This window comes from Melanostigma gelatinosum (genome assembly GCF_949748355.1).
Source record: "Melanostigma gelatinosum genome assembly, chromosome: 10".
Taxonomy (NCBI): Eukaryota; Metazoa; Chordata; class Actinopteri; order Perciformes; family Zoarcidae; genus Melanostigma; species Melanostigma gelatinosum.
In genome coordinates, this window is record NC_136643.1 from 17,357,422 (window position 1) to 17,429,510 (window position 72,089).

Sequence of the window (72,089 nt, forward strand, 5' to 3'; positions counted from 1 at the left end):
TTATTTTTATTATATATAATATTGTATTGAAATGTATCGGCTGGTTGATCTTAGAGAAAACAGTGGTTGCATATTACTAAAGAAAATCCTTAATTCACCAAATATATTGCTGTATATTGCCCCACTAGTTATGTGGCTTCAGTTTATGTCGAACAACAAACAGCAATACCACCCTTGTATTTGTTTCATGGTGCAGATATTGTCTAACCATGCACCATCATGATCACCTGGAGCTGGAAAATAAGCTTTCCAACCCAACCTTCACTTCAGTAAATCACACCCAGAGCTCACGAGTCTGGAGCTGTTGCAATAAAATTGAATTGGAAATCACTGCAGAGGCCTTGAACAGTTGATTTGCTCACCAGTCAGATGGACTAAAGACTAATTTAAAGTATGTGGCAGTGACAAATTCAGTCAGTCCAACAAGGTTACATTTGTACCCAAACAGCAGGGCTTGTACTGACAGATGACTGAATGTTATAGATCTTTTGGATTTCCAATATGTATGATAAAAACATAAAGGATGACTGTTGCTGTTGATAATGATAATGGAAGCAGATTTACCTCTCAAACTCTCAGTCATTTTTCAAACAAAGGGACCTTCATTTCAAACAGAGGTAGACAAAAGAAGCCTTTCTAGCCAGCAATTCGATTTAGTTAGCAGGAAATGTTGCCAGCTGAAGAGGGAAGCTAAATAAGATAACATCAATCTAACATAAAGCTTTTTAATGTTGCCTATCCTAAATATGCTCTTAATGCTCTGCCTGCAACTCTACGCCTCGCAGATACTGTGAATACTTTTAAGAACCAGCTCAAAACCCACCTTTTTAGGCTGGCGTTTGAGTCAAAATTAAACCCATGTCCTAGACCTGCTCTTAAAATATGTTTTACATTTTTATTTTATTTTTTATTATTTTTTATTTGTCTCTGTGTATGTAATTTATTGACCCTAGGGTCACATTGTGTTTTTTTATGCTTTTAAATGTCTGCTCTAAGCACTTTGTGATGTTATGTCTGTGAAAAGTGCTATATAAATAAAATTCATTCATTCATTCATTAATGGCTAATAACATATATTATGCAAGTCTGAGGTTAAAGGGGCAATATAAACAGAATGGCTTGTCAGCTGGTCGAAGAGTGCCTGAACCTAGAGGAATAAGGGAGGCTGCGACCCACAATTTCTATAACATGTCAATCCGACACACACACACACACACACACACACTTACAGTGCTGGGCGGAGGTGAGAAAGTTCGATTTTGTTCGTGTTTCTAGTATTTAATAAACATGGGCTGAAACATATTCAATGTTTCCTTTTTTAAAATGACATGATGACAGACATGTTGCATCTGAAATGGTCAACCAGGCTGCAAGGGAAATAAAGCAAACCACTGTAGCTGTGGGAAGCAATTTGTCTTGTTTTGCAGTTTGTCGTGCAGTGCAAAGTCACCAACAGTTCAGTCTTATGTTGCACCATTCTTCATATGTGATGCGTCATCACCATCTTGACGCTGACACATAGTGATGTGGTGAGAGAAGTGTTCAAACAGCCAGTCAACAAGCCATATGTCATTTTGAATGTTCAATGAAGTTTCTCTCTTATTGTCCTTTATAACAACAAAGTAGAGTTTCATTTGCAAATGTCTACCGTGGAAAACTGTTTCCAAAGTAAATTGATTTGATTGTGGGAATCAATTGGATTCAGTAGAAGTTGAGAAGGGAAATAGCCAAAAAAACAAAAAATAATTAAAAGTTAGACTTGAAAATAAAAGTATCCCCATGGTCGAAATTATGAGACAGCATGTTGTCTGTGTACCGACATTAAAACTATCACAACAGGTGGACAGGAGAGGCAACAGCCCGAAAAGCAGTTTTCCAACGATTGAAAAAGATCGACAAATAATCCCAAAATGTCCACGAAGAGAAAAATGTATGCAGAGGGAAGAAAATGGAATGAAAGATGGGAAAGCGAATACGTTTGTGCTTCAAGGAGAAAAACGGGTCTGTCTTCTGTGTTATGGGGCAGTGTCGGTGATGAAGGATACAATTCATGTCGGCATTTTGACACCAAACACGGAGATAAATTTAGCGCATCAAATTATTTTGATGCTGATGTGGCCCAGAGTGAAAATGAGTTTGACACCCCTGCTTTAAGGGATCTCCTGAACCACAGTGCTTATTATTTACACGACATATTTGACAGCAACAAAGGGTGCTGTGAAATATGACCAGCGGCAGTGATTACACAGGATCAAAACAATTAGAGCACAATAATAAAAGACTTCTCGCAGCGACACTGGCTCTGTTTCGATGTGGAATCCTTTGTCTGGCACAGTTTTCCTCCAGATTTAGAAATAGGTCACATCAATTTGCAGTCCTCCATGTGTTGTCAATAAGGCATTAAGATAAACGTACAAAAATAGCAAGAGCAATCCACCGTTAATGTTACGTCTTTTGTGTTTTTGAAAAAAGGTCTGCAGACTTTACCACTGATTCTAAAAAGATGTTTGATCGGGTTTTGGTCAAGTTATCTACTAGAACACATGTTCAGTATCAGTCGGCATAGAAAGTTATCATCCAAGTATATCATTCTTACTGGGGCTTTTTGTCTCATCCTACTAAATGCATATAATACATGCACATGTCCTCGGAGACATTTACAAAGAAATCATTCCCTAAAGGAGATTGATACCACTCTCACATCTGTACAATAAAATTGAAGCTACAGCCAGCAGCCGGTTAGCTTAGCTTAGCATAACCACCAAACACAGGGGGAAACAGCTAGTTTGACTCCGTCCAAAGGTTACAAAATCTGCCTCTCAGCATCTCTAAAGCTCACTGATTAACATGTTGTATTAAAAAAAAGGGGTTATGTGTTGTTTGAAAACTTTAGTTTTTGTACAGATTGAAATAAATGAATTGAACATTGCATCTTAAACAAACATGATGTAACATGTCAAAAAGTGGGCTTTAGAGTGAATGGTAGATGAATTAGTTTCCCCCTTGGACAGAGCCAAGCTATCTGATGTAAAGTCTGTGTTCTAGGTTCAGCTTCAAGTCAAAATTGTTTTGTGCACAGTGATTTGAATATGCGTAGGTTTTGGCCAGTATCAGATTTATATATCAAGTCGATTCACTCGCGCTGCCAATGCCGGATCTTTACAGTGAGGTAAGCATGTTGTTGGTCTTCCATCATTATGACCACCCCCTGTAATAAGTAATACATTTTATTTGTTTGAACGGGTAAAGCATGCATTAGAAGTAGCACGATGCTAAACAGTTAGGTTCGATCTTTATTCCTGAAGAGATTGGGGATCATACAATGTATATGATGCATTTAGAGAAAACCAGATTATATGGCATGGATTCAGTAAACAGAATGAATATGGGGCTGACCCTGTGGCTATATCAAGATTATAGTCATTATAATATTATTGCTTTCATCACAAAGGAGGCAGATTATGGGCCCTTAATACAAAGGTTATGATTTCCTCACAGGGCCCACCTCTTCATCGAACAAGTAACACCTAAGTTGAAATTCTAATTGAGTGTCTTTTATGAATGACCACACAGCCCTACTATATATTTAGGTTGATTTTGTTACATGATGAAACAAAGAAATTGCACACAGAACTACTGTCCTAAGCAGTTGATTTATGAGAAATGCCCATAAATGCTGTCTAATATCACAGGGTGTTATATAATGATTGCTTTGTGCTCATCAAGTAAATGTATTGACTCTTTCAACTTAAGTGTTACTTTAATAAGCAAGTGGAAATTGTGTGGGATTGTGCCCACTTCAGACAGGTCATATGATGCCAATAATACATTTTCAAATGCAAAATGCATCATCCAGCAACATATTCTGTATTTGATCAACTCATAAAGTCATAAAATCGCACATGGTAAAATAGTCTATATATGAAATACCAAAAATCCAGCTGTGAACAAACGTGAAAATGGAAACAAGGTAATATAATGAAGGCTAAACATCTGTGTCTATTACCTTTGTATAGCTAAGTCAATAAGAGGAGCATGCAATCAACGTAACATTGCCACAATTTTACATTAAACAACAAAAGCAATCAACTCAAAACCAATGCATGTGCCTTTCGTCACCACAAATTAGAACCATGTAATGTAGGTTTTCCACGTTGTAAATCATATGGCTTTGTGGAATGTTTCACTGTCTGTAAAATCACAGATGGAATTGTTGTTGTAAAATAATATATCAATAAATGTCATGCCAAAAAGTATTGAGATTCTGCTCTACATGCGCTGTTTCTTACATGCCAGATTGTGCTAATTGTACATCATCCTAAAAAAAAATATCAGAGGTCTTTCATAGCATGTGCACTTACATCCAGGGACAAATGTGCTCAATTCCATCACCCTACTTCATATAAGGTTTATGTGCACATTCTCTACATTTCTTTTCAAATAAGAATATTGTCCATTTATAAATTAGGGATAGTACAAGGTAGGGAAACAAAGGTGGATGGCATAAGTTACAATATGTCGCCTGCTCTATGTAAAGCGATCTGAATTCATCTTTCTGAGTTTGGGCGGCAGGTGTCCGTCCATCCTGCCCCCTCCTCCCCCAGACAGTCGCTGCAGTTTGGGAGGTAAGTCCGCCACAGACTTACTCATGCTCTCCGTGTTGATCTTGGAGGTCTTACCCATCAGCTTATCATCAGAGACGCCTGGAACAGAGCTGATTCGCTGTAGCTTCATGGGCAGGTCTCCAAAGCTGTAAGTCATCTCCGAGGTGGTGGAACTCATCCTCAGTAGCTTCTTGGGCAGGCCTTCCCGCCCTGTGATCTTCTGGAGCTTGGTGGGCAGCTTGGTGGTGCTGTCATTGTCCTCCAGGGTCTCCAGACAGTCCAGAGAGCTGTTCTTCTCCCCGCTGTTGCACAGGGAAGGAGCCATGAGGGGCGAGGAGAGGAGCAGAGCCTCTTCCTGCTCCTTCACGCTGTATGGAGGGGTGGGCACCTCGAATGTAGCGTGGAACTGAGAGTAGTCCACCTTGAAGAAGCCTTCCTCCAAGGAGATAACCGGGAAGAAGCGGTGTCCCCACAGAACCTCGTCCTCTGTGTAAGACGTCCTCGCTTGGCAGGTCATCCCTGTTAAAAGCAAGAAAAAAACCACATAAAAAAAGACCATTGAGTGGATGAATTGTCAGATTTATAAGTTCATTTTGAGGCCTCAAAAACGACAGCAAATGATGTGTCACTCTTGGCACAGATCAACCCAATAAAGGCTGAAGACGAAATGTTTCATGACTCTAGTCAACAACAGAGGCCTGATTTAATTATATGATTGGCATCGTTCCATAAGATTCAACAAAACGCTATATCAGTAAAATTGTATCGATGTATTTATCCGTTGCGTTTTCTTTTACAAAGTTAGGAAAGCATTGTTAAAGTCATGCCTGATGTTGCCTTACATATGATCTCACAGAATGATCTCAGTCTCTTCTGCACAGTTAGGCAAACAGCTTGTAAATTAAACACGAGTGTCGGATGGGTGCATAGTGTCAGCTGATACACAAAGCCCAGGTGTGTGTTTGTGTTCAGGGTTGTCTTTTTATGCACTAATGTGGAAGCTCAGAGTAAACAAAACAGAAAAAATATGTTAATATCAAATTTTTAACTGACCGACACACCGACAGAGTGATGCTTCAGTTCAAAACTGCTTCTAGTGAAAAACACTTCTCCACATCACCTCTTATGCGACTTAACAGTTCAGTCCACACCTTTAGCTTGGCTGGTAACCACAGAAGATAGAGGATTAAGATAATCAAACTGCAAGAGAGCGCCAGCAAAGGCTTCAGGAGGTCGAGCTCACACTAAATTTTCTTTTGAGCTTTCTGACACAAGAAAGGGAACCCAATTAAATCCGAAACATAAAAATGAAGTATCTGTTACATGTTCAGCTGGAGAAAAGCCAAAGTGAGTCTGACAATTTAGTAAAAGCGTTAATTTTCTCTCATTTGCCGACTACAAATTAAAACGAGATATCCTATTAAGCATTTTCTGGGTTTGTGTGTGTACCCGGCGTTAAGTATGCTTTGCAAATTCGGCACAAGATAGAAGAGATTGATACACTTCAAGCAAATGTTCCCTCACACGAGACGCTGAATTAAATCCCACGTCTTTGGAAGCAAATTAATGCAATTAGCAAAATCATGAATGATCAACAAAAAAAGTTATTGGATGCTTATTAGTGATTACTAATCACCACTATTAGCTGCGAGCTGCCTGTGCATTATATCATGCTGCATTGCTCACAGCAAAGCCCCATTCATCTTGGCCTCTACTGTTCTAATGAAAACACAGCTTTCTTACTGAAAGTGAGCAAAGAAAATCTATAATTAGGTTAAACAAAACACTAAATTGGTTATATCACTCCCAAAAGCCCTTATTCTAGCAAAGAGGAATGGCTGGGGGGCACTCGTGTTGAGACTTGTTGAAATCCATTAGGAAATCAATGACAGCAGTAGCTTATTATCAAATGTTTTAATTACCAGCGTCATATTGTTCTGGCAGCGACAGTTGGGTCAAAGCTGGGATGAAGCGCTCGCTCACAGTCAGACACCGCTGCTGATTGTCAGGATGTCATCATCGAAACTGGAGGCATCTGTGATTCCACCCTATTCCAAAGGTCATCAAATAATTCACTGATAACAGCTCGGCACACAATCGCAGATGTGCAAGAGGCTGAACATCAAGTGCGTTCTGGGTATTCACAGTATTACTTCTGCACTATTGCTTTGCAGTCCCGGAGCCTTTAGGCATACGGGAAGTGTGTTGCAGTGACTAAAGCGGGCAAAGCTAATGAGAACTTTTAGGGCCAAAGCGCTTTGAGAGTTAAGTGTTGTGGAAATCTTATTGCATTGTGAGCCTTCTAAACTGCCTACTGCCAAAACATAGTCACCTTTGATCATCAACAGGTTACATTTAGTGATTCTGATGTAAATTGCTCTCTGTTTTGGTTTTAAAACAGCTACTTTAACCACCACCAGCAGTCAGCCGTACCTGCTTTATTGAATAGCACAGCCGATGCTGCGATGTTAACTGGACATCCATACAGTAAACATAGGGCTATAGAACATCAATAGCTATACTTTTGGTGGTGCATGATAAGGAAAAATGGTGCATGATCAGGAAAAAGGTTGGAATAAGTGAAATGAAATTGTGCCTGAGGCAAAAGTTTGCTACAGATTCATCTTACATCTATTAATAATGCTCTATTGTTCTTGCAGATTGTGTAGGAGTTACTGTAAGACCTCAGTCTCTGGAAAGACATGAGCCCTGCTGGCCTGGGGCTCAATCCCCCTTCTCCAGAGCCACTCAACCCCACAAAAAAAAGGACGAAATCTCACTGATGTGGATGGTCTAATCAACGGTACCCTTCTTCAAAAACTAACAATGGCACTAGACCTAATCATGGTCATTTAATATGCATGTACTTCCCATACATTATTCAAGAGCTGATGCCTGAGCCGTTGCATAATCGTAGGCATGGTTGCATCACATATGTACAATTGTGTTGATAAAGATAAGCTGCTCTGCTCACACCCACATGGCACGCAGTATAACAGACACAGCAACAACAGTGAACTGCGTGCCTCCACTTTCACTCAGGCCATGACACAGTTTGAAACTCGATGGAAATGTCCTCATTATGTGGAGTAACGTGATCGGCAGAGACCTTGAGATCAAACTGAGTACAATTTACCAGCTAAAAATATCACAAAACATTAAAACCAGATGAATATATTCTCTCCAGTTACTGAATGTAATTCCTAAAATAGGAATCCAGTCAAATGAGAATACCCATATCGGTGTGTATTTCGTATTACTGGCAAAGGCTTATGTAACTCAAAAACACACGCCTGCCCAGGACTCAGTGTTTCTATGGAAACAAAACTGTGGGAACGTGTGCATGCGACAGCCATGAACCTCTTCACTGCAGAGTTTGGTCAAAAGTAACAGCGGCAACACAAAACAAAAGTCTCTCTCTCTCTCAGATCACGACATCCAAACTCAACTCAAAATGGATTTCCCATTCAGGGAAGGGTGGAATCATCCTTATGGCTCCAGAGTCAGATCAAAATGTTTTGACTGTCTCTGAAAGGTGACCTTTTACGACACAAGAGGTAAATCACACACTGACTTCTCATCAGTGAAGCACAAAACGATTTTCTCCCTTATCATCTATCATGTAGTTTTACATCTGTGTCATGGCACCACATTGGATATCATGTAAGCATTGTGTCATGAACACACATGGCAGGAGAGGGACAACAGTCCGATCCGTTCTCTGCTGCTGTTTGCTGCTGGCAACATGGAGCTGAAGGACATCAGTGAGGTAGAAGCACCTTAGATGTGTGGTGTGCAGTGTTTTCACAGTTAGAGGTGTTGGTAACATCAGTTAACATACAGTATGTCAAAAATGTAACAAGCAAACACAGCTTCAGTCATTTTTTATACACACTTTTTATACTCTGTATGGACACCTATATAATATAATATATTTATTTTTAGATCTTTTATAACGTGTTTGCCTTTCCCAAATCGTACAAGAAACGCTGGTAACAATGTCTTTAACCACTCGACCATCAGGACACTCCACACTTGGCTACATTCAGTATAATAGCAAATTATATTATTAATATACTGGCCTGAAATGACATCATCACTTACATCAAGTAATAATGAAATGTGAAAAACAAGATGCTTTATTTTGTCTTGCCTTTTAAAACAATTATCTGAGTTTAATCCAATGGCTGTGTTGACTTAGTTGATCTGAAAGCTTAAAAATCACAATGATAAAATGAATCAGCAATAATTTTGACAATCAGATGATCTATGATTTTGTAACCAAAATGCAAAACAATTGCCAGTTTCAGCCGGATATACTGCTTTTAGTTTCTTATATTATAGTAAGTTATATTTTTGGGGATTGCTTGTTAGAGAAAAAAGAATTTGAAGGTGTTAACTTGGATGTTTGTTGTGGGATATAAAAAAATACATTCTGATGATATTTTACAAAAAAGAAAATCTGGAAATAATTGTAAATAATTGTTAAGATAACCAATCAAACACACATGCAGATTCATTCATTTTTCTACTCATTAACATTACAGTTTTTCAGTATCTTTACTGTTTTGATTCACTCTCATCAGTCATTTCCAGCAGCAGCAGGAGTGAAACAGCTCTGAGGAACTCACTGTACTGTACACTATATACCTGCACCAAACAGCTGACAGACACGGTTAGCGACTAGGGAACATCGTGGAGCATTTAGCAGCTGAAGAGCCATATATATTTCTCTGTCTCCTCAAGAGTTGCTGGAGACCTTTAGACCTTAACCGAGTTAAAGGAAAGTAAATAGTGGACTTCCTTTTTCCCAGGTGGCCAGAATCACAACTATAGAATGCTAATGTTTCTCTAAGCCTGCTGTAGATACAATTAGCCACCTGTTTGCTCAAATACTTCATCTAACAACTTTGTAAGGAGGAGATATGTCAATGTCGTGATTACAGCTTGCAAGCAAAGCTCAAACTATTTATAAATGGATCGCTTAAACATCTGTAATGGTCAACCTGTCACATACTGCAGTTCTTATTTTTACATTTTACTGTTGAGATTAAACTCGTATTGTTGCTGCTAAGTAAAAATCCTGTCTCTCCAATTTGGGGCTTTTCCAACTTTCAGATGGATTAGTGTTTCTCATCTCACCAGATCATTTATTGTTTTTTTTCACATCTACTGCAAAATAATAAAACCTAAAAGGGAAGTAAGAATTACAATTTTTTTATAAAGCACAAAAGGAAAAAAAGAAAATCATACAAAACAGCTCGTAGATCAACGATTATCAAACACCAATTGTTAAAGTAGAAAGGATATGTAACGGCAACACAATTAGACAATAAATACTGAAAATGTAAATTGCAAAACGAGTTCATAATGTGACATATCAAGAGCTGCTCCATGAATTCTCTGTCCATTTTTGTTCATAAAACTCAATCTTCAGTATAAAGGACAGGATGATCTGACTGACTGGCCAATGTAAATCTTAATCCAACACAAGTGTGAAATCCCATCAGAAGTCCCTCATCGCTGAAGTTCACCAGGCAGTTTACTGCTTTCATACTGTGCAATAACCATGTGACAGCATGAGCGGCATTCGAATAATCCTCTGCTGAATCCCCGAATTCAAGACAGATGTAAAAAAAAAAAAATGCATCTCATTGAAGCTTCAGAGAGGAAATAACAAAATAATATAAAATATAAAAAATCACAGAAGAAAAATGTTCTGCATCAATGTGTGAGCTTTTTCTGCCATCTCAGCAACAATCATGTTTTTAAATTAAATCTCCAGGCATAGCTCAAACTCAAATGTTGTTTTTTTAAGCGAATGAAGTGGACTTTGGGAATACACACAGCACTGAGATGGGATGTCTGTCTGGAGATTACAGGTGCTCTATCTGCACTGTACGCTGTTATACAATATTTCACAGACTCCTATCTGATTCCGTTATGGACTGAAAAAAAAGTGTCAAGAATAAACTTTGAGATTTGAAGATGCCCAAAAAGCCATCTCAGCTTGAGACTCTAAATAAATGCACTTTCCTTTGATAACACAGAGCTGTTTGCGTCTCAGGTCCAACAAAGTGAGGCAGCCGTGCAGTCAGCAGAGTGACAGCGGAGATAAAATGGGTTCTTTGGGGGTTGGAAAAGCACTGTAAACTCTGAGGCAGCCTGCCAGTGTTTCTTGATAGTAGCTATAAAAAAAAACCCCGAGCCTAAGTGGTATTCACTGACTCTCGTCTAAAAGAAGCTCATCCAGGTTGTAGAAGGATCGTATCCGTTTGGTGCCTGGCTCAATCAAATTCCCAGCTGCAGATCTGTACTTGACACAGTGAGAACAGAGAGAAGTCAGAGGCCACACCTGAGAGCAGAGATCTATTTATTTCTGCTCTGTCACACCATCTAGGCAGGGTCGCAAGCTAGATGTTCTTTTCCTTTATTTTTCTTAAATTGGTGCTGTTATACAATTCAACTACTGAAGGCACCAAACAAGTGATACTCGAAATTGACGGTGAAAATTAAGGTTTAGTCAAATGACTTCGAGATGAACTCCTAAAAAGAGAATCACCTTTGCAACCTCTTATTTTGTGACATAATCCCGAATAACCTCCGTCTGTCTGTCTGCCTCTTATTCTTTCACCAATCACCCAAATGTTCACACACACACACACACACACATCATTGCAGTGCTGTCAGCAAAGTCCGCTGACTGTCTATCTGTGGAATCAGCTCAAGTGTTGTGTATGAGAAAAAATGCGAGCAAAAACAAGCATGTGAATCTGGATGCTGCACATGCAGAGCACCGCCACACACCACCATTCAAGGTTCATCCTGCTCTCACTGTCGGGGACTCGCTGCAGCCAAAGGGTGTCCGCAAAATGCCTTTGCTGCATCGCTGGATTGTGAGGAGCAGCAATTAATTCCAGACAATTATTCACATTGCAAAAACAGGAAGCAGAATTCCCCTTTGTCTTGTTTCAGGATCTGTGTAACAACGTATTAAGCTGCTGCGCTGAATGCGGTACTGTAAAGCTGAAGGAAAGGAGAATACAAGGATGCTGGGTGGTGCGTTTAAGCTTACTGGAGAGAGGAACGTTCAACTCACAGGTCTGAATGACGTGGTTCTCAGTAGTTTGGCTTTTTACAACTGACTCGTTACTCTGTTCAATGTAATGTTACAAAGGATAATACAATACCTACGTATAATAGGGTAAAAAAAACAATCAAATTTTTATACAGAGAATTGTTATTGTGGCCACAAGTCCTGTCTGATCATCTGTTTCTATGGTGACCATCATCAAGTGTAGAGAAATCCACAAGCCTTCAGCGACCTGTTTTTCACAGTTTGACTTTTTCAAAGGTGGAAATAAGTCCCCTCCCTCTGTTAAATACTGTATTCCAATGTGATCCATTTGTGAAGGTGCAGCTCTGGCGTTTAGTCCACATACAGCACTGGCTGAGCAATGAGAGCAAGGAGGAAGCTGATGGAGGGAAAAGGCAGGGGAAGTGCACTGCTGTGGGGGAGGGGAGAGCCTGGATGCTGGATGCTGGATGCTTGAGTGTGGAGGCTGTTGGAAAGGGAAGGGAATCGGAGCAGGGGTTGCCAACCATCTCCATACGAGGTGGGATGTCAGGCGGGCTAGAGGAACATATGGCAGTAGGCCATTAACTCAGCCAAGAGAGCACATATTACCAAGTGAAGGCAATCTCAATACTGCTGTAAAGGGAACCAGTTGAGCATAAAATCACTTGACACTATTGGTCATACAGGAAAAAATCCCATGGCATCCAAACCAAATGGAGCTATGACTGACTTTCTCCTCATATTGTATTGAGTGCAGAAATGATCAGAAAACCATTTTCTCTCCATAAAACAGACTGAGTGAGTGAGAGCTCTAATCTCATATTGATTTTGAGGATTAAATCTACTTAAGTCATGAAGAGGAGTTACAGCTGAAAGCGGGGCCACAAAAGAGGGCATTTTTAAGCCTTAATAGATCTCAGACGTAGGTGGTGTTAAAGAGGAGTAACCCGCTGGTAAGAAAGCATCCCTCTTGTTTTGTCAAGTCTATCACTTGAGTGTGAGAGCAGATTATTCGAGTAAATTCAAGCATGTCTGAGTGACAAAAACAGAAAGAGAGGAGCCCCTGGAGGGACTTGCTAAAAGACAGGTCTTAAGAATAACCTGTTCATGTGGCTCTGTGTTTAGGCCGCAGGACTGATTCACCCACACTTAAAAGACGGTCGCAGCCCAACCAATCAATGCTTGCCGGTGACCAACACTGCAAGTGCATCACAATCTTCCTTATGACCTCTTAGGCAAGTGGAGCCACAATTGTATCTTCTAAGATAAAGACAACCAGGACCTAGTCAATTATTTCTAACTTTTCTCAGCGTGACATGAAGACTGAGGCGTTATTGGCGAATGCATTTCTGGCAATTTGGTCACAACAGCTCATCCCAGGTCTGCCACCACACCTCCTCTGCCGGTGATTTATTGCCATCCAACACGGACTTGACAAATCCCTCAAGACACAATTACCTTGCTCCCCCTTGGGAAGCCAGCACAGTTCATCTAAAAGGGATAATGAATCCAGGATGTCATCGCCGGTTGGCTGCAATGCTCATTATCTGGAGTTCATCCCCAGTGCAATTATTGTACGTACAGCAGACATAAGAGGTAAATCTCACAGATGCGTTCCTAGAATACCCCTGTTTGTTTATCTAAAATTAGTAAAGCTAATTTCAGCCTTACTCAAAGCAGCATGCGAGCTCCGGCAAACAGGGCTGCCCTTGTGTAATGATGAGTTGTTCAGCAGATGCCAGTAATACAGTGGGTGGACAAAATATCATGACCACTTTTATGACGTAATCATATCCAACAGTTTCGCAACAGATCTTTTGTGAAGCTAAAGTTCAGTTCATTTGTAGCCTTTGTGACGTGTTGACTCGTCTCTGTGGTGATTTTGAGGGTGTATTTTTTCTTGCTGTTGCAATGAACTGAATTAAATTGTAAATATAACTCCAACAGTATATGTAGTATACAGTCTACTACAATCCAACACAGCAACAATATAATAGACTCATACAAATGGAACATAATTTCATTTTATGACTATTATCTATATTTTATTTGATTCTATAGATCTTCATAATTGTATATACATTCCATAATAATATAATGTACGATAGTATTTCAAATGTAATTTCAAATTCATGCTTTTCTGTGTGTAAAAACCCAGTGGTGGGAGATTATTTACTCTCGTAAAAGTACCACAATGTAAAAATACTCCACTGCAATTAAAAGTCTTGCAATTTACACATAATGTGCTTTCGGTAGATTACCAGGGAAGTGTATTAGTATGTCATTGTATTCAGGTCCACACTTGTGTATATTCACACCTCTTTGCGACACTGCTGACATTGTCCGTATTTGTCATGCTGAGATATTCAAGGAAGATAGCTGAAAAATGTGTTGTTGATTAAGTCAAATGAACCAAACTTATGAAACACATTTTAACAAGTGAGCTGTAAGGTTTCCAACGTGGGGCTTAGCGCTACACAGGCGGAGCTCAGCAGGGACAGACACGTCTCTCCTGAGTTCTCACCCTGAGCACATTCGATTTAATTGGAACCTCCTGCTCTCACCTGCTCTGCAGCCTTAGCTTCCCCACTGAACCCTCTTTAACTCTTTGACCTGCATGGCCCGCAACAGGGACAGCCGCACCGGGAAGGGAGGACACACTCACGGTGTAATGACTCAGAATGAATTACGGTCAGTTTCTCCAGAGGACGGCACAGTCTTGGCTCGTATCCGGGGTTCACTTGCGCCGCTGTTCACTGAAGCTCTGGAGCTCCTGACGTCAGGTGACCCCAGACCTCCGGGGCTAGGACCTCTTACTGATATGATTGAAACTATTAGGCCTCTGGCACAATAGATAGTTCTCCATTTTCATTTCAATTACTGCTACTGATGATAAAACACAGGTCGGGCCATGACATAGACTGCTCTGCTAATCAGTGGCAATAGGCGTTTCAAATTAAATATGCTGACTGGACGGCAGAGCAACTATTATTCTTAATTTCATTTCTAAACATACACTTTATGTGTATTTGTTGCACAACAGTTACTTATATGATTATCATATAACCACTTTATTATTAGGTCAGATAATTACTTATTTATTTACCTAAACTGAGTGACAAGAGTCTCTTCAACGCCTTTTTTAAATAAAGAATTAATACATTTGATCGTACATTATTCTAGATCTTAGATATTTTCAGCTTTTTTCCCTAAGACTTTAATATTACACAGGTCTAAACACAGACTTCATTTGAAAGATAGAGTGGCACAATTTCAAATACTAAGCATACAGGTAGGCGATTCATGACATGCTTTCTCCAGTCACATACAGCATTCATGCACACATGAATATACATTACCAGTTGATCCAGTCTATATGCAACTAAGCCCCTGCCACCCACACTCATTTTGAAGTGAGCAGATAGGATATTCTATTTTTTATTCCATAACACTGCCTTGTAGCGGTAGAGTGGGCTGACAGAAACCTCACAAAATAATCAAAATCAACACGAGACGTTATCGAACAGAAGAGACTTTTTGATCTTTTTTCCATCATTTGCCTCATGACCAAATCAAGAGATGAAGTGGGACGCTGTGTTTCGTGTACATCGCACATTCAGGCGGAACATCATTTAGAAACAGGGGGATTATTAGTACGTTCGGTGAGCAGCGAGTGTTTGCCTGCGGTACAAATGTGCTGTTTTCACCAAAAGAGTGAAATAAAGTCCATCTGAAAATTCTCTAAGCAAACTAATTCAAACATTGAAATAAACGACGAAGACAGCAGACTTTATTATGGAGCTCACTTCCTATAAAAACTTGAAAAAAACATGTCTAAATATGACTTATTCGCACCATATTTTATGCATTTCACGGCAAGTGTAATGATCACACTGCATACGTTTGCGTGACAGTCACATCTCTCTGAAAAGAAAAGAGGTTTGTGTTGATGATAGAGTTTATCCTCGTGAATTATTGCTTTTCGTAGCTGATGAGTAAATTTAAAAACACTTTGCAGAGCTGGTGAAGAGCTGCGACTATGTGAGACCCCAAACAATATACAAAATCTCCGGGATAGACTGATGTGCCGACAAACCTCGTTCTGTTGAATGAGTGAGCAAGTTCCTCGCAAAATGAATCATCAGCTTGTTTATGCTTGTTGGTTATTCTTTCTTTAAGCTGAAAACTGCCTGGTCTTAAATCACATAATACACATTCGATTAGATCTGCAGCATACGGGATCTGCAGCATTCAGATAGGAGTGTTGTGGTGTAACTGCATCATGTACAAATCCGACACTGAAAATCATTACACTGATTCGTTTCATGGATGGAGGAACCTAAACGTCTGTTGCTGGCAGCTACAGTTTATTTTGGGTTCCCAATAATCAGCTCCAGTAATGAACAGATTGCCTCTGGCTTGGTTTTTAAGCCTTTGTAGTGTTGAACAGCATTGCTGGTGTTAATGGGACACTTATCTCAACTTCTGATGTATTTTAAGTTGGTAGTAGCTCAGAATCAGCTGGTGGGTCAAAGTCAGGTCAAGCTCTGTAGTGGTGCATTGAAAAAGACCCTGCAAATCTATCGATATGTTACGATATCAAAATGTGTTCATGATACACTTGATATATTTAGAAGAGGCCCTTTGGTAGAAACAATTAAATAAATGATAACTGGATTCCTTTTAGCTGCTCCTGGTATTGTGCATGCTGTCTCACTGTGACATTAACTGCACTTCATTCCACCTGTTTTTATGCACATTTTTAAAAACAAAAAGTGGAACCCTCCATCAACAAAAAATTCAAAATATTACAAAAATATTTTTACTCTTGGCTGACGGGGACAAGTTGGAGTGTCGATAAAAAAAGAATAGCTACAAAGTATAATGGAAACAGACTTAGTGTGAATAAATGACGACGTACAGTACATGAAGCATGTAACTTAAATGTTCACTGAAGCTTCGGATTAACTGAGGGGACATATGAGTATGTGGAACAAACATAAATACCATATTTCCATCATGTTTTCTACATTGTTAACCACCGTTTGAGGTTTGACTGGCGTTTTATTTATTACGTCGCCCTCTTCTTCTGCAATGGTCTGTTAGCAACAGGCTGGAGAATTAACGCCACTAGCTGATTATCTTAATGCACTGACTCCTAATATTTGCACGACAGTGATGGAAACACAAATTAATTTTTCTTTATAGATTTCCTTGACATTTTCTGAAAAATGAATTTGCTGTGAGTTCCAATACCCATACTGCCATACTATTTAGTATGCCAGAAACATATTTAGTATCTCCGAACACAAAATACGTAAAATTCAGTGTGACAAAAATCGCTTTTTGCATTATTCAAGCCCGCATACTTTTCTGGGTATTCCAACCCACAATCCTCAGTGCAAAGAGGGTCAAAGTTCAAGTGCAACGTTATGAGGAAGTAGTATATCCCATCTGAATGCATAATGCCTGCATCAGGGCAGTTGCAGTACGTACTACAAATAAAAGGAAAAAGTATGCTACCGGTAGTTGTAACGCAGAGTCAGATGGGAACTACTGTCACAGCTTCCTGAGACGCTAGAACTAAGTCATGGTTAATGTCATGAGTCATTTCAGTGCCCGATTTTTCCCAGCTGCCCAATCCATTCTGCACATGCACGGGAGAGCGTACCCAGTATCCGGTGTGGGAAGAGCCTCCCCTACTCTGCCTTTGATTGGCTACAGGCTACTAAACATCAATGTTAACTATGATGCTAACCAACACTTCAAAGAACTACACAGGCCACGGGAGATCACGTTTTGTTCCAATAGTTCGTTCGGCTATTTCTTTATTATTTACAATTTCCATTTATTATTTAATGAATAATTTCACTTCTGATCATTGTTGAGGCGAGAAATAAACTTTATAGACTTTGAATGTTGTCGGTTTTAAGAAAATTGATATTAATGATAATATTAATATTTATTTTGATTATGGTAGTCTCTGATAAGCCCCTCTGTGCTCTGCTCCTTCGCAATAGAACCACACAGCAGGGTCTGTGGGCCTGACTAGCCCGCTGGCTATTAACCCCTGCAGGTGTTAGCTTCGCCTCAAACCAATTTGTTGAGCTTTCTTAACTCCGATAACATCAGGACAATTTTACAATTCGCCATCAATTTTAGTCGATTTGCAAGTATTCAAAATCGACACAGTTTATTTCTCACCTCAAAAATTATCAGAGGGGAATTTAAAAAAAGCATACAATAATTAAAAAAAAAGAATAAAATAAAACACTTCAGACAAAGTGAACCTTCGAACTACGGGACAAAGTTAGCGTTAGCGTTTAGCAGAGAGGAGGCAATCAGAGGCAGAGTGGGGGCAGGTCTTCCAGCAAGGCATACAGAGTAGAACGGAATTGGATTGGAATCGGATTGGATACTGACACTGACATGTGACACCTGTGCTTTTGCTTCTCTTTTCTTTCCTTTTTATGACAAGAAAAAGCGGTCTGTGAAAAGAAAAAGCCTGTGACCACTTGTTACAGAGTTACACAGTGTTTTGAATTACCTGTATTACTCATTACCCTGACTTTTGCTCAACATTTATTATTTTAACGTGTTTTTCTATGGTATGAGTGCTGCATTTATGTACCACTCCACCATACTACAAGTGAGCAGAAGTTACTGCACTGTGGCCTCTGTGAGAACGTAGAAACGTGTTGTCCAACCATAAAATCTAGTCGGTATTTATTTTGTCACAAAATATGAATTCATTTTATTAATTGTATTGATCATAATTCTTTACCGGGCTGCAGTCATTACTTGTTCTTCACTCTGGCTTTTGTTATACAAACAAAACTCAATGCCTGCAATGCACAAATGATGCAGGAGTACCTCAGCTTGGTGTTGTTGTGCTGAGATTAACAAAGCAACAAGGGGATGACGCGCTCACACACAGAGCCTTACATGCAGATTTGCTCTGTAGCCAATGACACTGTAACTCTATACTTGTTGGGGAGTGATGTGGTTTGTGTTGCTTTTATTGATTGTTATTGTGTCAGACACTATCTCTGTTATTGCTGTTAACTCAATCAAAACGTGTTACAACAGACTTCTTGTTTGTTTTCTTTCTTACAGCTATCGTCTTTTGTAGGGCAAGCGTTCAGATGGCATGTACAGTACAGAGCAGTACAGTACATTAATTGCAACGTGATGTAAAGCCAAGTCATCCACAGCAGCACAACATCTTCCGTAAGAAAACCAGACGCGATACCACAAAGCCACAACTGTCAGGAGTCCAGAAGAAAATCTGCTGCTACCAGACATACATGTCTCATTTGGATGGTGTGTCTTGCTTAGGTGGTGAACAAAAACACATCGGGCTCCTCTTCAAAGGGAATGAGAAATATCTCATGTCTTTTTATATAATGTAGAGGCCACAGCAAAATGGAACCATTCTATACGTGCGCTGATCCAAGATGCACACATTCTTCTCTTTTCTTGTGCATAGAGAAAACTTCAGTCAATCCAAAATATTAGATACAATAAATGCAGAACAAAGGGTGACTGTGTCGAAAAGGGTACACTGTTGTTTGTTATTACCTCGTAGGAAGGACACAGAGACAATGATTGCGTAGCTTTAATCTGTAGTGGAAAGTACTTTAACTTGTGTTCCAGACAACAGTTTTCCACACATAACAAAAACAACAACAACAACCTAGATCTGGGGAGTTGGGCAGGTTCTTCACTAGTAAACACCAAGCCTCATAAATATTTCATCTTATTCTGTCTCTGCTGTAACACCTGTTCTGGCAAGCACTTCTTGGCACAGTAACGCCTCCGTGTGCTTTTCATATTTCAGGAGAGATCCTCCGTAATACCACGCCGTGTTGTCAACAAAGCAATTTAATTTAATGTTCAGCATTGCATGTTTGCCTGTTTTATTGCTGAAATTGTGCTATGATTCCTATAGCATAGGAATACAAAATAAAAAAAACTAAGTTTAGGTGCAGTGCTGCGATCCTGAATACTCAAGGAGAGGTTGCCATGGAAACAGAGTTACATTGGCCAGGAATGAAAGCGTCTGAGGATTTAGACTTTCACTGTACATCAATTTTTAACCATAGATTGTTTTTACATCAGCCTTTTCCACCGACTTCACATAACCACAAACTGCTCCTCCGTGCAGACATTTCTGTGACGTAAAAACGTGAGCATAACATTCCCAAACCACCCAGTTCAATCGAAACTGAGATTGTGACTGTAATAATTGATACGAGGACACGTGCTTCTGTGACAGTCAGTGTCATACTAAAAATACCCGCTAATTATATCAGTGATAATTCAGTCACATCGCCACAATGAATAATTACATACCCTAGAAACCAAAGCAACCTGCACACAACAGCAATTTTACAATTACTACATGTTTAATCGATAATCCACTGAGAGAAAGAAGAAACAAAGAAAGAAACATCAGCTGTTTAAACAGCGAGCAGACCAATTTAAGTTGGACATAATACACTGAACCCAAACTGTGCTCATGCTCCACATTGTAATACACTAACATCTATATGCACCATGCTTGAGAATATGTCAAATCTCATCAAATTGACATAAATGCTTCAGTCATAGACTGAAGAATCTTTACTTAAGTTGCATCTGAACTGCAGGATTACTTACATGAAACTGCATTCAATGATTGAAACTATCTATTCGGAACTGAAGATCTTTGCTAATTGCTATCTGCTGCGTCAGCCTCCCTGTCACATCTCCACATGCTGTGTTCTCTGAACCCACATATTACATCTGCTCCTCTGTTCCCTCCGTAATCATAAAGGAGCTCTCCCCACACTATATCAGCCGTGTCAAATCAACGGTTGAATTCAAAATGACCACAGTGGAGAATTTTACTCGGGGCATTACTCATCTTGTGGAAATGGAATTCCCGAATTCCAAAGGGACCTTAGAAACTAATTATTATCCCCTCAGAGAAAAGCAGCCGCAAGGTAAGTGCTGCACGGCCACAAAGGCGGAGGAATAGAATTTGTTTCAGATGAGAGAAAAAGAAAATGTATATAGCCTGACATTGCTGGAGTTTGAAATAGTTCCACAGCTCAACTTCCCCCAAAACCCTGAAGGTGTTTGAATGCATGGATTAAAAACTGGTTCACTCAATGCCTGCAACATTAAATGGATCATCTACGATGTATAATATTCACCACTGCTATTACTGTGTGCCACATAAGCAAAAATCAATAAAATGCAATAAAACAGTCAATCGTGTGTCCATTTGGATGTATTAACACCTATGATAGAGGTCAAAATGATCCATGAGATTTGTTGGAGAAATTGATATTGCAGCACTTAAAAACATTGTAAAGATAACGCAACATCTTCAGCTACTGTACATTTAGCCTGCAGCCACAACATGCAGCAAAACAAGCTCTGAATGTTTAACAGCAGGCCTACATAATGCATGTTTGCTTTTACTCACCTGTAGTCTCTACTATTCCTTCCAGAATCACCACAATTTCAAACTGCTCTGTTTGCATGGACCTCTGGGAGAGGTCATAGAAGGGGCTTTTGGTGTCAATCACATGGCAGATCGTGAGCGGTGAGACGAGGAAGAGCTGGTCTGCCCCGGTACTGAAACCCACGTCCAGCTCCAACTGATCCAGCGGAAGGAACTCGCCCTCGGGCGTCTGCCGAGACTAAGGAAGCGTACAGGATGAGACAGAGACAGAGATGTTGAGTGGGGGAAGGAAGGGGTAAGACAGACTTATCTACAGCACATCAGAGCCTTTGCTGGAGCTTTTCACATGTATATGCGAACAGAGCATCAGAAAAAAAAGGCTATAATTTTCCTAATTGACATTGTCAAGAATATCCAACTTAGAATGTGGTTTGATGTACCACTGGGACTTAAAATGTGTCATATTTGACACAACTGAATCAAATCCACTGCTTTAAATTGATTGTCACCTGCTGTGTCAGCACATGGAATTAGAATTTATAGAACTGTTTTCATAATTTAGATGGATAAGGTTACAGTGGGCATTGAGTTTATACTTACCTCAAACTTTTTGGGAGCCTGCATTTAATTCCCTATATCTATTCCTATATTACATAAATATTGTCCAGGATTTCAAAGTTTGTATACGTTTACTAAGGACTTTTGTGAAGCCAGGAGGTGGACAGCAGGGCAATCCATAGATGATGATCTCCTAATAAGGGACAGCAGCACATTTATAAAAGTTGTAATCATGACCATTTTAAAACAGTTGGCATATGAACGTGTTCTTTTCGAGTTCTGATGTAGGGACAGAAAGGCCTCTTGACAAACTTGACAGATTTCCCCCATCAGTTTTGGAAAATATGTCTTGGTGACTTATGGTCTATTTTTATTTATTTTTCAACATTGTAGTCATGGCTTAATGTTAAGTGTGGGCTTGAATGTCAGTGTGTAGGCCTTTCAGCATCAGTTACCTAAGAAAAGGCACTTGGACTGAGCAATGATACACAAAGGGAATATAACTAAAACAGTCAATGCATCCCGACTGAAAGTAGCATCACTTACTTTCAGCAATTTGCAGCGGATCTGTGCAGAGACCATATGGCTGTTACGCAGGTTGCCGATCCTGAACATGAGAGTTAGTTTTCCATCTCGCATAGAAATCACCGCGTGTTCACTGAACATTAACGTCTCGGCCCTTTTCTTGGGCTGAGACATCTTGATGAACATGCAGCCGATCAAGAAGGCATCGACAATTGATCCGAGGATCGACTGGAAAAGAAAGAGAATGATCCCCTCGGGGCATTTGTCTGTGATGTATCTGTAACCATATCCTATAGTGGCCTCGGTCTCTATGAAGAAGAGAAAGGCTGAGGGAAAGTTGTAGACATTGGCCACACATGGAGTGTACTTGTCATTGTGGGCTCTGTTGAGGTCTCCTCTGATGTATGCGATGCACCACCACATAGAGGCCATGAAGAGCCAAGCGACTGTGTAGGTGAGGATGAAAATAAATAGATTCCAGCGCCATTTCAAATCTACTAGTGTTGTGAATAAGTCTGAGAGGTATCTGCTGGTTTCACCACCCAGGTTCCCATGCTGGACGTTACATCGCCCGTTCTTGTCCACGAACCGCTGCCTCTTCCTCTTTTTCTCTGGGGGAGGCTGGTGGAATCCAGACCCGCTAGATGAGGTGGTCACTACCTGATAATCGTCCCCAAATTTCTTTCGAAGTGCAGACATACTACGATGACAGCAGCGAAAGAAATAACAAAGGATTCAGTGAAATAAAAAAAAAAGCCTGGGTTGTAGTTGCTGCAGTCGTTAATGCCCGTGCGCAATGTCTCCTCTTTGGAAATAAGGCAAAAAAAGTGTAATGTCTTCGCCCCAGTTAGTCTTGCACCGTCTTCTTTCGTCACACGCTACTGTTGCTACACTCTACAGCCATGAAATGTCAATAATGGAAGAGGAGATTACAAACCCCGAAGATGGAAGCCATATGAAAGAAATAAGCGACCCACGGGATAAGGTATCCAAACGCACCAGTCACAGTCCAGGTTTTTACAGTTTCTCAGTTGCTGCGTCGTGGATTACTCATCGCCCCTGAAGGTTGGGGCTATATCGACCTGTTCAGAACTGTACTCACAGAGTAAGTTTTCATACGAAAGTTCTAAATCCTTCCACGGCCGAAAAAACTCCAATATCTCCGCGTAATTAGTCGTTGGAAGCGGTTTCCAGGATGAAACGTCTCTGTGCGCACTTGCGTCTGTGTTGGAGATGATTCGGTTTCCAGCCCTTCCTTTGTAATCTGTATACATATGAGATGAGTTGCATCCAAGCATCTGAGTGTAAAAAAATGACGAGCTGGAGGAAGAAAATCACTGTCCCACTGTCGTCATTTTTGGCTGCGCGCATCGACGCTGATTAACAGGCTCTTTTCGGGCACCTATTCCCTTCTCTTAGAGAAATGTCGACTGGATTCTCATGGTTCAGCGGTAGAGATCCACCAGACACTCTTTTGGCCGCTTAGATCCCTTTTTCCCGTCGATTTCCCTGCGCGGCTCCTGCGCACTTGAACAGCTCCAGCGACAGCAGGGCCGAGATCCTTCTTGTGGCACGCGTCAGTCTGTGGCACGCAGCGTCACACAGCGTCCCTCTCTGTCTCTCAGCGTCCCTCTCTGTCACTCAGCGTCCCTCTCTGTCACTCAGCGTCCCTCTCTGTCAGTTCAGCGGAAAGATTCAGCTGTGGCACGCGAGCATAGTTCGGCAATTGTCAAGAAGCTGCGGAGCTGAGGGGGCGGAGCAACATTTCCTGAGAACACCCGTTGTTGTTACGACAGATCAGCTTCCATAAATCAGTTTTATGATTTTAGTTGAGTCACAGGAGCCCCCTGTTCTCTGTATGCATCCTTAGAGTAAGTACGTTGTACTTTTTTGTTTCTCATTCATTTTATTTCAGTATGATTTTGCTGCTTATGCAACAAAATGGAACATAATACACTTTCCAAATTACTACTTTTATAGTCACTTACAACAATCGGCTAAAATAATGAAAATAAATCATCCGTTTTAGAATCATTTAAAAGTATATATTAAAATTAAGACATAAAATGTCCAATCCAAAAATACATGTTTGAAAATATCTTCACTCTTCCTCTGCTTATATGTATATGTATGTCAGTAAGACATATGTTAACTGTTAACAGTTTACAGCATACTTAAATAAATATAAATAAATACAAAACACACGCACACTTTGTACACACACTGCAGCAATTCTTTTGCAGGAATATGAGCATATTTTCCCCCTCTGGCAAAATACAACACGTCTCATGCCTTATTTTATTTTACCAGTTGGTGGCGGTAATGCGCCAATTCGTTTGCCAACCGCCAGTACACCAAAAGGGAGGAGAAGAAGAAGCTTTCCCGTGCCTGTGTTGTTGTGCTCATGAGCGACAGCGCTACGTACCCCGTTGTAATAATACTATGAGTGAGGAGCGGAGGACCCAGTCCTGCTGCCAGGACGGAGTCATCAGGGTAGTGTAAAAAAAGTATTTCAATCTGCACAGGAAGACAGAGGGTTACGCAGAGTAACAGAGCGTGAAGCAGTGTGACGGAGCTTGAAGCAAGGTGACGGAGCGGGACGCTGGGTGACCGAGCGGGACGCAGGGTGACCGAGCGGGACGCAGGGTGACCGAGCGGGACGCAGGGTGACCGAGCGGGACGCAGGGTGACCGAGCGGGACGCAGGGTGACCGAGCGGGACGCAGGGTGACCGAGCGTGACTCAGGGTGACAGATATTTGATGTTGATGGTTAATTTGCAACCAAGTTGTATACATCATGTATTTACTTGTTATTTGTATGTAATAGAAAAGTGAGCATGTGTACTTCATGAAGCAATAAATAATGACAATTGAAAAATATAGAGAGATGTTTGGTTCATTCTTTTCAAACACTAAGCCTAATTTACCTGAGTCATTGATTTAATTGTCACACTTAAATCCTGAATTGACTGGTGAAACAGAAGAAGTTAAAGGCCAAGATGAGAAGATATAATGTTGGTCAAATACTGTGGTCCAAATTCAATTTATTCAGTTGTATTGGCATTGAGATATAGAAAGTTTGACTCTAGAATATTCAAACAATTCCGAATCTCACAAGACAAGAGCAAAAACAAGATGAATGTGTTCTCCTTTCTTCGTTGCTGTCATGTTAACTGTCTTGTGACCGCTAAGATTGATCTCTGGAGCTGTAGGTGGATGCAGACTGTCAGAAGTGTTACTATTTTGAAAATGTATCACTGATTGTGTTACTATGGTAACTGAAGCAAGGTCTACTGGAGGCTGTTTAATAATAGAGTGCAGTGATGAGATTAACGTGTTATACATTCATAATATCAGCAATTTCCTGCCACGTTTTTAATATTTTGTGATCCTATATTGAACGTAATTTTCTTTTCTTTCTCGGAACTGAATCACGCCGCTCGTAGATGAAAAGCAATACGTGTTTGGGATCGTGTTATAAAACCTGTTAAAGGGAACGATCTACGTGGATAACCTGTGGATACGTATAGTAGGTCGAAGTAATCAGCATACTTTTAGGAGAAAGGAAGTTGATTGACTGACTTGTACGAAGGAAATGGATCAATAAAACACGTATTGCTTCTTCTTCTCCTCCCTTTTGGTGTACTGGCGGTTGGCAAACGAATTGGCGCATTACCGCCACCAACTGGTAAAATAAAATAAGGCATGAGACGTGTTGTATTTTGCCAGAGGGGGAAAATATGCTCATATTCCTGCAAAATAATTGCTGCAGTGTGTGTACAAAGTGTGCGTGTGTTTTGTATTTATTTATATTTATTTAAGTATGCTGTAAACTGTTAACAGTTAACATATGTCTTACTGACATACATATACATATAAGCAGAGGAAGAGTGAAGATATTTTCAAACATGTATTTTTGGATTGGACATTTTATGTCTTAATTTTAATATATACTTTTAAATGATTCTAAAACGGATGATTTATTTTCATTATTTTAGCCGATTGTTGTAAGTGACTATAAAAGTAGTAATTTGGAAAGTGTATTATGTTCCATTTTGTTGCATAAGCAGCAAAATCATACTGAAATAAAATGAATGAGAAACAAAAAAGTACAACGTACTTACTCTAAGGATGCATACAGAGAACAGGGGGCTCCTGTGACTCAACTAAAATCATAAAAATGATTTATGGAAGCTGATCTGTCGTAACAACAACGGGTGTTCTCAGGAAATGTCTCAGGAAATGTTGCTCCGCCCCCTCAGCTCCGCAGCTTCTTGACAATTGCCGAACTATGCTCGCGTGCCACAGCTGAATCTTTCCGCTGAACTGACAGAGAGGGACGCTGAGTGACAGAGACGGACGCTGAGTGACAGAGACGGACGCTGAGAGACAGAGAGGGACGCTGTGTGACGCTGCGTGCCACAGACTGACGCTGAGTGACGCAGAGGTGCCAGTGCCACAAGAAGGATCTCGCTGTCTCTCTCCAGCGATGCACTCACTGTTGCCTAGTGGTACTACAAAGACAGACAATTTGGAGGAGGAGGGAAGAGGGTTCGCCTGGTTTGACAGTTGTTTTTTTTCGAGTGACCAAATATGTGAAACTGCAGCCAAGATGTCATAATGACTTTCAAATAATCCCACTAAGCGCCACGTTTAGCCTTTACCAAGACAATAAACAGGATGCTGGCTCTTTATAGCATTACCAAATTGGTTTATATGATTATAAAAATGGGGGAAATAAAATTGCAGTATTTCACAGCTTTATCTCTATGTTAGACACTGCCACGAAGCATCCTGGTGTACAAATATTTCCATTGTTCATCTAACTTCCTCTCCAATATACTGTATATGCAGTTCATGGTAATGTCAAGAAAAACATGTCCTGCATCTGTAGTGGACATTTACAAATGCGCCTTGTTTACCGGTTGTTCTTCTGGGTCATGACCTCTCCTCCATCCCATGACTGCACCCACTTTATCCAGTGAATGCTGTACACAAGAGATCACAGCAGAGTGACACGTCCTGCAGGAAAGCTGTTGACACTCACAGCAAACTGTATGAGATCTCAGGGGGGACAAAGTGCTGCAACCAACCTGGATGCACTGCTCAGAATTCACTCATCTCATTACCAAGATCGTGGCCACAGAGGAATACACCCACACCATAGTTACCCAGGCTTACACGCTGTCTCTCAAACACACATGAGGCAGGACGAACAACATACCACCACCTCTCTCACACACATTTTAGCACCCTCAGCCCCTCTTTCTCTCTCCTTTTCCCCTTGATATCGTGCTGTTGTGTGTTGCACTAAATCAGCATGTTTTGGCAAAATGTCTCCCTGCTAAAAGCACAATTACCTTTTAGTTACAGAGTCACTGATGACTGCAGCTTTGAAATGTACGTGTCAATTTTATTTATTTATTTATTTTATGTGCAGACAGGCAAGGGAGACAGACAGGAAAAGATTTCCCCATCAGTCAGCAGGCCGTCATAATTGCCAGGTGAACGTTAGCGACAGCTTTTGCAGGACTTTTACAATGAGTGCAGGGGGACGCAGGTCATCCATGCATTCTGGCTCTCATTAGGAGGAAAAGGCTACCGGTACTCACATATGTGCGGAGCAAAAACAAGGCTATTAGTTTGGACTGGCCGACATCAGCCCGTCGTCACCAGCTCGAATTTTTTTAATTGCTGTTTTTCACAGATTCATTGAAACAAAAGTTTCCTCCACAACTCTTTGCAAAGTATCTCTCCTGCATGCACAATGAGATAAAGCAATTCATTTCAGGATACAGCAGGTGTTAAGACACAACATGTCTGCACTACAGTCTAGTGTTCTTGAGTTTTAAAGCCCCTGAAAACTTCACATCAAAATATTTCTCTATAAATATGCATGACTGAATATGCAACAAAGTTTAAAACAAACATCTGTAGGTCTTATTTATTAAGCCTTAAACTTAAACTTAAACTTATCACAGGTAATTTGCTAATTGATGCTTTGTGTGTGTATGTGATGACAGTGACCAAACAATCCACCAATTCAGATTCAAATGTTGCTAAATCCAGATTGATGCAGATTACTGTCAATTGAGTGCTCACGTATAATCCCTCATGGAAAGAAGTTGATTCAGAGAACATTTTTTTCAGGTTCCTTTGAGCGATACTACAGTAAAATGTTTGTAACAGACATGGTTACCGGAATGGATTATCGTCACGCACAATTCTTTTTTCTTTTCAAACCGAGGTATTTTTATGTGTTTCAACATCAAAAGATTCCATTTCTACGTGGATTAAGTTCAGGTTCAGTGATAGCCGCAGAGACTATTACACAATATAACATGTTTGTATGATCAGGCAGAAGGGAGTGTATAGAAACCCTGATTTTAACAATTCAAACACTCCCAACCCCACAGAAACACTTTTCTAATTGTGCTCGGCTTTGTCAATGACAGCTAAATACAAGACAGAGGTTACGGTCAGGGCTTGTTCTTGTCAGCTGATGTGTAACACTGTGCACTGAATTGGAATATGCAGAATAGTTGTTATCTAACAGCGGTTGGATTTGGAAGAGCTGTACATTTTGCTTCTACAAAGAAAAAAAGTTTTTTATTGTCATTCTCAGAAAACGACTGCTTTTTTCACAACGAAACACCATCTTCCATCACAACTATTGACCAGTGTGGTGTCTGTTGTTGGCCCCTCTTGCACCAGCACATGACAAACGTCTGTTCGTTAACGATAAGAAATACTTTGATGATCCTCTGTAACCCATTTCATAAAAATAGCCCGGGCAGAACCTGATGGGCGGGTGGGGATGGGATTGATTTATTAATCGAATCAGACCAATGTAGGACACCATGATGCATTTGTCCTCCTCTCCGAATCAGCTCAGATAGCACTTGAGGTCATCCTTCGAGAAGGTCAGCCAATCACTTCAGACAATCTTCTGCAATTTTCCATCTTCCTTTATAATCTCCACAATCAGAGGCAGAGCAGGGAAACCGCCTCAGCTTTGATGTTGCTTTGATGGATCTGTCCCCCCCCACACACACACACAAATGCACGACTTCCTCCCTAAAATGTCTCTTGCCGCTACAAGATTGATTTTTCAATTTTAAACAAACAATCTCCTTCCCATGAAAGACATGCACTACAATGTTCTGGCCGCAAAGATTAGGTTTGAACAGGAAGATGCTGAGGCACTAACAGACTCTCCTCCACGTGAAGCCATGCGGTGGATAAGAAGAGCAGCATCTCTAAACCAGTGATTCCACGGGGTGCAGCAATTGGGTCAAAATATGGAGCCTCCAAGGGACGTATGAGATGGTCAGCATCGTGTGGTAATCAAAGGACATTACAGCTGTTTAACCACAAACTGAACTCTCACTGGAGACAAAGTAGCATCTGATAGTGACAATGATACAGCCACACATATGTCAGATGAGGAATTATTCTAGACACAATCCTTAACAGGTACACTTAAAAAATATTGTTCTGGTGTGGGCTGTTGGGTTTTTCTTTCCACAGCTGAAGCAAAGACCTTATTAGTTGTCGCTGTGGTCAAAAATAGCATCCAAACAGGAGCGTTTTGTGGAGCAGCTCCTGGAGATCGATGATTGATTGCTATACAATTACTGCTGAAAGCAGCAGGGCCCCTCCTCCTAATCACTGCTTTCATCGCTGGAGATAAAAGGAGATTATCACATAGAAGAAGATTAAAGGCACTTTCTCCCCTGCGAATCAATAAAAATGACACAAGAAATTGCAAGCATACATCAGAAATTTCTCGGTTGAATCCCTAGGCTGGCGCTGCACATTTAAAAACAGGTGCACGACGTGATTCTGTGTGAGTGAGTGTGTGGGTGGCAGTAGATCTGACCCACTGAGATACTGGCCTCAAACTATGTCTAATTAAAGCTGCTATTCAATGCGGGCGCTCTGGAACTTCATGTCGCCTGAACAATTAAGTGCAGGATTTCTCCTCTGGTCTCAAGTGAGAAGAAAAAAGCAACTCCAGAGGGTTGATCATCCCCTTCTCTCTTCCCCCCCCAGTCTGCCTATTACTGGATTCAGTTGATGGAACCCCATATGTCGAGCATCGGAGGACATGAAGACCAGAGACACTTGGAGAAATAGGATGGAAAATGTACAGCATTGGATTTGAAGTCGAGGCACGAAAGTCATCTTGTCACGATGGTCGAATGGAAACAGGTTAGAGAGGCGATCACATAACCAAAAAGGCTTTTGAAAGTTGCACTGGATAAGAGCATTATAGCATAATAGGTATAAGTGTGAGCTTTTGTTTGAGGCGTATAACAGCAGGGTGTTTTCACATTGCCTAGATTCAACCTAAAACACATGTTTTCCAGACAATCACATTATACTTACAGATACCCAGAGGCTTCTGTTTCTACTATATTACTGGCATTTACCAAACACAAATTAGTCAGCACAAATCACAGTCATTGTCTTGTGGTCATGACAACATGGCTGCGTGCCTGCAGTGGTCCACTTTGCTAATGTCCTCTGAGGTAGCTTTGCTGTACTCATACCCCAATTCTGCTTTTGAATATGATCTGACTGATCGAAGATATTATTCTCATCATCGGCTATACTTTCAGATTATCTGCATTTTCTAGTGAGTATTTCCTCCATCCAAAACCTGCATGAGGTGAAAAGAAACGACTGTATGACTCTCTTTTATACCTCAGGTATCCCAATACCCTGTGAATGTTTCAGAGAAAAACAACAGAAACACGATACAATTGATAAAACAAATAGTTTGAGGAATAACTTAAAGGCTTTACTGAAAAATGTATGGAGGAATTAAACAGCATGTAATATGGTTCTTAATCTCTGGAGACCTGAGGTATTTGTTTAAAGATGTATAAAGACATAACCAGAATTATACTTTTCCTGAGCCCATGCTTTATATGTTTCTGTAGAACTACACCACCTCCGGGGTAGAAGCTCTGATCGTGTACCGTCGAGAGCCACAGTGAGCCACAGATACCCACAGATAAGGCCTCCATTAGGGCTGTTATTTTAAAGAATCTTACCCCTTAATGGACTCCCCTGGCACAGCCACAGACCCACTATCTTATCCTCACAGGCCCAGTTACCCAGCCTGGGTTTGGCTTGCTACAGGTGTGAGACTGTCTGAAACCACAGTTGGTCCTCACAGGGCCCCTGCTGAGGGTGAGGCGCTGATGTGTTGTCAGCGCCACAACAACAACTATTAATACCTCTGTAATGGCTACCTTGGAGAGGTTTACAAATATATTTTTAAAGCCTAAGTCAGGGAAATGAATAGAAGCAATATATATGCAGTGAGTTAAGATTTATTAAAAAGGGAATACTTTTCTTTGTGTCCTGACTGCAAAATAATGTTCTGCATTTATTAATCATTACCACAAACAAATCAACTTTTATAATATCACAAAATAACACCATGATCATTTTAAAATGTGTTAAAATGATGAGTTTATTAAATGTCTAATTAGTTGGACATTTTAGGAAATATTTGAAGGTGCAAAGAAGCTGATAAGCTGAGCTCAACATAAAGACTAGAAGGTGTTATTTTCACACTTTCACACAAAATGTGTTAATTAATGATCTTTAGAGGCGCTAATATAATAATATTTGCTACCTTACAACAGGCTGTTAACCCTCGTTTCCAGTCTTTGTGCTAAGCTAAGTTAACCAGTTATGGCTTGGAGCTTCAGACGTGCACGTGGTATAATCTTTCACTTAACTCTCTGCAAGAAAATGTAATTCCCCTCATGGCACACTGCTTTTTTTTATCAATTAGGCCATCGAGAGAGATTATTCGAGAAGTTTGTGAAATGTCCGAGGTCATTTTTCAAGCAAAAATATCACATTTGCTGTTTCCATGCTCTCAAAAGAGTGATTTATTTTGTTTGCATTTGTCTATTATCACTGTAAACTGAATATCTTTGCGTTTTGGGCAGGTTGTCTACTTATCACAGGATGGTTGGTTCAATCTCCTCCTCCTGTCCACGTGTTATGTCTTTAGTTTTGACACTGAACCCCATGTTCCTCCCGATGGTCAGGACATCACCTTGCATGGAAGCTCCCTTCCATTGGTGTGTGAGTCTGCAAAAACCTTGTAAAACATTTTATAGAATAAATCATCAATCAATTGATCTAAATAGTGAGGAATCCATCACTAATAAGTGTAATTTGGATCGTCCCTGTTCACCACAATTGACCCCAATAGCACGATTTCTTTTGTGTCCCATTAAGGAAAAGGAATTCTGCCTTTCAGATTTGAACAAAGCCAGAGTCACCTGAAAGGTCGAGCCTTCCTCGCTTACATGTACAGAATAACGCGCTGTGTGAAGAAGTACCTTCAGCAGCTGACAATGGTGGGCGCCTTTGCGGATACAAAGAGGAAGGAGGCACCCGTCACAATGTAGTTCTTCACACTGCTGTACTGAGGCTGCAGTTTGCCCCCTTTAAAAGCCCACACAGTAAAGCCCAGTAATGAGATGTACAGGGGTCTTCAAAGCTTCAAGAACAAGGTTTATTAAACAACTGATGTGTTAGTGTGACGTGTTTGCAGTCGAAGTTTGCTTGTTTTTTCTACAAAAAAGGTACAAACAGGTAACATCACTTTGCAACCAGTACATTGAAATATTACATTCCTATTTCAACACCATGCACTTTAGGATAATGAAAAACAATAACTGTGTGTGCGTAATATGAAAGAGTTGATTGAATTTGAGTCTGAATGCCAAGCAGGATTCAGTATTCAAGCAGCATTGATAGTATTTCCCCCACAGTTGCTCCCTCGTGTATGCTCTCGCCTGAGGTCCTTAAGATGGTCGGAGAATTGGTTTCGTGGGGCCGCTGATGATTTCCAAAACACACCGCAATTTCAAAATCCAAGGTAAGCACTGGTTTTTATTACCACGACTCCAAATAAAACAATGCATTACCTCGTGATCTTTTTACCATTCAGGAGTGTTCAAGTTTTACAGCATCTTAGAAAAATAATTGGTTCTGTATGTACAACAACAACGACGGTGATAGAAACATGTTAACAGCAGTATGTACAACATTGGCTGCCTGATCAACAATGTAGTGACCAGTCACATTTGCACGTGCGAGTGTTGATCTGCTGACTTTACAGTAACTAAATGTTTGATCAAGCATTAATATGACAGCGACATATTCATGAGATATGACAATTATTGAATATCAATATGCAGTTTTAGTTGTTGTTGTTTTTTAACTCAAAATGTAAAAAAAAAGCAACATTCTTCTTTTTCAACACCAAAATAAATCAAACATTTTCTAAAAACCAATGAACCAAATAACAAAAAACAACTTTCTAAAGGCACACGTAACTATTGTGTTCCAAGACGTTGTGATTTCTCAAGATATCGGCAGCAGGTATCAGATACTTTAGTCATGAAAACACAGTGCAGTATTTCAGAACACGGGGGAAACTCTTATTACATTCATTCAAAACAAATTGTATCTACTCAAAGAAGAGTCTTGATTACTTGCTGCTTCTTTTCCCGCAGCCGCTTCTTTCCTTCCACAAAAAAAAAACCTTTTCTTAAAAAAACTACCAAAGAGCTTTCTCAATTTGACATACTGTAATTCCTGTTTCTCTAATCTGGTTGGATTTTACAGCTGCACTCTTCTAATGTGTTTTTAGACGATGGCTTGAAATCTTCAGGTTGATATTTTTTCCCAAACATTTTAAGAAATCCACCGTAACAACTGGAGCCCGACCAATAACTTGTCCGACATTATAGCTTATCACAGATATCGTATTATCTGCCTATACGTAAGCTGCGGTACAGAAGCGCCAAAGATATGTTTGAGGTATTGGAGAAACTAGTACAGAGGCCGTTTAGAGCGGGACGATTGTTTGGTGTTTTCAAGAACGCCCGTTCGATTTCAGCTCAGAGTAAATCCAGCATTCAGGGAGCAAAACTGAACTGCAGTCAATGAGCTGCGGGCTGTAAACCACTCGTTTATTCAAAGCTGATTAATATTGAACTTGTCACGTTTCCAAATTGTACCGACTTCAACACTGCACACGTCCTTGGGTCCAGCAATACACACCCCAAGTTTGAAGTAGACCGGATGGATGGTTCTCGAGATATGCAGCAGCGGACACACACACACGAGTAGATTCAGACAGAGATTCCTTACTTTATAGATAGATTGTGTGTCATTTACATCGTTTCTCTCACAGAGAACTGCTAATTAAACCTTGTGACTGCTTTGTTTGTTCTTTAATAACCGAATTTAAGGAATCCTTATCAGACATTTGTTATGCTATTTGTTTCGTTAAAAGTCAACCTGAAATAACAAGTCACTTTTACATACATGATTTGTTTTTGTCTTGACTTCTGTACTTATTTGGTTTCTAAAAAACAAAAAAATGGGTCTTACAGGCGGCTTAAATCAGGTTAAGTCAACATTATGTGAGCTTGTTAAAAAAAACGACCGTGACGTTCCTCAGTAAGCAGCGCATCACGGACATTGACAGCGCCTCACCGCCCCTAAAAATGTCAGTTGCCAGCTGCTGACGGTCCCACCCAGACAAGCTTAGACACTGTTCCTACAAAGATGTCTGCAAAGTGTCTCATCCTCTTTTTAAAAAATGCAAAAATATACAGAATGTCATGAAATATCCTAATAGTTTACATTTCCTTGCACCAAAATTGAGAGCATCAAATTCCAGTGTGACTTTAAAACCAACTATCAGTGCACATACAGTATGGTTTCTAACGCTCAAATATCAACATCGGTGCCAGCTTCACAAATCCAGTATTAGTCGGGCTCTATTAACAACATCACTTCCTGTTATGTGAAGGTAACTCACACACCGATATGGAGAGAGGATGAGCAGTCTTGTGTTGAGATTGTACCTATAGCAGCCACCAGTGCACTGCAGGTACGCAGCACAATGGTCATTTACAGGCCTTGGTGCAGAGACGTGCCTGGCAATATTCTTGTTATAGATGCACTTCTGATTAATCGTTTGACAAGCAGCTAAGCGGCAGTCTGAGCAGCGCAGTGGATGCACGGCCAGCGGAGTGCTTTGATTTCAATGTTCTCCATGCACGGACCTCACACATTGTCCTCCCTGCTCGGACACGACGAGGTCCCCAAAGCCCCGGCTTGTCATGTCGCCTGAAGAGCAGGTGCAGCTCCTCTCAAGCCTGAGGCGAGCTGAAAAAGGAGTCGCCTCCATAATGGAAGATAAGCCGCTGCCGCCCGGATCTTTGTGTTCACTGGCCGGGCTGTTACAGGAAGAGGTGTGCTGTGGGAAGAGCCACCTGTCGAGGGTGTGGAGAGCCAGGGCTGATTAGGATGAGGACAGAGCGGTGGGGGAGAGAGGTGAGGCCAGGGATCAGACGCTCAGGGTCATGTTACGGAGCAGCCACTGCTGAGCGCGGCTGTCGTTGCAGTCTCTCAGGGTGGGGACCATCTTGTCCTCCTCGGACGGCATGTCCAAACACTGGTTGCTGTTCACATGCAGCAGGGTGAGCCGCTGGAGAGGGAAGGACGAAGACGCAGGCAATTAGATGTAAACACGGCACATACTGACGTACAAACGATACACAAAGACTTATTTATTGCTGACGCTTTTCAGTTATAATTTCCCTCTATCTGCATCACTGACTGTACTTCTGGGGAAAGTTGAATCCACCTGGATGTCTGAGATGAACCTTCACAGACGCACTTCCAAATATTGATCTCCCACATTTCACAAAAATACCTTTCGACCCAAGTAAATGGCCAGAGCTTGTTGCACTCAGTAACTGGAGCTGGAGCAAGAAAAAAACAATAAGCACATCAATGGAGCCGGATGTTCAAGTCGAGAGAAAGCGAGAGTCGTGCCCTTTATAGAACACAACGTGCACCGAGGTTGCTCGGAAAATTGAGGCTATTGTTAGCGGGGAGACTGTTGTCATGGCCACTTTACAGGTTTTCTCTGTGAACGATTGCTGAGCATCAAAAGCATCAAAAATGTTTTACAAATAAGACTAGCTGTACTCAGCAATATTTTGGTTATTTTGGATCACATGGGTTGATGTAACGAAAAAGGTTTGCTGGCGGCGCTGATACAACTGATAAGCGACGCCTTAGTCTGCAGCTTGTGGCCGTTTTCTGTTGCTTCCGGCTCAGTGTTTTAGTTTGGAGTTTTAGTCAAGTGTTGGCAGCCTAATCCGGGGATAAAACGCCAGCAAACATTGGACGCAGAGGTGCAGTCAGGTGGTGGGACAGTAGGAGCAGGCCAAATGTCCAAAACACCTCTTGAAAAGCCCGACCAGAGATATCAGACCAAGATGCTAACATACGTAATTATTAGCAAAACAGAAACAATGGGAAGTCACTGCTGCTCGCATTGTTAATAATGTTCATTTCACCGAAACAAAAGGGTAAAAAAATTGAACTTTAATAGAACACAGGCATTATTTAACACCTTCAGCTGATTGTCACACCAATTCATCCTCCAACTGTTTCATCAATATAAGTGATCGTTAATAAATAAAGGCATAACTGTCTGAGATAATGGGAGGTGGATTGAGATTGTAATGTTTCTGACCTCTAAAACCTGTGTAGAGTTTACACTGAAGTATACCACATCCTCTCAAATGGATGTGCTGCACCACTCCACACATTGTCCCGTCTCCCTTCTGTCTGTTTACTCTTCTATCAAACAAACCAGAAAAGTCAGAAGATAGAGCTCAATGTCCAGACTGGGAAAAAAAACTCACCTGTTGTGATGAGCTGAACTCAAGCACCACATGAGCAAGTACCACAGAAATCTATGGCTATCTGCCACAAAGGCTCCGGAGATAGCACTCCCTACTAACAACTGGAAGAGAGCTCTCAACGGCCTTGATTGACCATTTGTGTTCATTGCCTCTGAAGTAACACGCATCCGCAAAACACGCATCCGCTCACTTGAGTTGCTTCTCTCTTCCTAATGATCCCAGAAGTCGAGGAGAAGTGGAGAAGCTCAAGTTGTTTTTTAAGGAGAAGCAGAAACACTGCTTAAGAAAACAATGGCAAGAGATAAACTGGGAAAATGATGTTTCAAATAAAATTGTAGATGCTACTAAGACTATGACTGTATCATTTTTTTTTAACATTCGAAGCTTCTGTTGAGGGTTTTAAATGAAACTTTGAATGTCTGTCATATTCTATGACATCACTCTAAACAGATCAATGATCTTTGATCAAAATCCTCAATTTGAATAAAGCAATTAATCAGTAGGTTTTTGTTTTTTAAAATAAGTGGTCAGTGCGTTCCTCTCTTTGTGTGAGACAAGAGCAGACAGTTTTAGACAGGAGTGAAAATGTTGTTTTTGAAAGGCTAAAAAACAACAAATTGATTGAGAGAGAATTGATTGAAGCTGAATATTTTGTTGGATAAAACATGTTGTGTATTTTTGGAAATAATATCTAAAAAAATTGGCTATTGGACTTCACAGCGCAACACATAAAGTGTCACAAAAGAAGAGATAACCGTAGTTGCACTTGTCTGCACCATGTTATCTTGGGAGTCATTTTCAAACTAAACAGCAGTGCACATATAAAAGAGCATCTGTAAACACAGTATGCATGCGACATTAAAAAATGAGCAGTATTTATCTTGCGATGGAGGAATATTTCTTCATTAAAACAAGATCATGCTTTGACTGTTCACAGAGGATATTCAGACTAATGAGCACACAGAAGCGCTCAGGCCATGTTTGATCTGAAGCTATAAAACACAAGGGCCTGACATTCTCTGCCTGGATACAAAGAAGTGTGTGCACACACACAAACACACACACACATCTTTCCTGAAGTACACTTTGCGGACCGATCTACAAGAACAAAGAGAGCATGTGACGTTCGACCTTACTCACCTGCCAAAAAACGAAAGAAAAAAACAATTAGCTAGCTCCAGACGACAGAGATAAAAACATTTTTTTTATTTGTAACAGCAGCTTGTTCGGTAAAGAATTGGCAAATGAGAAGCAGTATAATCAGCAAGTACTTCTCTTTGAAGGCGTATTCGCACATGGAGCCTCTCCGAACTGGAGGTAGATCTAATCTGTCAATCATCAGAACCTGGCTTCGGCAATAATGAGAATAGTATTTTTTCATTTCATTTCATTCAAAGATCCAAACTCACTCCACCGGCAGAGATGACAGAAGAGGAGTATAACGGTGGAAGGTGGAAAAACCATTCCACATTTAATAAAAAATTCTAGAAATGGCAAGGTCTTGTCCTTTGCTCGTAATTATTTCATGCCTCCTTTGGGGCTGAGAAAACTCCCATCTCAGCCTCCGAGCAAATCAACTAGCGTCTCCGGAGCAAGTCGCTGAGTGTGTGCACAGCTGAGACCGGCTAATTAAATGAGGACGGTTTCTAACCGCAAGTCCCGGTTGAGGAACATTATCCTTTTGTCACCAAGAAAGCGCAGTGAACTTGCTGAAAGGCACAAGAGTTCCTGTTTGGCGTGATCTTGTGCTGACTCTGGTGATCTAGAGGGCTGGGCTGCTTTTCTTTTTGTGGGAAATAGAAAAGAAGCAGATTCCTTTTTTTTTCTCAGGGCAGAGTCAGGCGACAGCCTCATTTGCTCTAATGCTGCTCTGCTCTTGTGTACTTGCTGTCCTCTGGTGCTGGCTATACCACGAGGACCTCTGAGCGTGAACAGCAAATCAGGCCGTCGAACAGCAGGTCACTCTCCTGCCGCAACTCTGAAACACACCAGCAGCCATGGGAGCTCCTTACCCAATTTACCCTGCTTGCACACAAAAACGGTGGCATGCTACAGTGAAATTGCTCTTTTGTTTTTTGAGAGACACAACGGTACAGGACTCTGAGGTGCAAACAGCATATAACTCAGCAGAACGGAATGGGCTATGGAGAAATTTGACAGACTGGAAAAAGCAGAAAAAGCAGCACCACTGAAATGGACAGAAATACTGAGCCAAAAAAAAAAAACGTCCCTTACAAAAGTATGTAAATAAGATGCAGGCCGAGTGGTGAAAAGCACTATAATTGCCAATAATTGGGATTCATTGGATTTACAATATGTGCATGGCACACAGCTGCACACAGCTGCTTCAGGCCAATAGGAGAGTGGCCTGAGAGGCCAGGGCCATGAAAGGCAGGTTCACAATGAAGGATCACTTCAAAAGAACTTGCCAACAATGGTAAGCCCATTTCAATTAGTCCTGTACGTAGATAATCAGCTAAAAATAACACGTCCTTCTGCATCTCGGGCATTAATTCACCAGACGCAGCCAGTCCAGGGGACAGCCGGTGGATTTTCACAGCAAAATAAAATATTTATGCTGGAAAATAAATGTCAAATGAGATCTAATTTAGCATGAAGACTGGCTAAAGGTCTTGCAGATAGCATATCATACATCAACCATCTTGATGGGACATTTGCCATTGCTCCGTGTGCCTCTGCCCCTGTCTTCATACGTTCCCCCTGAAAGGTCACCGGTAAAAGCTACTTAGTGCTCCCTAAAACAATTTGCATGCACATTCTGACTGATACCTGAAAGATCAACATCATAACAACAAGCTCTGCATTCATCAGCCCTCACTGACAAAAACAAGAAAATAAAAAACAACAGCTAAAAACAGTTACAAAGGTGCCTACTGAAGGCCGAACAGGTCAACGTAATCTACTTCTAGCAATGCTCCTGACAAACTACATCACTACTGAGCAGCTAAAATGACCACCACCTTCTGCTCTCAGCCTAGTTTGTGCTAACCTGCTCACCTCAGGCCCCACAGCTCAGAGGAAATAATCAGTGGGGCTGAAGTAAAGGCGCCTAGCCGTCCTCCAGACGGCTGATGGTCAGACATGATTGGGTGTTCATGTGGAGGAAGGTGTGCTTCTGCGGCGGGCCGGGATTGAAAAGGGACAGATGGTCGTGAAGGTAAGTCCAAGAGTCGTTAGTTGTTGTTAAATGAATCTGTTCTTCACAGCCAGGTTGTTGCAGTTTATTGAGAGGTGATTTCGTCTTTTCAATGACAGTTGGACCTAATTCTTTCTCACATGTCAGCGTTTATGAAAGACACAGTTTTTAGTGAGGCTTTAAATTCACGGTATGAAACCACGTTTCTTAACACTGAGCCAAATTTCACCAGGGACAACGACCACATCAATAATTGATAAAAACACATTTCAAATACAACAATGTATTTATAATAATATTAATGTACAATACAGATAATAATAGTTCGTTTTTCATATACTACAAATGATTAGATAGGCAATGCACAGCATTTATTTTAGCATTGGTTAGTGGTTTTGGATTTACAGCCTTTTTGAACTTTTTTTATTTTTGTGCTGTACGGATTTTGACATCATTTCTTTGTCTTACGGATGTTTTTATCAATTTATCAAAATAATCAATAAGCAAATGTTTTGATTTGATTAAAATGTATTCTCTTCCTCTTTTGGTTGGTTGATACAAACTGTGGCTTTGGTTCTTACCACATCAGAGCGATCGCAATCATGAGTTTACGATTTGTAAATAGCATGAAGACAAACCAAATGTAACGAAAATCCCGTTATATCGTCAATGCACAGAATGCTTGCAGGGTGTTACCATGAGAATCTTACCCATCTCTATGTATATTATGTGAAGCCGATATTCGTATAGAGTTGTTGTTGTTGTTCATAATAAACTCAGTGCTGTCAGAGTGCTGGCATTCAAAGTCTTGCATTTTGGCAGCTGACCTATTTTGTGGCTGACACAACCTGACAGCTCTCATTTGGTTTAAAAATACAGGAAACTGTTCGTCTACAGACTCTACACTCACGCAAAACTTCACATGTACCAAAGTAAAAAGCAGAGCTGGATAAAATCGGCAGATTTTCCCATTTGAACTGAATTAAACTCTCTGTGTGAGTGAGAATAGGGGAATATTTTTGACTGCCTCGAACTGGTGTATTCACCTGTGATTGTTGGAGAAAGCAGAGTGAACACATAATTATTTTTGGGCTGCAACAGTAGAGCAGGTGAAGAAGTCACGGTTGAGAATGACTACATCGGGAATATGGAGAAGTCGGGTATTCCTGTGAAAGTGAAACTGATGAGCAGATGAAATGTTAATGGGACTGTAGTCACCCAGGTTTCGGTCCCTGTCCATCACACTTGGGCTTAAGATAAACTTGGCTACTGTCAGCTGTGAAACCCCGAATGTGGCTTACAACAGAGACCAGTCCTCTTAGTTCATGAATTATTCAGTTTTCCATATTAAGAATGCACCCAGAGAGCAAAGTGTAATGAAAAGGTTTCTCCCAGGGTTTGTTCGCTGCTTGATGGAAAGGCCTCCCGGCTTCCTCTCCTTGTCATATCTACGTGTCAGCGATAGGACATCTCAATCACTGAGCGACAACACTGTGTTCAGAGTCGTCTTTTCTAACCGTCTCCCAGCGGTTTAAAAGAAAACACATGAATTGTTAATATACAATATCCTTTTTGTGTTGTGTAATCCATAATGAGCTTTGAGTTCTGAGTCAGCAGGACTTGAGGAGAATATTGTTGTTGTCCTAGTGGATTCAAAATGTCTCTATGTCTCTATCTGTTTCTGTGTTTCAATGAATAATGTCATTGTAAGAATATTACAGCTTGCATAACCAGGAATATTAAGTAAAACGAACCTATGCAGTTTTTTTGGCTTCGTCGGTCAGCTAATCTTTGTTTTCATGTTGGTGCTACTATAAATAAACAATGAGTCACTCACACATTTATACGTTGTGTAAATACAGTAGTGTCTTACCAGAGTGCATCTGAGAGGCCATAACGTCTGTAATGTGCCACACGACATTGCAGAATGCATTGGGATTAGCTTTGTTTTTCAAACTGGCAGGTGTTTCTAAAATTGTGTACACCCAAGTGATTTCAATTATATGGTGGATTAAATGGCAGGAACAGCACCAAAAAATACACCCTCCAGAATGACCATACAGTTGAATCAACACGTCTCTAACAAAGAGGTGTTGATTCAAAAATAACTGTCTATAAATATTTTATTCGAGCAGAAATATTGTGTTCGACTGCATTTGTTTTAGATACCGGTACATGTACTGCAGTGCATTTTCTTTGCTGACCTTTTTGGTAATGAATCAATAAATATAATTAATTTAAAATGAAACATCCGGCTCGAAATCTATTTTAGAGATTGAACTTCAATCATCTGCCAAAAATTGATAAACCATAAATCATCTACTCTACAGACACTTACACAGAGATCTGGGGCAAATCACCACACTCGAATCACAGGACTCACACTATGGAGCAATATTCAGGGGCAATGACTTGAACAGCTTCCCTCAAAATCATATTCCCACTTGCCAACATACGACGTGAAAGAGGAGAGAACATGAGAGGAGAGACACAGATGCTGGGGTGGAGAAAACAACTTCTGTGCAGCTAAAAGAAAACCGGCACACAGCGCCACCCGGTGGCAGCAAAGCGGTACTACCCAGATCCTCCCCAATGGCACAAACAAACCAACCAATCAGCATTTCATCAGTCATTTTTCAAAACATCAGGCATCAAGGCAGCAGAGAATGGCCGTCTGCAATAGCAGCCTGGTTATGGATTATTTGGCTGCTACGGGGAATGTGAATCCTACCTCGGCGTCGTACTCGAACATCTGGTTGCCCTTCATGTGGTGACACTTGAGCATGACGACGGGTCCGTTGAGGCGGGAGACGTCCAGACAGAGGTCGTCTGTCCTAATTTCTTTGTCGGCCGTGTAAGAGAACACCTGGAAAACCAGATGTCTCTCTCAGAAGATGGAGCATCAACATCATCGCTAGAAGTGTGTACAATCAATGTGCTGCAACGTGTCTTTGACGAGAGGATATGGGAATGAGTTGAACATACTTATTCGTGATTTTATTTTTGATTTACAGCCCTCATGGTTTGTGTGGTGCCAAGCCCAATTTAGATGTTATGTACAGTCTAAAATGAGTAGAGTTTTAGTGCTATCTATCCCCTTCACCAGTGTGTTGCTGTTATCTCAGGGTTACATTGAGATCGTGTCTCGTGTCGTGCAGCTATACACACAATGTCACGTACCGAGGAGAACAAAGTACAATCAAATTCTTGCCACTTCACAATGACCCACAGCACGGAGCCAAATCAACAAAGGACTTTAGAGATGACGAAAAAAAACTTGGCAAAAACCCCCAACTTGAATTTAAATTGAAAATGGGTGGATTGACTAAAAAAGTTGGCAATTCACACACACTTTGCATCCAACCTGATTGAGCTCAAGCTTTCGAGAGAAGGCAAAATCCTCGGCTCGGCTTGTTTAATGTTAATGTAAAAGAGATTTATTCTACATTCCACTGGCAAAAAAAAATGCTTCTAAAAGCATGTGTTCATAGCACATTGTGTGCACATAAAAGCAGAATCCAGACCACAAACAACACATATTCCTCACCTGGTTTCCACCCATGCCGTGACAGTTGAAAAAGCCAACTTTCTCGTTCTCCTTTCTTCCCATGTTGTCCACGCACTGGTTGGTCTCAACATTTCTGATCTACAGGCAGACAAATTAGAAGGAAAAAAAAATAATTCTAAGTTACTTTAACTCTGATTTGAAATGAACGTCCGGTCTCTAGATGGGCTCATTTCAAACTCATTAGCAGCTGTAACCAAACAGAAGCCAGTCAGATCCTGCTCTATCTTTCTCATGAACAGTGAATCATCTGTTTTACAAAGCCCCTTTTCTCTGGTCGTTTTCATGAATGTCCTTTTTTTATTGCTCCTATTTCGATGACAGACTCTGTGTGTGTTCTACGGAACGTGAAGCGGAAACTTACTTTACACACATTTGAAGCGGTCGAAACAAAACTGACATTTACAGCCAATGTAATCCCAAAATAATCAAACTCGTGATTTACTCTTAACTGCAATCATGAAAAACGCATGTGTTTCTGCCAGGGTCCATTACCTGATTCCATACTTGCTAAAATCTTTAAAGCTAAAGCTAAAGTTGGTCAAATAAACAAATAGTCGTTGGACAGAATATTAATCTGTAACTACTATTTGATGATCGTTTTGGTAATTTTAGAAGCAAAATGCCAAACATGTGCTGGTTCCAGTTTCTTAAATGTGGGGAATTGAGGCTTTACTTTCTCATATATCATTGTAACCTGATGATATCACGATGCCTCCTTGGCCTCTTGGAAATTGCAGGCATTTCTTTACTATTGTTAATCAACAAAATAATTGACTGATTCATAATTATGATTATAATTGTTATTTGAAGCCCTAAAAATCCTCTAAATAACATTAATTGTGCCACCAAATTGTGTTAATTCAAATTCTACCCATTATCTTCGCTTCTAAAGATGAATGGATGAAAAGGGACCTGACTGCTCAGCCTGAGTAACCCCTACCGCTGACTTCACAGTCAACTCAGTGGGGCTGATATATTCAACTTATACATTCACGGAGCTAAAACTGAGCTTGCTCTATACGTCGCCTGAGCAACTTATTATTCCTATCACGCAGGAACAGAACGGCGTTCATAATTAAGTGATATAAAACCTAATGGTTTCAGCTGTTTAAGAAATGCTGACTGTGTGTTATGGAGGATGATAATCAGTCGGGAGAGGTCTGCTTGAGGGGAAGATGGGAGTTGAAGTGCTGCAGTGGCTACAGGAAGAGAGAGAGAGAGAGAGAGAGAGAGAGAGAGAGAGAGAGAGAGAGAGAGAGAGAGAGAATCAGCTTGTACTGCAGTACAGCAGAGCAGCACAGATTAAAATCCTCTCATCCTCAGCTGCATGAATGTTGGAGGATTACAGGCTCATTTCACCACGAGTTCTTCAGCTGACATGATGGCTATCATACAGACAGCACACTGCATGGCAGTGCTGACTTTACGCCATGCTGTCGACACGGCGCCACGGGCATCAGGAGGCAAATTCAGGTCACTCAAAAACTTTTCCGTGTGAAGGGAAACTAACAAATAAAAGGAACTAAAACGTATGTTATCTTGACAACAATTAGCCATGAGTTCTCACGGTTTAGCTGCAAATTATCGCGCAATTCCCACAATCCCCTTTCTAATTTCGAAAGAAACTACTTTGTATGTTCCATCTCTGCTTAGTAAAGCGATCATCTGATGAAAAATGACCTCTGGTTTTTTTCAGATTTGTAGAAAAGGGGAACACATATTTTCACAACAAACTGCACAGCTTGCTGGGTAACAATGTACAACCCTGTTTGAGTGAGACTCTGACTTACATTTGCACTTTCTTGTCTTCAATAATTCATTTTTGAACAACACAAATCTTTGCCATGAGACTGTGTAGAATGTATTCATGAGCCTTATCTCAGCTACCCAGCATTCACAGTAGAACTGTATAAACATCAACACTGACATCCCCTTGTTTGTTTATTCTACGCGTTCAATACGAACAGCTGGGAATGTTTGATGTTTGTTTTTATCGAGTTTCGCCCAGCTTTTGCTGGATTCTGAGATTCATCTCGCAGCGATATTATCTTTCTGAAAACGCACGCCCAGAAGCTACGAGGACATATCTGACTGAATGCAGACGAAGGCAGCCTGCATCTACCATTTAGCTGCATTGTGGGAGATCATAGTACGAGAAAGCTCATACTTCACCAAGTGAGTAGTATCTTCTTGGGATCTGGGAGTCTGGGTAGATGTTCTCTAGATACCAGGAAAACGGTTTGCACTTCAAGGCCTCACGGAGGTCTTTACGGGAAGAAACGTCTCCGTAGTCCACCCGCATCACGCCTACAGATAAAATGTCAAGACAAGGATTCAGATATATAATCATCAGTCAGTGTTCACCTTATTATTTACATGTTTTAATTCAGAAAATAGAACAGGCGCGATGTCCTGCACCACCAAGACTAACCACCAGAGGGACCCTTTGTAAAAAACAACACTTTGCCACCTTACCTGAAAATGTAGCCTGTGTGGGTGGTCAGAGAAGGATCTTCTACACATAAACACACAGAAATCACCTCATTTCTGCAAACGAGGGCACGTGAGGAAACTAAGTCAAATCCAATTTAAACAAGACAGCTCCTTCAGAAATGCACAAATGCAACAATTGTGGCAAACTGTGTGCCATGATGCATGTTATTTTAGCCAACATGGAGACTGAGACTGCATAATGTATCAGCCTCGATGCAACTGAAGACCGAGGAAGGATTAGACAGCGACCGGGCACAGGCACTTACAAACACATTAGGCAGATGGTTTCTCCCCAGAATGCCTCTTAAGGACTCATAACTTGCATGTAGATAGATCCAGGGTGGTCATTTATCATGAAAGAGTGTGATTGCAATCAGGGAAATACAATGCAAACACGTAAACGTGGTGTATTCATCCATCAAACAGGAGCCCGACAGTGCAAACAGCACCTTCTGTAACACCTACAAGGTTTTACACTTTAAACTGGGAAACAGAAATGTCAAGTTGGCAGATAAAAGCGAAGTGCTGAAGGCCATTCTTCCTCCTCTGGTTCTCCAGTTCCCCTTCTATATCTTTCCCTCTCTCTGTTGATTCTGAGCATGAATAACCTCTTTGATCTTCAAATCACCCGTGCACACATGAGGGACGAGGAAGAAGATGCACTTTTAATAGGATCACTAGATGCCAGAAAGACTCATCCATCAGGACCGCGGCTCCGTCTGCACACCTGCCTGTGGGAGAATCCTGCACGACTGTGTGGAGGAGAAGGTCTCAATTTTGGCCACGAGATCGGCAGATTTCTGATGTTCCCTCATAGGTTAGCTGGCGTCTAAATCACTTAACCACAGATTTCCGGGACACTGCTGTCTGCTAAAGGGTAATCACAATTCTAAGTCGACAGATGGAGAGGTACTCATCTCTCAATCTGCACTGTACCTGTCGTTCTAGTTTGTCTGTGTTTGAGCTTTGTCGAAGAGAAGTCCGTGTTGGAGAGGAAACCGTCTTTGACAATTTTTTTTTAATTCTGATTTTCAGAGGAGCAGTTAAAAAAAATGAAGTAATCCGTTTGGAAATGACAAAATGCAGCATATGACTCCAATGTGAGGCGGAGCAAAAGGAGAAATATAAATTCTTAAATGAGCAAGATAAAAGTCCCATGTCAGACAATGAAAGAATGAAAGAGAGCAGACAAGTCTTTCCTTTTCACACCAATTTGCTAATTCAGCGAGCACATGAGTAGCAAAGAGGGGCAAATGTCTATTAAATCCCTGACTGTACTTTACATTCCCTGAAACTTTAAAAAAACATGCAGAATTCATGTTAGAACTGTCGTCCACATGTGACACTACTATTCCAGAGGCAGGAAGATGCAGCCAGACAGTGGATCAGCTCTGTACCTGGTGATATGATATAGAAGAAATCTTTGAAATCGTCCATCCAGACTTCGGCCAGGCGCCTGTTGTTTTTGTTGATGACTTGGCCCGTTCCTCCGGGGAAACTGTACGGGGTGGCCTTCCGGAAAACATGGCCCACGTGTGAACATGTTACTATTTCCAGCGAGCCACCGCACTGCCAGATCTGCAGACACATACACACAATGGAGCTTTATATAGCGTGAGGCACGAAAGCAGACAAATACATTCGATGCAAACTGAACCGTTCCCCTATTTGATGGTGCCGCGCTCCTTGATCCTCAGGTAACACAGACACATTGCGATGCTCCTAATCTGCAAGCAAAGAGGCTTAAGCAAAGAAACTAGAAATCATATTCTTCCCAAATACCTATATTTCATGTGTTTTCTTATTCAAAATCTAGTCAAGATAAGAGTGGATGTGTATCAACTGTAGACCTGATTAAGAAAGAAACTTCTTCTTGTGTTTCATCATTCATAAAGAGGTTGCTTTGGAAAATCTCTAATTTCCCTTTTAACCTCCATTGTATAGTCCAGGAGACAAAGGGGGTCTTAAGCCTGGACTTTATTTTGAAAGATTTCACCGCTGCCTGTTGTCTTTCAGCAATAAACATGGTTTCTTGTCTATTGTGTAATTTCTATTCAGTCACACGTGAAGCTGCACATCAATCACTGTGCTGTTAGATGTGAGCTAATAATAACATTCTGACATGGGACAACAATACATTTTCAAGTATTATCCTGGGAAAAATAATTGTGATTCATGATGTTATCCAGATAATCATCGAACTATGCTTAAAACTCTTAAAATGCCACTAAAAAAATACTGTAATTGCATTTAGTTAAGAAACAAAAACATGTATTACAGATATGTAGGACACACTGTGAAAAACAAACCTCCTCCATAAATAAAGGATACATGCATTTTAAAATAGCAACTTTGTGTGAGTATGTTCTTCCTTCCTGATTTTCTTTCTTCTTTTTTTTTTAATCAGGCTCTATTTTACACTTCTCTATCATAACAGTGAACTCTTTTTGAAGTCACTCCTGTGACGATATTGTGAGTGTTTCTATCACAATCAGCAATAAAATCCCATTTTGTCCCTCAAAACATGAAAGGACATTCTAAGCAGAACTAAATAATGATGTATTTTTTCTTTTGAGAGGTAAGGACATCTCATTTCACTAAACATGCATTTCTACGATTCCTCTTTCCTTGCATTTTTCCCTTGGAGCGCTCACTTGAATCTTAAGTGGAAGTGACTACGATTCAAGCAAAAGATGCAAGTGAGGTAAACATGGATGCAATAAAGGGAGATGGCATGTACCAGTTGACATCAACCAACTCTGGGGACATGATAACATCAAGATACTGTAGCATCCTCCCCGGACTGTCACTCACGCGAAAAGACATTTCCAGGTTTTCTCCGCCCCAAATATCCATCCCTGGATCGTAGCTTCCTATTTCTTCAAAGTATGATTTGTGTATCGAGAATAATCCTCCTGCCATGGTGGGAGTCCTGCAAGAAAAGCAAAACAATCCTTTTGTAATATTACTTCTCTTTTTGCTCTATTTATGAGTACCTTAGTGTAACTCTAATGAACATTCAGAATATAATAAAAGACCAATTTGTTTGACAATTTGAAACAAAGCCTCAGAGGGGCGATTACTTTCATCTTTTAATTCATTCTATGTTAAAGTCGGCCCTTAATTAAGTATGTTGTTTGTTGCTGGGAGTGATTTGCATACAGATGACAAAGTGTGCTTGGCTTTGTGTAGCCCCAAAAAAAGGCAACTGTCAGTAGAGTTTCTGCTTTTCTATTTTTGAAATAAATGAGCTCATATACACTTGGGCTTCAACAGAGCACCATCACAACTATCAGGATGCTATTTAGGCAGTTGTTTTTCATCAGTGGGATACACAGAGGAAAAACGATCTATTTATTTCAGCAAGATAAAAATGGCACTTTTCATTTTGAGAAAGAGGACGTCTTATTTGTGTACTTGACAGGCAGAGTTCGGTCCCCCTTGCGTCGATCCATCTCCCTCTGGGGAACTGGGTACCAGCGGAAATTCAGCTTCCAGTTGAATCCACCATAGGTCATGTCTGAGCCGGCCATGTATTCAAAGGTCTCGTCGCTGATGACATCGATGATAGGGCACACCACTGCTGCCCTGAAAGACACAACACAAGAAGACACGAGAAAAATACAGTGTAAGATTCAATGCTTATTTTAAAAAAAATACAATACATACAAGAAAGGGAAATCAAATCAGGTAATGGTTCGTATTTTAAAAGGTAATGGAAGCCAAGTGTTGATCACAACAGGGCTGCAACTAATTACTATTTCTATTGTGGATTATTCTGTCGATTTTGTATTCATCATAATGTATAATAATATCATAATGTTGTATTTACAACTGAGCAAAATTTGCTTATTTTTTAAACATAATCAATTGCATTTTGAATCCATTTGCCATGAGGTCATAGTGTTATCTCAAAATTTGAAAAGATTTACAAACCCGATGTCAACCTGCCCTTTCAGCCTTTCCTTCGGTCTACCAAAACAACCTGTATCATCAATCATGAGAACTTGCAGTCAACACACTGTGTACTTTCTTTCTGCGCCATCTCATCAGTCTGCACCCATACGTATAGACATCAATGCATCTGCAGCAGCATTCAGTAAAAGTGTAATGGCTCCATGATATAATAGTCTCAGTCATATGATGCTGATTTATTCCTGAGGGACAAGTAATGTGTCTGACCTCGATATATCGTTATCCATGTCACTCTCACAAATACACGCCGCAGATACACTGAAATAATAGCTCCACGCTCTGATGAATAACACCTTCTCACTTTAAATGAAAAGAAATCCCATTCGTGTCTAAAAATGTCCTTATTCACTTTCATCTTGACTTAACCAGCGTCTAGGTTTTAGCACTAAAATGAAGCTGGAGTAATTGGAGCTTTTCCTCTGAGGCAGCAGCAGAAGCAGACGACGCAGAATGATCATCTTCTCCTATCAGCAGCGTCAGGCTCCAACAGTGTATTCATAACTGATAGTTTGCTGTCCCATCAATATTCAGACAGAGCTTTGGCTCAAGCACTCGATGATGTACACTTCAGTGAAATGTGATAATGCCAGTGTTATTAAAGCATGTTTCATGACTGAACAGGCAAATGATTAAAGTGATTGAAAATGAGAAGATCACAAGCGCCCAAAGACTAGAATCCAGTCCTTGTTTCGTATCAGTTCCGACATGTCATCATTAAATTGGAAACTTTCAGTGTGGTCTATTTCAGCTCCTACCTGTCCTCTTTGATGCGTGCCAGCAGGGGCTCCAGCCAGCCGACAGTACACTCGCAGTGAGCGTCCAGGAAGGTGATGACCTGCCCTTTGGTGGCGGCAGCCCCCCTCAACCTGGCTCTGATTAGACCCGAACGCTGCTCCATCCTCAGGATCCTCACTGGCACCTCCAGAGTCCGCGCATAGTTCTCCAGCTTCTTCTTCAGGAAGTCTGAAACAAAACAACAGACATTTCAGCAAAGGTGCACTTGTCGAAATCATTTGTCAATTGATTGGAACATGACTTAAATGATACATTTTTGATAATTGTTGTAATTTTCTAGCAGATTTTTTTGTCAAAGTCTAAATTTAAAATCGTTGGGTTTAAACTGTTGGTCAGGCAAAACAAGAAATCTAAAGATGTCAACTTGGGCTCTGTGAAAGTATTATTACCATCACTACTATCACTATTTTCTGATGTAAACCAAATGATTAATGTATTCATCAAGAATATAATCAAGCTATATTCCAAGCTCAGAGTTTGTCTCCCATATCGTTCGCATTGATCGACAGCCTATTCTAGCTCAAAATGTGCGTTAAACCTGTGAGTGTTCACTTTCTAACCTCGCTCGCTGGCGTCGTCGACCAGCACAATCTCCACCAGCAGATGTCTGGGAGAGCGGTTGATGACACTGTGAACTGTCCGCAGCAAGGTGCTCCACGCCTCGTTGTGGAACACGATGACAATGCTGGTGTTTGGCAGCTCGTCCGGATACAGCTTGGTCTTACAGCTGATGGAGCGACAGTGAAAACAAGATGAAATCAGTAAAGTAGAATTGCACAAAGCAAAGTCAAACCCACGCGTATTGCTGAGCTACAGGTATAAGTAAAGTTAATATAAAGCCCCGTCTATTAATGACTTCTCGTGAAAAATCGCATATCTGTTGTTTAAGTTTTGAGTCGATGAGCAATTCCACTTCCATTTGAACAGCTTCTAGATGAAAAACAGTTACTCGTCGATCGTCATCGAAGCAGCCCTTACATTCTTGTCAGGTCCTCTTGTGGGGGTCCCAACCCTCAGGTTTGGAACCACTATTTTAGAGTACTAACTCACAGATTATTATAATAATTGTTATAATAATAAATAACGATAACTATAACCCCATTTCATCTTGAGTTGTTGTTAAGTAAAATAAACGAATAAAAATGTAACATTCTTGGTCACATATTATCCTTTAATCAAGTAGAATCCCACACATTTGCTGCTTGTAGCTTCTTTGAATACGAATGTTTTGAATTTACATTTTATAGACGATATAATTCACTCAACTAAATAAGAAATCATTTGTAGCAGCTAAACTAAACTGAACCATGACTAATGTAATACCTGAACATAATCGTTTGTATCCTTAGACCTTAACCTTAAACATAGCCGGTCTAAATATATTGGTCGAAGTGGTTCTCTACACCCACAGCTCATTATATTATATGAAAAGTGTCTGAGAAGAGAGTGTGTGTCACTGCTATCAAATGCTGCTGTCAGAGCAGAAACATTGTCATCTGAGATTCACTGACAAATATCTCCAAAGCAAGTAAAGAAAGTAAAACCGCCGTTTCCAGCGATGTCAGCACGTCCGCTTGACGGCTGTCTGTCAAAAGCCAAAGAGTGAGAATGCGGCAAACTTGGGGCGGCGGCGTCGCGGACGATGTTGAATAAAGAATGAGCTGCGGTACAGAAGAAGTGGAGGAGGAGGACGGCCAGGGCAGCAGGAGGAGGAGCGGTGGGAGGTGACGGAGGGTGGAAGAAGCCATCGGAGCAGACAGCATTGCTAGTTCAGTGCTGTCTATTCAAAGTGACAGCACTGACTGACAGGACCAGGCCAGGAGGTTGCCTTCCAGACAAAATCTTACTGCCGTTCACAGGCGACGACTGGCCATTCTGCATGGCTCTGGGTAATTTCACGACACAGCAGGATGCATTTTTGCAAAGCTAAGCTGTGCTCTGTAATAAAACTGCTGTACTATTAATATTGAGAGAAGGATAGCCATAATGGACAGAAGAAATGTTGCAATCAGCTGAATGTTCACTTTTTCTTCGTAAAATAGGTCTTGTTTTGCACTATGCAGGCAAATTTATCTTTATATTTGCAACGCCACGTTGCCGAAAGTCTTAAGAGTTGCCGTTTGCTTGGTACAGGTAAGAGTTGCATAAATATCTGCGTAGCGTAGGTGTGAAAAAAGACATTATTGTGGCCTATTTCTCGATGTGTATCTGACTGGCAGAGCCTTTGGCATATACTTAATGAAAGTGCCGTGGAGAACTTGTGTTCAGTTGGAATATTTAAACATGAATCACTTGGATAATGTCTCCGCAAGAGGCGAAAGCCGGTGCATATCAGCCGCCCGAGACGAACGCATGCTCGTGTTTCACACAAATTGCTCCTCGGATTTTCATGAAGTGCTCGAGTAGATCTTGAGTGACAGTAAACAAAACCTCAGTCCCATTCTAATGTCAGGCCTAATGTACACACTTGAGGGATCTGATGGATTCTGCGTTGAAACCGTGCCCATAATTAGAGATGTCTTTTCACATTAGATAAAGTTATTAAGACCAATACAATCGAATGGCCTCAACAAGCAGTCTAGAAATGACTTTAATCATCTGAATAACATTGCTTTGACAGTTTAGAGCATTTTATCTGCATCACTGTCTTCAACCCTGTTGAGACTCTTTTGACAAGAGAACGAATCCCTGCTGCCTTGCTGAGGCATCCAGCACATTTGCACACAAGCCTGCATACATTAAGGAGTGAAATCCCTGGAAATAAAGACGAAAGAAGGAGAAAGCGTCAGCCGAAATGTCAGCTTTTTGACATAGAAATATCAGCGCCTTGCAATGTGTGACCGTTATGAAGTGTACTAAAGTTTGCAGGCAGCGGAGGAGCAGGGCGAGGACGATGTAATGCTGCTGTGTTGAGAAGCAGATGTGTGCGTGTGAAGGTGTTAAAAGAGTGTCATTCACAGCATGCATCTGGAAGACGCTCAAGCTTACCCATCCAACCTCACATCTGGCAGACTCCTGTTGAGTGCGATCATGTCGCTGGCCATCAGGTTGAACTGGTTAATCTTAAATAGCTCCTTCATTTTCTCCTGGTTGTCCTTGGGGATGTTCACTGCCTTGCCCATCTCCCCCGGACCCTCGTGGCTCCGCGATATCACCGCTGTAACATAGCAGAGGCAAAACAAAAGGGTGTCTGATGAGAAATCAACCCCCCTTTTTTTGTATTATTCTCACTAAGGAGGTAAGAAGTAATGTCAAACTGCATTGTACAATAAATCCCTTTGTATATATCGTCTATTCTTGCTGAGGAAACCATTGGAGAGAAGAACTACTTTGGTACAAAAGCCCACTAAATTACAAATGCTCCACATCTCCTCTCTTAATGGAAGCACTGACTGACCTTGCTGAACTCAGTCTGTTGGCTGTGCGCCCTGTTCTAACCATTGGAGAGAAAAACAGTTGTGGTGGTTTTTCAAGAACTCAAAGAAGTAAGAGTGCAAAAGTTGAAAAAAACATGATAAATATAGTGCTGTTTTGACAATAAATGATGCCACAATAAGGGAAAATGATCCACATTCCGGATATATCTTAGAAATATACTTCTTTGATCATTTATATCATATATAATCTGCTGTTCTGGGACAAAAAGTGTGTCTCTTATCTTTTTTTGTATTCTAAATTGCTCCATGACAAACGGAATGAACTGCAGATAAATTCTGAGAGATCCCTTTTTTTATTGAAAGCATTGTGCAGCGTTTATTATCCGACTCTTCAGGCGGAGGAGATTCATGCTAGTTCTATCTCGTTACACTCGGTAAAGTGTAATCTTCTACACTGGTGAAAAGCCAGCGCATACAGACTGCAAGTACCGAACGTGTGTGTTTTAAGATACAAATGAATGTACCGGCAGCATGTACTGGATACAGGATGTGCTGATATGTAAAGTATGTTGTACTCCCTTCAATAACACATACAGACAATGTGAGTGCATTCTCTCAGCTCTCACCTGGTTGCTGTGGCTCTGGCTAACTGGATATTAAGCACTGCACAATCTGTGAGCTATATATCATTTTAATCTATTAGGAGGTCTTGAATTCTGAGATTTGGGAGAACGTGAAGCTAAATCCTTTCCAGGAGCTACTACTAGTCTTCTTTGCTGTACACTGCTAGTCTGATGCCTGCAAAACGTCAGCATTGCTGCTGCTGCTGCTGCTGCTGCACAGAGTCAGCTCCCTTCACCAATGGTAAATAACCTCCCACAGATTCATGACTGTGCTCTCTATCTAATGTTTCATGATTTAAATGTCTCGTGAGAGCTCAGCTGGATTCTTTCATCCCAGATTTCTCTTGTGAAGGTGCACTCAAGACATGAATCTGCATACAGATTGTCCTTTTAGCTCTTTTCATTCTCATTTACTTTACAGGAAAGGGTCTGTGGGTGCACAGTTGGAGGCTCCATCGCAAGCATCACTCTCTCTTTCCGTCATACTTTACCTCACCTCTTCCCTCTGCTGCACCGCTCTGCTTTCTTCCTGCGAGTCTGACCCAGCTGGCATTACATTATAGATCAGAAAAGCTCCCGTTGAACACAAAACCACAGCAGGCCATGAACAAAACGCCCTGCAGAGTACGGCCTCGCTCTCCTGATTTGCAGGGATGCACCGATATCGGTCCGGACGTAATTAGCTGGGTCAGATATCGGTGACAATCTATTCAATTCAACTGTTCAATGTTTAAATATACTTCATTATATTGTGGAATCTAGCTACATTTAAATCACTTCAGCTCCTTTTCATTTTCAAGATTTTTTAGCAAGTTGCTGGTGAATTATCATTTTTAATAATAAATAATTCAATAAATGTATTCATTTGTTATGTTTCACAAAGGTAGGAAAGCAATGTTGAAGTCATTGATTTGCCTTGCACATTAAATAATGATCGCAGTCACTTCCACACAATTAGGCATACAACTTATGAATTAAACACTTGGATCGAGTCGGTATACGGTAGCTGCAGATACCCACAGCCCAGGTGTCACTATCGGGACTGAATAAGTCGGATCGGTGCCTCCCTACTGATGCGCACCTTCACTATATCTGCAACATACTGTCTTTGTACACAACTCCAAGTGAGGTGATGCTCACATAAAGATCAGAGGTTCAAGGCTCGGATCAGAAGATTTGTATGACTTGCAAGTGTAATACCTGCAAAAGTATGAGTGCCCGGAGGGGAGGAAATTCGAAAGAATAATTTATAGTTGGAATTATATTTTTGTCTAAAAAAGATCAAAGTAGCATTCTGCAAAACACCCCGTGGTGTCTTCTCACCTCAGCTCTGTGTGCTATTGCACATGAATAATTGCTATTACAAAATGCAAAAATGCTCTGAATGATTTCTTTGATAAATTGTTTGTTTTCACTGTTCTCGATGAAGCAACACATCTAGTAACACTACAGTTAAAGTTTACGTATATCTATATAGATAGATATATTTACATATGTGCTGCAACGCTAAACAGAGATGCAGTGATTTACAGCAGAGACACAGCAATCCAGCACCAACAGTCACTGAATTACATTTCAATTTTCAAAAATATCAGACTCTTTATGGGGCTGATTGTGACAAAAAAAAATGTAACTGAGTCCTATCTATTTCTGTGCCTTGCAGTGATGCAACACACTGGCAATGCAATATGTTGAAAATGTAAAATTCGATTAAATGTCCATTAACCAATCAACTGTCAGTCAGTTGATCAGTAGATGGTCTTGTCTCCATCTCTGAAACGCTTCACCGACATCATCAGACTGTCGAGTTGATAAGTCTGTCTTCCTTTTCATGGCTGCTTTGCCGTGTAGCGAGCGTTTTCTTGCACAATATTCCGCCATTGAATCAGGAGTTCTGTATTTGCAGAACCGCCAATTGGAACGCCCTCTCTCTGACATGACCTGTGATTGACCAAAGTCTCTAATCACCGGCTAGATTCTCTAAAGCCTGAAAACAGAGCCAAGAGGAGGTGCAGAAGTCATTCTCTCAGACCACTTGAATTATAATATGGTGATTATGGAATTGTTGCCCAATGATGCTAAAAATATACTGCCTACGCTAGCTTTAATGCTCAGTCACTGTAGCTGTCTCAGGGTAGATCTCCACAAATCTCAAGCCAGCTTATTAAAACATGCACATTTGAAGTGGGCAAAAAAATTGCAAACAGACTGATTATATAAATTACGACTAAATGTAGTCAATAATGGAAATCAAAACCGAAGGACCGACTAAAAAGTTTAGTGGGTGAATTTCTCCAAAGCTGCGTCTAAACTAAAAGATCAACTCCACTGATAACTTCTGTATTTAAGCTTTTTTTGCTCTGTAGAGAGTTTTCCTTAAGTGTGAGAAAATAACAACGATGATGTATCTCAGATTGGGATTTAGAAAAGAAACAGAAAGCTTATTACATGAACTGTCGGCGTGGAATATTCTTTTCTTTAATCTGTGTCCCCCAAGTCCACCCATTGTATGGAAGGGCAGTACTAAATCAGCTACAGTGTGGTGCAAAAAATAACACGGAAGACTTCACATAAACGTGCTGCTGACGAAAGTCGATGCAGCATTCTTTCCTTTCCATATTGTTATATTACTTTACCTTAGTTTGTCAAACAAAACGTAAAACCTTACATCAACATGGGCAGGGCGACTGGTCATAAAGTTAATTATTGTCAAACTGAAAAACACTGATCTGTGGAGTGCATTGCACTAAACAGGAACTTAAGGCAGACATTCTTAAAAAGGTTATTATCAGCCTGGTAATGACCCGTGTGGGATCACTGGGATTTTGCTTGGCTCTCAACATGTATAGCTTTGGCGAGAATAAATGCAGCTGTTTGAAGGAAATGTTTTCACAGCAACATAAACATATATTAGAGATGAATTATGACCTGTTTACAATACCTCTAAACAGCATATAATACATAATTTAAACTGCTCATGACAAGATTTGTTTTAATCAATTCAATTTAATCAATCTTTTATTTCCTAATAATCTGAACTGTGTGTTTTCATAAAGGAACACGATAGATGACAAAGTAAAAGGATGCAAGTTTCACTGACTTCAGAGCGGTTGAAATTATTTTTGGGACAAATGGAGCCTTGTAGACCAACTGCTATAATCAACCAACAAAGGGATCTGTATCTTCCAATGGATCATCAATGATCGGCGATTAGTATCGTCAGGGAGCAACAAAGTTATAGTTGCTCCCTTTTTTCTTTTGTGCTGATCCGATATTTGATCCAATCCGTGACTCTGATCCATGACATTACTCCACTATATTTACACAGCAAATAGTTGTTTGCTGCTACACAATGTATACCTTTAACTGAATGGTAATCAGAGTAACCTAACAGAAAAGCTTCAGTAATAATCAGTTGGGGTAAATTGATTCGATCAAAAATTGAAAACGTGAATCGGGCTCTTTAATTTGGGGCAGAACAAATAGGATTTAAACACCTGCAATGTTACAGAAAACCAGTGTCGTCCAAAAAAATGTCATCCCTCCACTCTTTTACTGAGCAAATCATCATATTTAAGCTATTTTGGTATGGTAATCAGTCTCAGTAGCTGGCAGCTCTGCCTCATTCAACCTTAAAAGCAGCTTAGCGAGCCTCTGAGAAACCTGCTTACTGCAGGGCATGTGAGGAAATGAACTCTGCTAGAGGTACTGTGGTTGAGGTTGATCTCTGAATCATACCAAAACTAACGCACACACAGAGATTGTTTCAAGGTTACAGTGCATCAGTGGTGGGCCGTCAGGGCCAGCAAAGCCTTCTCAGAATCACAAAGTTATAGCCATTTTATAATTTAATACATGTATTCTGATTATTTTTCCCATTAGCTTATTTTCTAATTGTACAGCTATTGTCTTCCTCAGCTGCTCTGCAGCCTGCAGCGCTGCTTCCAGTGCAGCTTGTTTTAAGGAGATGAGCTTTTATCCAATCAGATTTCGCCTCTATTTCTCTAGGTAAGAAGAGAGGCCTGCTTGGAAGCCTTTGCAGTTTAAGTAAACGGGGACGATATTGTTGATTGTCATAGTCTTCAACCAATCAGATCTTTAGTGTGACATTTTTGGCGTATTCTTTGACATGTCAGAGCTGTCTCGGTGGCCTACGAGTACGTCAGCATTAACGTGCAGCGTGATTGGTCAGTGGGCTATTATCACTCAAAGCAGTTTCTGACCAAATCCCTTCAATATATCCCAAATGGAAATGGACTCGATTTTCTCCCTTCGGTCTTTTAACCGAAACAGCTGCTGAAGCCAAGAATTAACATTTAAACTTGCTCTCAGACATCTTCAAATGCACTCACTGTAAACCCCTTTTGTTTCCTCATCACTCTTTTCATAAAGGGAATACTCACCTCGCAGGGCCGGGAGCAGCGAGCGGTCTTTCCTATCGTCACATTTGTTACACTCGCTGAAGTAGAGCAGCAAGAACACATCCACCAGCACCCACACTAAAGAGGTGGTCAGCACCACCTTACAGTAGGCAAACCGTCGCATCACCTCCCCGGGACGTCAGCCAGGAAATGGAGGGTCACAGCGAGTGCTCAGGAGCGCTCAGCCTGCTGATGAGGCGTTTCAAGTCTGGAGACTGCGTGAGGAAACAGGGAGGAGACAGAGCAGGTGTGACCAAGAGGCGTCATCCTAAAAGAGAGAGAAAACACTGAGTGAGAAGGTGGAATTCTCAATCGAATGACGACAGGAATCGCGATCATTACTTTCGTCTACATGCTGTCATTCGGGACGAAAGTCAATCATGAAGGCCAGGATAACCTCAAACTATCAAAGTAGAAATGAACATAATTTCAGCAAAATCTGTGAGGAACCACATTTAAAGGTGGATCAATATTCGCCTTTTGTGAAAGTAATTTGTTTTCACCTTTATCCAGACTTCACCTTTATGCATTTTAGAGCTTTACACAATCAGTGATTACAGCATTTTCCCATTTATTTATTTAACTTTGCCTACGATTATGTTCGTGGAATGTCACATTACACAAATACATTTGAGGTTATGAGTTAGATTTGGTACAGATGTGCAGTTGAGTATGTTGGAGAACTACTTGTATACATATAAGGAGGGAGAAGGAAAAACAGTAAACAGTAAGAGTAAACTGCTTCAACGGTGTCATCATAAAATGTATTATGTAGTTACATTCATTACTGTAAGTCATGAGAGAGAGAGAGAGAGAGAGAGAGAGAGAGAGAGAGAGAGAGAGAGAGAGAGAGAGAGAGAGAGAGAGAGAGAGAGAGAGAGAGACAGAGCAGGAAACACAAGGCACATTGTGGATCATAATGGTGACACACTATGAATTTAAAAATAATCAACTCATATTATCACACAGTTTACACAGTGTAAAACAGCACACAGTGCAATTTAGCCTCTGTATTTAACCCCTATTTGTATTAGGAGCAGCTACTATACTGCTGCCCGGGTAGCAGTTTGGGGGCCTCGTGCCATGCTTAAGGGCACCTTGGCTGTGCTCGGGCAGCACACTGGCGCCTGTCCAGTCCACACAGAACTTAAGGGTGATGGTCCATAGGAGGCCACACCAACTTCCTAGATTGGACTGTCTCCAAAGCCTCCACATTTTTCCAGTTCAAAGCATAAGTGAATGCTCATGTCCCCTTTACAGACTTCTCCCACTTCATCAGTAGTGCTGCTCAGACCATCTGGGAAGCTTTCACACCAGAGGCAATTTGTGGAGGTTAGATATCTCATTTGGCATGGAATGTATGCCTCACAACATTTCTGATGAAAAACAACATCATTTTCTGTCAAATAGGATTTCTACTTGACTGAAATTATAGGTTTTTGTTGACTGAAAGGCTTATGAAAGTATAATCAGAATGGAAGTGGGATGATGGGGGAAAAAATGCTCAGCCACGGAGAATCAAACACAAAAACACCCGTAGCCCTTTATGCATTCAGAAATATATCCGCTACAATATACTATTACACAGTGCAGTGCATTCTAGTTTACCATACATATACTTGTACATATACCTTAGTGTGCATTTAACCGCAAATGCATATATATAAAACAACTTACCCCACCTTTGACTTGTCTGACTTGTCTGACTTGTGGAAAATGCCTGAAGCATCCCCTGTGGGGAATCTGACAGTTTCCCTTATCTTTCACTTGCAGCATAGTCATGATTTTTGCACTCCACACACACACACACACACACACACTGTCCTCTCCGCTCCCTGTCTAAATGTCCATCACAGGCTCTGACACCGCTGCCCTGGGCTAACTCTTATCTCATTCAAAAACAAGGCAGCCTCTGTCCAGCTGCATCAAGAGCTTCAGACTCAGATCGCAGCGCGGCGGATGATTTCAGAAAGACAGAATTCACACAACTTTCACTGACATCTAACAAAAGTAGATGGGCATCATCTAGAAGTCTAGATTCTAGACTTCTAGATAATGAGTCCAATCAAGACCAAAGTCTCAGTAAAGTAGCATATCGCCTCAGCTCACATATCGTAAACAGACCTATGATGATTAAGTCTGATGATGTCTATTTGCATCTCAAACCATCTGCTTTGGTGCGTCAGCTTGCTTGAGTCACGTCCGAAGAGGTCTGAGTCAATTAGTCAAACCATCTGCAAAGAGGAATATTTCTTCACTGCTGTGCGCGGCGCTAAAAACAAGTCCCTTCAGTCTTTACACGCCACTTTTTCCAGTGTTGTCAAGACAAGTGTAAACCACCAGCAGGCATTATTAATTGCTTCATGGAGTGACAGTTAATTGTTCTGTTAGCAACTCCCTTTGTTGTGAAATGTCTGGTGCAGTGCTATGAGCCAAATGATGTATTCCTCATTTATTCAATAGGAGTAACTGTATGCAATTTGCTAAGACTGTTAACTAATTGCTGTCCACAGCAATACAACTGGAATTGACATTGAACCATGGCGCAAAACATTTGATGACACAGCCGAAATAACAGTGACGCGATCCTGCTCCTTAATCACAAAGTCACTCGTGTGTGACCAAGGCAAGGCAGTTTTCTGACATGGACAATTGAGGGATTGACTGCAATTTGAGTGCCTCGCTCATTGCCACTTTCGAGAGAACATTGATCTGCTCAGACCTGTCAGGGTAGGGATTCGAACCAGCAAACTTCCAGTCACCTGCTGTCTCCGCTGTGACGAGCAGAAAGTGGAGCTCAATACTTTTTGAGTGCAGAACAAATTGTGTCCGTGCCATTAAGAGTTGGAAAGTGTTGAAAGTTGGCACTGAATGATGTGTTGTATCATGCACGTTGACCAAATTAATTTAGAAAAAATAACTAAAATACTAAAAAACGAAAATAAATTTGGATTGCTCCCTTGCTTGGTACTAAACACTCATATATAGGTACCATGTTAGCATTGGCATCAGTATTGAACCATGGCAATCTGCCATACAGCAGGAAGAGGAGGTGATTATAGAGCTGATCCCAATAAGCCCATTAGGCCAATGACTCCAGCTTCTTTCTAACACAAACACAAAACGAATACATTTACCACTTCTAAAGGTGTGACACACAGTCAGCTGTACTGTCCACACACATGTGCATGTATAGATTAGATCGTGACAAGAGATGGAAACAAACATTGTAATAAAAGCAGTGAAGAGCTAATGAACACAGATACTAAACACAAGGTTACCTTGAATGGAAAAGTATCCATTGAATCTACTGACATGTTGTGTAAAGCAGTTGAACAGCGACATTATTTGCCTTACGGAGGGTGTGCGCGCGACAGAAGATGAGGATACTCTCTTCTCTACTCACCTAAATTATGGATGGAGTGAACCAGTGACCTGTTCCAGCTTCCTCTCGGGCAACGTGTTGAACGCAGACAACATGACCCGATATACTGTACAATTAGCGGCTGAATCAAACTGGGCTAATAGCGCCTGCGAACGCACAACGTCTCGGATCGATGCCTAAGTCGCAGTCCATCTCAATACAGAGTAGTCCATAATGCAGTGGGACACTGTCCGTCCAGTAAAGCCTCCCGTGGTACCTGTTTGGACTCCCTGATATGATCTGCGCTTAGTAGAGCCGCAGTAAACCGGCGAACGCGACCGGCTCTCCATTAATTGTTCCCCAATTGGTTTCACCGCAGATGCAACGTATAGTCTCTGCACGCACCTGTTCTCCGACTGAATCTTGTAACGGTAGAAGGACAGGGCGAGATAATATTCTGCACAATCTAACCTCAGCTCAGACCGACCTTCAAAAATGTCTCGTTTCTGCTCTCTGATTGGCTGAAAGCGACGTCGCTCATGAAATCCTCTCGCAGTGGACAAGCACGAGCGTCTTGTAGGCGCGTGTAGGCGCGTACACCGTCCACCGCAGGCAGAATACAGTTATTAGCACAGCGATTTCAGTGTAAAACATGCAAACATTTTACATGTTGAATTTATTTCTGTTTAGAAGGGGGAGCGAAACCTAACCGTATTACACCTGTGATTTAATTGCAGGTATATGTTGCTTTTCATTTGGCTTTAGGGCAACTAATAACATCACATTCTGACCCAACGTAGATAATGAATGTTAATATGTGTTAAAATACTCTACATTACTTCCTGGTTTGAGTTTTCACCTGATGTATATAAGAAATCCCCCTGGGAGTCTTAACATTGTTGATGTTTGTTTTCACATTTATATAAGAAGGGAGGCAGTATAGGTTGACATATACAGTAATTTACAGTGCGTCAGTAGTTAAATTAACACTTAAATCGACACCAGAAATTGCAGAGGACTTAGTGTGTGTGTGCGTGTGTCATAGACCAATTCATTTACATTGTGAAATTGACACTGCTGTCGACATGGTAGCTGTTTTAAGGCAGGCCTTTGCAGAATCATGTTGAACAATACTGCCATCTGCTGCCATGGATGAGAGACATTCACGGTTGCGTTGGTCTCTGGGCAATGTAGTAGACGAGATCAAATGTAAGCCGAAAGCATTTAATTAACATTCAGCAGTTCATAACTCTGATGTACTTTCAATGAAGTAAATTACCTTTTTATTTTAAAGCTGGGACTGTCATTACATTTAAATCAACTATAATTCACATAAAGTGCGTGTGTGTGTGTGTGTGTCTTAGATAGATAGATATATATATATATATAGATAGATATATGGATGGATGGATGGATGGATGGATAGATAGATAGATAGATAGGTAGGTAGGTAGGTAGATAGATAGATAGATAGATAGATAGATAGATAGATAGATAGATAGATAGATAGATAGATAGATAGATAGATAGACAGACAGACAGATAGATAGATAGATAGATAGATAGATAGATAGATAGATAGATAGATAGATAGATAGATAGATAGATAGATAGATAGATAGATAGATAGATAGATAGATAGATAGATAGATAGATAGATATAGATAGATATATGGATGGATGGATGGATGGATGGATAGATAGATAGGTAGGTAGGTAGATAGATAGATAGATAGATAGATAGATAGATAGATAGATAGATAGATAGATAGATAGATAGACAGACAGATAGATAGATAGATAGATAGATAGATAGATAGATAGATAGATAGATAGATAGATAGATAGATAGATAGATAGATAGATAGATAGATAGATAGATAGATAGATAGATAGATAGATAGATAGATAGATAGATAGATAGATATATATAGATAGATATATGGATGGATGGATGGATGGATGGATAGATAGATAGATAGATAGATAGATAGATAGATAGATAGATAGATAGATAGATAGATAGATAGATAGATAGATAGATAGATAGATAGACAGACAGATAGATAGATAGATAGATAGATAGATAGATAGATAGATAGATAGATAGATAGATAGATAGATAGATAGATAGATAGATAGATAGATAGATAGATAGATAGATAGATAGATAGATAGATAGATAGATAGATAGATAGATAGATAGATAGATAGATAAAGCACTGGTAGCCAATGTACATACGCTATATTCATATACAAACAGACCATGACTTCATAGTGTACTTATAAGTGCCTTGGTGGACACTCTTGACACGTGTGCAGTCTGGTCGGATGGCGGCGCTCTTGCTGTGTCGCAGTGCCACTTGTAGCCAGCTGTCTGTCTGTTTAACCGGGGGTTGGTGGATTCATTCTGCTCTGAAACTGGCCACAGACCACATGACATCTTCAGTGATGCGATGCCAAAGCAGCTTGTTCAACTCCAGAAGAGCGCTGTCTGATCCGAAGGAACTTCTTCAGTTCAGCTTCTTGTCGTCATCTCTACTGCTCACTTGATGACACATTTCACAGGGATTGTTCCAAGCGCGTCTTTCCCTCTCTGCCTCTCACGTCTCTCGCACTGAAAGTTTGCTTTTTAAAAAAAAAAGTGGAAATGAACAACACCGGGTTCAACCAAACGGAGGGCGGACTGCTCAACAAGACCGAGGAGCTCTTCTGCTGCAACTTTTCCTCCGTGGTGACTGATAACGGCTTTGTGGCCGCCGCTCCGGACGAGAGGAGCCTCTTCGTCACGAGGGTGGTCCAGATAGCCGTCATGTGCGTTTTGTCCCTCACGGTGGTTTTTGGCATATTTTTCTTGGGTTGCAACCTTCTCATAAAGTCAGAGGGAATGATCAACTTTTTAGTAACGGACAGGAGACCGTCTAAAGAAGCGGAGGCAGTTATTGTTGGAGCCTACTGACTGCCGAGGACCGTCAGTGATTTGAATCAGAACTGAGGTCTGGTGACAGATGGGAGGCGATGCGAGGATAAACTGCCGAAACAAGAACCCTGTTTTCATATTGGTAATTAGAAAAAACACCCTCATTGGTTACCAAACCGTGCTGGTGGCTGCGTCTCACAGGGTGTCACCTCATTCCTTGGGCTTTGTATTGCCAGCAGAGACTCATTCATTACCAATTACAATAGTGCGTTTAAGCCTCTTTGACTGTAAAGTATTTGATCAAGCACTGTTGTACCTTTCAGTAGTTGGAGCACCGTTTGTCAAGCATCCTTTGTCATAGAATGGCAAAGTCTCCGGATTTGCTGTTTGAAAACACCCTCTCATATTGCTAATGCAATGGAGACATTAATGTAAACATGGACAGTATGTTGTATGTGTTTTGCAGACAATATGCAATGTATTAATCTGTGTATTTCTCTGGATTTCCTGCTGAAGACTGTATGAGTGTCTGCGTGGGTGGTGGAGAAGAGCCCAGCATGCCGTGTATCCTGTTAATTGGAGTAAATTCGTTCTGTAATTAAAGTTGTCCTCTTAATTAAAGTCTATTTTTCTTCCATGAATATTTCCCACGCCACACGCTCTGCCAACGTGATTTAGATTGCAGGAAGAGCTATTTGATGCTGATACGTTTAAGAGTCATGCTGCTAAGATAGAATATGTTATTAGTGCTATTAAAACCAACAGGGAAGTGGGTGTCTTATGAACAGTATAGAAATAGATCGGCATCCAGGGCACTTACTCAGGTATGTGAGGAGCAGGGATTTTTAAATGGAGAAGAAATGCCTTCAAACTATTTTCTTCTCTTTATTCTTTATTCGTAAAAGATAGTCCAAACATCAAATCCTTCCTGTTATCTGAGGGTGTTGTGTAAACTTCTATTTTCTGACCGGGTCAGATTTTGCTCAATGCAGTGTTTTACATCCGTCCTCCTTCCTCTCAAAGCATCTGTTGTGCTCTGCTCCCGGCTCACCTGGACGCTGCTCTCCCCAGGGTGGAACCGGCTTTAGAAATGACTTCTCTTGTCAACCCGGGGAAGATGAAGCCACCTGGCAATATGCTGCTGTCTGATTGCCCACCTGTGCTCCACACGCAGAGTTAAATAGTTTGAATCTTGCTTTTTCTAAAAAAAAAGAGAGAGAAAAAATGTCCTTCAGTTCGCAGTCTCTCTATCCTCATGTTCCGCTTGTCAAGGCCTTATTCTGTCTGATGATGGATGGCTGCATCTTTTCAAGTAATACTGAATACTGTCTCAGGCCACTTGAAGTCCTCATGCTGGATAGAAATTGATTCAATCGTCACAAAAAGTATTGATTCTGGGTTACTAAATATTGATTAAGGGTTAGTACTCTAAGAAGGCAATGTTCAGTTTCCTGAGGCCGTAGTTAGATTGCACTGGACTACAATTGTATTTGTGTGTGTGTGTGGGGGGGGGGGGGCTCCTCTCCGGCTCAGACTCCCAGCTCTTAAACTGTACTCAATATAGCAAACACAGCACAGTATTTATTACTGTACTGGGTTGTATTATATTTTTTATACTATGCTTTTATTGTGTCCTTATGGACTTTCAGCCAGGACATCATAAACTGTACATTCCTTAAATTATCTTCATCCCCTTATTGTCTCGCCTTAAACTAACCTCCAAGAACAAAACGGCTGAAATGAGGATATACGTTCAAACCAGTCATGTCAGAGCAAATTAAAAGCGGCAAGTTAAATGGATTCTATAATTTTAAAATCACAGTGAATACATGTGCACTGCACTCAAGCTCTCACCTCGACCTAGCAGATACATTTAGTTTATATATGATAAACTCATAAGTGTAAAATCTGTTTTTTACCTCAGGATTCTGCATAGCTAGAAGATATAACGATGATCTAAAATTAAGAGTTTTAAAATGAAAAAATAAAAAATATATAAATAAATCCAAATCTAATATAAATCAGACCAACATTTCTGGCTTTCTAAATTGAAAAATAAAACGTCCTTGCTAAAAAATCTATTAATCATTAACCTGCCATAAATGATGCTGCCGTGAGTATAGACCATGTCACACCATGTGTTTCTCTCTGCTTTCTGTGATTGCTTTCATTAGAAAGGGCTGGGAATAGCTCCCAGTAAAATATATCGTGCATGGCAGCAGCGACAATCTTCGGTCTGCAGTTGAACCATTGTTAGTTCATCCCGCGGTGTCTCATACACATTTATTCCGTCTGGATTCTGATTGATATCAGAGAGCCTGTAAGAGGTGGATGTAAAGTTGGAGGTTAAAACATTTTTGTAGGAGTTTACCATTGAGAGTCAGTTTATTGATGGCCAGTTGGTACTGCAATCTCAAAGATTGCACACATCTGTCTCACACCAATGCTCGGAGAGATTTCAGCAGCAAATAGTCATTTTTTCCCCCTGGCAATCTTGCTGTCAACAAAATGATAGTCCTCAGGGCTTATGTGAAACACCTCAGATATTTAGGAATGTGTCGGGAGTTCAGGTAATAAAAAAAACATGGTTCAGTTCACAATGTTTGTCTGGTTTTACAGTGTGTGCTCGCATGTCTTCCCTAACAGGCAGCAATTGTTGTGGGTCGAATAAGAAAAACAAAACAATCCCTTCTCACATTTTACCTGCAGTCAAGTTAGAGAAACCCATATCAAAAACAACGTCAACACAGCGACTACTGTATGTGAGCTGTGTCCAACTGTCACAACATCTGCAGGGTGTTGATTGTGAGCTAAAAGAGGCTTCAGTTCTTTGGCTTGCTCTCGTGTGATTGGTTGTCCAGTCGAGGTCCAGTCGATGAACTGGATGGTGACTAAAAGCTCCAAATAGCAGCAAGGCAGACACAATCATCTCCCCTGTTTACTCCTACTCTCCCACAGCACCTCATCCATCCTTCCTCTGCAATGTTCTTATGTTACTTCTGCTATTTTGTGCTGGGAGATACACATCTCTCAATCGTCTTTATGGTATATTGTAAATTGCGGTTAGTTTATATCACATTTTCCTCCACTGTATCTCTTTTCATGAAAATAATATTTGATGCCCACCACATTGATTTTCTACAGTGGTTCTTTTAAAAGCCAATTCTGGCCGTAGTAAGATCTTTGACCCCAGTGGGAATGATACTCTTGAATGAGACTCAATAGATTTTCTTTTTTTCTATTGACCACAGGCTGTGAAATGCTGACATTTCCATCAGCAGCAATGCCTATTCAGTCTGAACAAAGCTGTTGCAGACATCATGTGGCATCGAGGTTCTGAGACAGCAGCACTAATTGCGGAAGTCAAGCTGTGATAAATCCATGCAGACTGGTTTTGAAGAATGATTCCATTAGTTGACATGTTTGATTCCAGTTATGGGATGAGTCATGGCTCTGTTGATTGCTTCACATTCAAACCTCACAGCGATTTAACATCTGAACAATCCTGCCACTCACACTTACTACAATCCATTGTCTGTGTGTGGGGGGGGGGGGGTAAGTTAAAGCCACAGCTCATTGTTTAACAGCCTGTAAATTTACCTATTTTTCATGAGAGCTAATCTGCACCGCACGTATTCTTTAATAAGCCCAAACTCAAGCCTCACAAACATCACAAAACATCACAAACGCCTTTTTCTAGCTGGAAATATCTTAAATTTGAATCTCTAGTTTACTTCGTAATGGATTTAGGAAGAGCTGGTAGAACCTAATTCAGATATTTCCCTCAAGAGTTGTGAATATAGTTGTCGAGTTAAAAAGAGATGTGAATGTTGGATTTACATTTGTTAGCTGGTCAGAAACACAACTCCAAATTGATGTTGCCTCATCTCCATGTTGAGAGTTTTAGCTTGTTGTGGAGTTCTGCCCCACGGTGGTCAACAATAACTGACTGATGCAGGTTTAAGGTTTAGATTAGTATCAGGGTGGGGTTATGCATCCAGCGGTTGTAGAACAAGTTACGGGAAGACTCCAGGAAATGAATGGCAGTGAAACAAGTCGGTCATAAGCTCAAAAAACAAATCAACTGTTGTAATGAGAGGCTTTAGCAGATTGCCTAAACATAAATAATATCCTATTTGACAAATATTTGCCTTTCTTTACACAAGTGACACAATGCCACATCATTATAGATGATCAGCAGGTAATTCACTGCAAATGTGTAACGAGTGTTGCTTGCTTTAGAAATAATAGCTGTGATGATTTGATATTGACCCTGAAATCCATTTCAATTCTTGCGTGAGCGTGTTTCAGGCTATATTGACCTTCTAATCACGCAATTCTCTGGCAGCTACATACATCAGCTTCACCACAGCCTTGTCTCTGAAAGCAAACTATAACTTTAGCTTTCAGCGGAAGGTTTCTCAATAAACCATCACCACAAAGGCAATAAGCTTTTCAAGAAAACACTCAAACGCACAGATAGAGTTTCAAGTGGGTGGTTGTTGTTTTTTTTGCTATACAGTGAGAAAACACTTTCAAGGGAGCCCTCACTGGTGAGTATTGTGTGTACTTAGCTACCATTTCTCAGTGATATAAATAATATAGTATATATACAGGTACACTATTTCCCATGAGGACAGTGAACAGTGGTTTCATGATCATTTTATCTCAGTGAATCCTTATCACCTGAAGTATTACGCAGCCACCATGTTCTGAAGATGACTATTTTGTACAGTACACTCTGCAAACATACTCTGCCACTCAGCTTCGCGCCCTTGAGCCTAAGTAAAGACGCCATTAGCTGTAATATTCTAAATCCACTTCAACATTGCAAACCACTTTTTTTTTTGAATTCGTGTTAGCTTGGGGATAGCTATCAATAATGTATGGCTGGTGTGAGGAGCAAAGCTTCCTCATCATGATGAAGATGTTTAATAGAAAGATGCATTATTTAGCCAACAGCTTGTCTTGGCACACATCACCCGTGGACGTGTCTGTCTTCGGTTTATACACCATAGGTCATGCATGTTAAGACAACTGTTCTCACTTTTCTAGCATCTATTCAACAAAGTTAAGCTCATCCAAGCCTCTTGTGTTGTTTTTTTACAATATGCAAGAGGGGGTAACTGGACTGTACTTGTGACTTGTGTCACGAATCAAGCTCGATTTTAATTCCGTGACCAATTCATGAAACTGCCGTGAGACTGGATTGGTTGAAAAGATGTTTGAGACAATTGTGCGCAGAGGTTTTTTTTAGCTCTGACAGGTGGTTAGTGGCCATGACGACGCCTCAAGACCTCAGCTCTACACCTGGCTCACGCTGGCCTCCCGTGCTCCAGCTGTCATCTGCACTCAGTCACCGTACCAGTTGATCCACCTTTGGCTCAGCCATCCTTTACCACTATGTACAGTATGTCCTGCCCTGATCATCCTCTAATCACAGCATCGTTTCTACACTTAAGTCACTCTGCTTAATGACGTTTTTGTCCCAGGATAAATCTATTTTTTACATTGAAAATCATTCTTTGTCGGCGATAGGCGGTTTTACAGTGTGTACATAAGAAACCTCCACACAGGGGCACCATGGTTCACAACCTACACCGTTGACACATAATATAAACGATAATCTGATTAGCCAACCGAGCAATGTCCTGTGTTTCAGGTCTGATGCTATACCTTAGGAGTGCATGCCTCATGGTGCTTCTGTCACAGCACATGATAGTAAACCAGAGTGCTGTATGATAAAACCTCTACAGGGTCATGACTTATTGAGCTTTCTCAAATTGCTTCTCACAGTGCTGCAAGCTCCTCCTCCCTCAGGCCTGGCTCCATCATCGCCTGGCTCTGCCTGCAGGTGCTCAGAATCAGAATCAGCTTTATTGGCCATGTGTGCTTACGCATACATGGAATTTGTCTCCGGTTTCCACTCCGCTCTCAACGTACAAACACATATTTACAATAAACAAGAAAATATATGTATAAAGAATAAAAAAGGGCAGCAAAAAAAGTAGAACAGATGTCGGTATAGACATTTAGCTATAATATAAGTATAAATATATATCCAAGAACTCTTGGGTCACATCACTGTCTCCCTCCATTTAAGATATGCTGCAGCTTTGCTCCAGAGAAAACAACCATACGATATCCTGCTGACAATCTCCAAACAGTCAAATCAGCAATTCCGTCAATGGAAATACAAACACTGTAACATAGAAATCATAATGAGAGTGATACAGTTGAATTGTGCCACTTCCAATGGCATAAAGTTAAGGTACATTGGAAACGATAGCAACTAACTCACAGAACTTTCTTAATGTCAAGTATGCCTTTGTGAAAGAGAACAATTACTCCCGTCTATCATATCTCATAAAAGACAGACTCCTTACAGGGGAGACTTGGTGAA

General features: G+C 40.8%; 3 protein-coding genes across 4 annotated transcripts; 1 reads left to right on the forward strand and 2 right to left on the reverse strand.

Annotated features, from left to right (window-relative positions):
- Window positions 1–4,527: 4,527 nt before the first annotated feature.
- Window positions 4,528–22,918, reverse strand: kcnj3a (potassium inwardly rectifying channel subfamily J member 3a; the record flags this gene model as incomplete). Its single annotated transcript, XM_079277293.1, has 3 exons — window positions 4,528–5,123; window positions 21,158–21,374; window positions 22,241–22,918. The coding sequence occupies 3 exons, from the start codon at window positions 22,916–22,918 to the stop codon at window positions 4,528–4,530; spliced, it is 1,491 nt and encodes a 496-aa protein (XP_079133419.1).
- A 12,703-nt stretch (window positions 22,919–35,621) lies between these two features.
- Window positions 35,622–59,526, reverse strand: galnt13 (polypeptide N-acetylgalactosaminyltransferase 13; the record flags this gene model as incomplete). 2 transcript variants are annotated; one of them, XM_079276660.1, is made up of 11 exons in its annotated part: window positions 35,622–35,762; window positions 42,882–43,016; window positions 43,698–43,796; window positions 45,886–46,025; window positions 47,609–47,789; window positions 49,026–49,143; window positions 49,629–49,799; window positions 50,942–51,149; window positions 51,542–51,708; window positions 53,970–54,138; window positions 59,385–59,526. In XM_079276660.1, 11 exons carry the CDS (start codon window positions 59,524–59,526, stop codon window positions 35,622–35,624), a joined length of 1,671 nt encoding a protein of 556 aa, XP_079132786.1. The 2 variants fall into 2 exon arrangements, with proteins under 2 accessions (XP_079132786.1, XP_079132787.1); XM_079276661.1 differs by lacking the exon at window positions 35,622–35,762 and adding an exon at window positions 40,064–40,129 and having other exon boundaries at window positions 42,864–43,016.
- A 5,890-nt stretch (window positions 59,527–65,416) lies between these two features.
- rprma (reprimo, TP53 dependent G2 arrest mediator candidate a) lies at window positions 65,417–65,725 on the forward strand (the record flags this gene model as incomplete). The annotated part of the gene is made up of 1 exon (XM_079276633.1): window positions 65,417–65,725. The coding sequence occupies one exon, from the start codon at window positions 65,417–65,419 to the stop codon at window positions 65,723–65,725; it is 309 nt and encodes a 102-aa protein (XP_079132759.1).
- Window positions 65,726–72,089: the final 6,364 nt, after the last annotated feature.